General features: G+C 44.1%; 1 protein-coding gene across 1 annotated transcript; it reads left to right on the forward strand.

Moving 5' to 3' along the window:
- The first annotated feature begins 16,004 nt into the window (after window positions 1–16,004).
- On the forward strand, window positions 16,005–39,719 carry LOC123124526 (calcium-dependent protein kinase 27). The gene is made up of 7 exons (XM_044545122.1): window positions 16,005–17,147; window positions 17,215–17,358; window positions 17,434–17,586; window positions 17,666–17,781; window positions 17,880–18,047; window positions 39,081–39,305; window positions 39,442–39,719. The coding sequence occupies exons 1-7, from the start codon at window positions 16,211–16,213 to the stop codon at window positions 39,571–39,573; spliced, it is 1,875 nt and encodes a 624-aa protein (XP_044401057.1). The 5' UTR covers window positions 16,005–16,210; the 3' UTR covers window positions 39,574–39,719.
- Window positions 39,720–72,089: the final 32,370 nt, after the last annotated feature.

Here is a 72,089-nt window from a genome sequence, read left to right on the forward strand (position 1 = left end):
AGAGTATCATTATAATATCATGCCTAGCTAAAAAGGCATTAAAGAAAAGCACTTGTTGGGAGACAACCCAATATTTATCCTTACTGTTTTTGTGTGTTCACATGATTAAGCTACTGTACTAATCATGTTTTATAGATTTTTTTCCAATAAAGTGCCAAGAGACCTTTGGGATGGCTTATGGTGATAGTTGATTTGATCTTGCTGAAAAACAGAAACTTTTGCGCTCATTGGTAGAATTTTAAAAAATCACAGAAGAGTGCTTTTGATCTGAATTTTTTTTATAGAAAATTGATATAAGAATTCCCTAGGATTTCCTAATATTTCAGAAGTTTTGGAGTAGCAGAAGTATAGTTGTTGTTCAGATCATGACAGATTGTTCTGTTTCTGGCAGATTCTGTTTTCAATGCATAGTTTGCTTGTTTTCTAGTTTCTATGGATTATATTGCTCAATATAAATTGTAGAAATGATATGGTACAGTAGGCATTGTGTGAGAACAATTATGAATCTTATCTTTGATAGTACCAATGTGAATGAGTTACTCTTTATCATACTAACCCATCTCACGAAGTTCCGTTAAGTTTTGTGTGATTGAAGTTTTCAAGTTTTGGGTTAGATATCGATATGAGGAGAATAAGGAGTGGAAAGACCCTAAGCTTGGGGATGCCCAAGGCAACCCAAGGTAATATTCAAGGAAGACTCAAGTGCCTAAGCTTGGGGATGCCCCGGAAGTCGTCCCCTCTTTCATCTTCAAAACCATCGGTATACCTTACTCGGAGCTATATTTTTATTTGTCGCATGATATGTGTTTTGCTTGGAGCGTATTTTCATTTTAGTCTCTGTTTGAATAAAATCATTGGATCTGAAATCTCGAATGAGATAGAGTCCTCCCATGGCTAGTTAATTATTTGACTACTCAGTGTTCTTCACTTATATCTTTTTGGAGTAGTTTTACATTTACTCACGTGCGTCACTTATATCCTATGAGTAAATGGTTGAATGAATTTAATACCATAGATCTGAAATTATGTATGCTTCACATGCTTATCCCATGGGGAGTAATGACTTCACTTATAAGAAGTATAGGCGGTAAAATTTATTGAAAGTTAGCAAACTCAACATTGTTCACTTGAACAATTCATGAAAGAACATTGAAGGAAGAGATGTTTCACATATAAATATACTATCTGGGACATCTTCTATGATTGTGAGCCCCATTAATTATTTTCAAACTTGAGCAAATTAGTTGAAGTTGAACAAGGAAGACAACGTAATGAGTTATGTTTGGGTATATTTGCATAAAAGTTATATTGTTATGGATCCTCTAACATGTGGTGCTTGCTTAGGATCTTTTGCTAGCCAAAGTTTTGTACTAAGTAGACATACTACTTGTGCATCCAAAACCCTTAAATGCAGTTTCATGCCATGAGTGTCCACCATATCTATCTATGGATTGAATAAGATCCTTCAAGTAAGTTGTCATCGGTGCAAAAAGCAATAAAATCTCCTAAATATGCATGATATTTTATTGTAAGGGAAAATAAGCATTGTACGAACTTGTGGTGGTAAAGAAATAAAAGCGACGGATTGCATAATAAAGGTTGCTATCACAAAGGGCAATACAACATGACATTCCTTTGCATTAAGGGTTTGCACATCCAACATTTAAAAGCACATGGACACCTCTGCTTCCCTCTGCGAAGGGCCTATCTTTTACTTTCATGTATTTACTTTTATGCAAGAGTCAATAGTATCCCTTACTATTTCAACCTCAATTATTCTTTAGTTGGCAAGCATCATGTGGTGGGGAAAGATCCAAGCATATATGGCCATTAAAATATATTTGATCATGAATTATTATTGTTGACAATTATCTATATGATAAATAAGTTGGGAGGCGAAACATTAAGCCCCTATCTTTCTCTGTGTTTGAAGGATGCTATTTGTTCTAAAAATATGCTTTGAGTGTTAGCAATCATGGAAGACTATATGATAGTTGAGTATGTGGGATTTGCTAAATTAAAGCTCTTACATAGAACCTTCCTGAAAATAAGATGAATTGCAATTGTTTGATGACTAAGAACATGGTTTGATAGTTTTCAAGAAACTTTGGTCTATACTTTAACTTGTGAATAGTTTGCTACTTGATCATGAGAGGTTTTATGAGATGAGATACTGTTTATGATATATAATGATGCTACAAAAAGTGTTTGGAACTATCATTGATCAAACTTATACACTATGCTAGCATTCAAACTTCATAAATTATTTCTTTTATCATTTACCTACTCGAGGAAGAGCGGGAATTAAGCTTGGGGATGCTGATACGCCTCCGACATATCTATAATTTATGAAGTATTCATGCCATGTTTATAATAATTTTATATCTTTTGGTATGATTTGATTAGACTAACCCGGACTGGCGCTGTTTTCAGTAGAACTACCGTGGTGTCGTTTTTTGTGCGGAAATAAAAGTTCTCGGAATGGGCTGAAAATTTACAGAGAATATTTTTGGAAAATATAAAAATACTGGAGCGAAAAGATACCAGAGAGGAGTCCCGGGGTAACCACAAGGGTGGGGGGCGCCCCACCCCCTAGGACGCGCCCCCCTATCTTGTCGTCGCCTCGTGGGTCCCCTTGACTTGTCCCCGACGCCAAAAACTCCTATAAATTGAGGGAACTCCAGAAATAAACCTAGATCGGGAGTTCCGCCACCGCAAGCCTCTGTAGCCACGAAAAATCAATCTAGGCCCTCTCCGGCACCCTGCCGGAGGGGGGCCATCATCATCGGAGGCCGTGGAGGAAGATCCCAGAGGGGGCCATCATCGCCATGGAGGCCAAGGACCAGAGGGAGAACCTCCCCCCATCTAGGGTGGGATGCCATGGAGGAGGAAGCAAAAGGCGGAGACTCTCTCCCCCTCTCATTTTGTGGCGCTGGAGTGCCACCAGGGGAACCACCGCCGCGGTGGTCGCCTTCATCAACATCAACATCCTCATCTCTTTTACGCGGTCCACTCTCCCACACCCCGCTGTAATCCCCTACTTGAACATGGTGCTTTATGCCACATATTATGATCCAATGATGTGTTGCCATCCTATGATGTTTTGAGTAGATTTCTTTTGTGTTTTGGGTTGATTGATGATTTAGATTGGTTGAGTTGTATGTTTTATTTTGGTGTTGTCCTATGGTGCCTTCCGTGCCGCGCACATGTGAAGGATTCCCGCTGTAGGGTGTTGCAATACGTTCATGATTCGCTTATAGTGGGTTGCTAGAGTGATAGAAGCTTAAACCCGTGTAAGGGGGTTGTTGCGTATGGGATAAAGGGGACTCGATACTTTATTGTTATGGTTGGGTTTTACCTTAATGATCTTTAGTAGTTGCGGATGATTGCTAGAGTTCCAATCAAAAGTGCATACGATCCAAGAAGAGAAAGTATGTGATGACCCACAAGTATAGGGGATCTATCGCAGTCCTTTCGATAAGTAAGATGATACGTCTCCAACGTATCTATAATTTTTTATTGTTCCATGCTATTATATTATCCATCTAGGATGTTTTATATGCATTTATGTGCTATTTTATATGATTTTTGGGACTAACCTATTAACCTAGAGCCCAGTGCTAGTTTCTGGTTTTCCTTGTTTTTGAGTATTGCAGAAAAGGAATACCAAACAGAGTCCAATTGACCTGAAAATTCATGGAGATTGTTTTTGGACCAGAAGAAGCCCACGGAGTACCGGAGATGGACCAGAAGAGTCCCGAGGACACCATGAGGGTGGGGGCGCGCCCTACCGACCTGGGCACACTCCCTACCTCGTGGCCGCCTCGTGGACCCCCCTGACTTGTTCCCGATGATAACACCTCTTATATATACCCAAACTTCCAGAACATAACCTAGATCGGGAGTTCCGTCGCCGCAAGCCTCTGTAGCCACCAAAAACCAATCGGGACCCTGTTCCGGCACCCTGCCGGAGGGAGGATCCCTCACCGGTGGCCATCTTCATCATCCCAGCGCTCTCCATGACGAGGAGGGAGTAGTTCACCCTCAGGGCTGAGGGTATGTACCAGTAGCTATGTGTTTGATCTCTCTCTCTCTCTCTCGTGTTCTTGATTTGGCACGATCTTGATGTATCGCGAGCTTTGCTATTATAGTTGGATCTTATGATGTTTCTCCCCTTCTACCTTCTTGTAATGGATTGAGTTTTCCCTTTGAAGTTATCTTATCGGATTGAGTCTTTAAGGATTTGAGAGCACTTGATGTATGTCTTGCATGTGCTTATCTGTGGTGACAATGGGATATTCACGTGATCTACTTGATGTATGTTTTGGTGATCAACTTGCGGGTTTAGTGACCTTGTGAACTTATGCATAAGGGTTGGCACACGTTTTCGTCTTAACTCTCCGGTAGAAACTTTGGGGCACTCTTTGAAGTTCTTTGTGTTGGTTGAATAGATGAATCTGTGATTGTGTGATGCGTATCGTATAATCATACCCACGGATACTTGAGGTGACATTGGAGTATCTAGGTGACATTAGGGTTTTGGTTGATTTGTATCTTAAGGTGTTATTCTAGTACGAACTCTAGGATAGATCGAACGGAAAGAATAGCTTCGTGTTATTTTACTACGGACTCTTGAATAGATCGACCAGAAAGGATAACTTTGAGGTGGTTTCGTACCCTACAATAATCTCTTCGTTTGTTCTCCGCTATTAGTGACTTTGGAGTGACTCTTTGTTGCACGTTGAGGGATTGTTATATGATCCAATTATGTTATTATTGTTGAGAGAACTTGCACTAGTAAAAGTATGAACCCTAGGCCTTGTTTCGAAGCATTGCAATACCTTTTGTGCTCACTTTTATCATTAGTTACCTTGCTATTTTTATATTTTCAGATTACAAAAACCTATATCTACCATCCATATTGCACTTGTATCGCCATCTCTTTGCCGAACTAGTGCACCTATACAATTTACCATTGTATTTGGTGTGTTGGGGACACAAGTGACTCTTTGTTATTTGGTTGTAGGGTTGTTTGAGAGAGACCATCTTCATCCTACACATCCCACGGATTGATAAACCTTAGGTCATCGACTTGAGGGAAATTTGCTACTGTCCTACAAACCTCTGCACTTGGAGGCCCAACAATGTCTACAAGAAGAAGGTTGTGTTGTAGACATCATAAGACTGTCGAACCCAACGAGGAGAAGAAGGAAATGACAAGTGGTTTTCAGGAAAGTATTCTCTGCAAACACTGAAATTATCGGTGACAGATAGTTTTGTGATAAGATAGATCATAACAGGTAACAAGTAAATAAAGTAACTAGGGTGTAGCAAGGTGGCCCAATCCTTTTTGTAGCGAAGGACAAGCCTGGAAGAACTCTTATATAAAGCAAAGCGCTCCCGAGGACACATGGGAATTGTTGTCAAGTTAGTTTTCATCATGCTCATATGATTCGTGCTCGTTATTTTGATAATTTGATATGTGGGTGGAGCAGTACTTGGGTGCGGCCCTTCCTTGGACAAAACTCCCACTTATGATTAACCCCTCTCGCAAGCATCCGCAACTACGAAAGAAGTATTAAGGTAAACCTAACCATAGCATGAAACATATGGATCCAAATCAGCCCCTTACGAAGCAACACATAAACTAGGGTTTAAGCTTATGTCACTCTAGAAACCCATCATCTACTTATTAGTTCCTAATGCCTACCCCTAGGCCCAAATAATGGTGAAGTTTCATGTAGTCGACATTCACATAACACCACTAGAGGAGAGACAACATACATCTCATCAAAATATCGAACGAATACCAAATTCACATGATTATTTATAAGAAGACTTCTCCCATGTCCTGATGAACAAACGTAACTACTCACAAAGCATATTCATAATCATAATTAGAGGAGTATTAATTATCGTTAAGGATATAAAAATATAATCTTCCGCCGGATAAACCAACTAGCATCAACTTCAAGGAGTAATCAACACTACTAGCAACCCACAGGTACCAATCTGAGGTTTTGGGACCAAGATCGAATACAAGAGATGAAGTAGGTTTGAGAGGAGATGGTGCTAGTGAAGATGTTGATGGAGATTGACCCCCTCTCGATGAGAAGATCGTTGGTGATGAAGATGGCGATGATTTCCCCCTCCAGAAGGGATGTTTCCCCGGCAGAACAGCTCTGCCGGAGCCCTAGATTGGTTCTGCCTAGGTTCCGCCTTAAGATGGCGGCGCTTCGTCCCGAAAGCTTCTCTCTGATTTTTTTCCAGGTAAAAACACACCATATAGCCAAAGATGGGCACTGAAGGCCTGCTAGGGGCCCCACAAGGTCGGGGGGCGTGCCCAGGGGGTAGGGCGCGCCCTCCACCCTTGTGGCTGCCTGGTGGCCCCCTCTGGTACTTTCTTCGCCCAATTTTTTATATATTCCAAAAACATGCTCCGTGAAGTTTCAGGACTTTTGGAGTTGTGCAGAATAGGTCTCTAATATTTGCTCCTTTTCCAGCCCAGAATTCCAGCTGCCGGCATTCTCCCTCTTCATGTAAACCTTATAAAATAAGATAGAATAAGCACAAGTATTGTGATATAATGTGTAATAACAGCCCATAACGCAATGAATATGAATATAAAAGCATGATGCAAAGTGGACGTATCACCTCCCCCAAGCTTAGACCTTGCTTGTCCTCAAGCAAAAGCCGATATCGAAAAATATGTCCAGATGTTTAGAGATGGAGGTGTCGATAAAAATAAAATACGGACATGAGGGCATCATGATTATCTTTAGAACAACAACATATATTGTCATATGATTTCTTATGCTAAAGTAACAATTCGTTCACAAGGTAAAGTATGAATCAGAAACTTCATTGAAAACTAACAAACTATGATCTCAGTCATGGAAGCAATTGCAATTTATCATAACATCGGAAAGAGTCAATTAAAGAGCTTTTCAGCAAGTCCACATACACAACTATCATATAATTTTTCGCAATTGCTAACACTCACGCGATACTTATGGGTTCAGAAACGAGAAGAGAGTAGTGATCTAGGGCTTTAGCTTAGTGGTCGTGTCCTACAGTCAGCGTGTGCTCTGATACCGTCTTTGTAGCGACCAGACCTCAAACAGTCTGATCCCTGTGCATAAGTGCCATCCCTGGATCGGTAATGCTGACACACACAGTACTTGAAGGATTTTTAACAGAGTAGCAATCACACACTTATTACATCGTATGTCTCAAAAGAGAACTTATTACAATAAATATGGCTTAAGGCCATCTAATACGATAACAGCGGAAGGCTTGGAAGATCAAGTGAGTCCATCAACTCCAACAGCATCACTGAGTGAAAGATCACGACCTAAGGCTCCTTACTCGTCGTCTGAAAAGTCTGCAACATGATATGTTGCAGCCCGAAAACAGGTCAGCACATGGAATATGCTGGCAAGGTAACACAAAAGAGTAATGAACAGAATAATGCTATCACTACATGCATATATGGCTGGTGGAGGCTATATGGTTAATATGTTTTGCGAAAAGCCAATTTTTCCCTACTGCAAAGGAAATATATTTTATTTAACTATCATGGTGGTTGTTAAAGATTGAGAATGGTAAACCCCATCTCAATCCTAATTAAAAGTAATTAATAACCCAATCAAGTTTTATTATTAAGAGTGATGAGATCCACGTGATAATCCAAGAACTAGATAATCAAAACGTCCATGATCGGGGACACGGCTAACCATGATTAGATTGTACACTCTGTAGAGGTTTGTGCACTTTTCCCCACAAGACTCGATCTCCTCCGTTGGATTTCTCGCACTACAAAATGTTTGAGAAACGGATGACCGAGACACAGTCTTTCCGAAGAGGTCCCCTTAACCGATAGATAGGCCGGTACACCTACAATCCCCTACATCTGCTAGCCCATCATGGAAAGGTTTCCCACAACTTACTCAACTATGCCAGAGCCCATAATGGGATGTGGTTGCACACGGAAGTTTCTAGCATGAAAAATCTTATGATCCCTTTGAGCCTGGGTGGCAGTCCATAGGAGAATCACACGGTACCCCAGGATTTCCAAAAATACAGGCAATCACTGGAATTCCCCAGGTGCCTCAATCCACCCAGATGTGTGTTAAAGTTGCCACCTTAAGTTAACCATTAATTAACAATCTCACAACTGTCATGAAATACTCTCAAACCCAAACCACATCTACGAGCATAGCATAGCAATATAAGCAACGTAGAAGTAACTCCCAGAGTTTGATAATAAACAGGTGAATAGGTACTACCTCATCTACTTCCCAAACCCACAATTTAATTCAGATCCTAACCGTGCAACTGTTTGAGGGTTGATCTAATGCAATAAAACTGGGTAGTAAAGAGGTATGATCAAAGTGTTACTTGCCTTGCTGATGATCCGCGAAACCTAGAGACTCGTAGTAGCACGCTTCGCACTCCGGGTACTCTATCGCAAACAAACAAGCATACAATAAGCAATCAAGCAAGGGCACGGGTAAAACTCAAATAAGAGATCTAACCAGAAAGTTCAACTTAAGAACTCCGGTTTGCAAAAAGAATCAAATCAAACGAAGCAACAAAACTCAAACGGCGAAAGAAACAAGCTTTGTTTACTAATCTGGACTAAAGTCAAATTTTACAGTAGCAAAATCTTGTTTAAGTTGGTTAAACAGAAAGAGGGTTTCGAGACGAATCTCTAGGCGCTTGAATCGCCTGATTCCGATAAACGAGCAAAAAGTTATACTAAAACGAAAATCGGATCAGAAATCGCGATAAAAAATAATCGCGGAAAAGTCCGAGAAAAAGAAAAACTGACGAACAGGCTAACGAACGAACGTTCGCTGTCTGCGGCTAACGAGTGAACACCGTTCGTTAAAACGAATGTACGGACGAACGTCCGCTAAATAAATAAACTGAAAAAAATAAAACCGATCTATTCTAAAAAAATGAAAACTAGGGTTTTCTAAAAAAACAAATCGGTTTTAAAATAAAACCGAACGACGGCGATGGCGGCGTATACCTCCGGCGAGGCGGGGCGGCTCCGGCGGGGATCGGCTGCAGCGGCGGGGCTCCGGGGCGGCGGCGAGGCGGCGGTGGGGCGATGGTGAGGCGCGGCGGCGAGGTGCTGCGGCGCGGCGGTGGCTTGCGGGCGGCGGTGCTCCGGCAGGCGGCGGCGGAGGGCGGCGACTTGGGGTCCCGAGGGGGCCCCGAGGTTGCTTATAAAGGAGGGGGCGGAGGTGGCTTGGGCGAGGGGGCACGGTGGCGGCGAGGCCTGTCCGGCTCGGACTCGCCTCGCGATGTCGGCGGCAGCGCGGGGTTGGGCCGGCCGGCTCGGCTGGGCTTCGGCCCAGTCGGGCGCTGACTTTTTTTAAATAACGTTCTGCCGAAAATAAATCCTAGAAAAATAAATAATTATCTAAAAATGCCAAAACAAATTTTCGCCGTCTAAATAAAATATTTAGAACAAGATGAACATTTTCTTGGCCCTAAAATGCAATTTGAAAACGTGCAATTTTTCTAATTCAAATAAAATTGCAATAAAATCCAAATAAAATATTTATTTGGTTTTTAATATTTTCCCTGTAATATTTCATCTATTTTGGAGAAGTCATTTTATCTCCTCTCATATATTTTTATTTTTGAAATATTAGGAAGGGAAAATAATCAAAACCAAATGATCCTCCTTTCAAAATTTGAGAAAACTCAAATATGAAAATAACGAAATCCTCAACTCTCTCCGTGGGTCCAAAATGCAATAAAATATGATATGCAATGATGATCTAATGTATAACATTCCAAATTGAAAATCTGGGATGTTACAATAATTTGATATGTGGGTGGACCGGTGCTTCGGTGCTGCCCTTCCTTGGACAAGTCTCCCAATTATGATTAAACCCTCTTGCAAGCACCCACAACTACGAAAGAAGAATTAAGGTAAACCTAACCATAGCAACACATAAACTAGGGTTTAAGCTTCTGCCACCCTAGCAACCCATCATCTACTCATTACTTCCCAATGCCTTCCCCTAGGCCCAAATAATGGTGAAGTGTCATGTAGTCGACGTTCACATAACACCACCAGAGGAGAGACAACATACATCTGATCAAAATATCGAACGAATACCAAATTCACATGATTACTTATAACAAGACTTCTCCCATGTCCCGATGAACAAACGTAACTACTCACAAAGCATATTCATGATCAAGATCAGAGGAGTATTAATTACCATTAAGGATCTGAAAATATAATCTTCCACTGGATAAACCAACTAGCATCAACTACAAGGAGTAATCAACACTACTAGCAACCCACATGTACCAATCTGAGGTTTTGAGACAAAGATCGGATACAAGAGATAAACTAGAGTTTGCGAGGAGATGGTGCGGGTGTAGATGTTGATGGAGATTGACCCCCTCTCGATGAGAGGATCGTTGGTGATGATCATGGCTTCGATTTCCCCCTCCGGGAGGAATGTTTCCCCGACAGAACAGCTCTGCCACAGCCCTAGATTGGTTCTGCCCAAGTTCTGCCTCGAAACAGCGGCGCTTTGTCCCGAAAGCTTCCTTCTTATTTTTTCCAGGTCGAAACACACCATAGAGCAGAAGATGGGCGTCGGAGGCCTGCCAGGGGGCCCACAAGGACGGGGGGCGTGCCCTCCACCCTTGTGGCTGGCTGGTGGCCCCCCTTTGGGCTTTCTTCGCCCAATATTTTTTATATATTCCCAAAAATTTCTCCGTGAAGTTTCAGGACTTTTGGAGTTGTGCATAATAGGTCTCTAATATTTGCTCATTTCCTAGTCCAGAATTCGAGTTGCCGACATTCTCCCTCTTCATGTAAACCTTATGAAATGAGAGAAAAGGCAGAAGTATTATGATATAATGTGTAATAACAGCCCATAATGCAATAAATATCAACATAAAAGCATCATGCAAAATGGACGTATCTATTCCCCCAAGCTTAGACCTCTCTTGTCCTCCAGCCAAAGCCGATATCCAAAAATATGTCCACATGTTTAGAGATAGAGGTGTAGATAAAATAAAATACGGACATGAGGGGATCATGATCATCTTTAGAACAGCAACATATATTGTCATAAAAATTTCTTGTGCTAAAGTAACAATTCGTTCACAGGGTAAAGTATGAATCAGAAACTTCATTGAAAACTAACAAACTATGATCTCAGTCAGTGAAGCAATTGCAATTCATCTTAACATCGGAAAGAGTCAATATAAGAGCTTTTCAGCAAGTCCACATACTCAACTATCATTTAAACTTTCACAATTGCTAACACTCACGCGATACTTATGTGTACAAAGTTTCAATCGGACACAGAGAAAGATAGGGGCTTATAGTTTCGCCTCCCAACCTTTTACCTCAAGGGTAATGTCAACAATAATAATTTATGAAAACCTACATCCGAATGGATATATATATCCGGATCTCCCCAACACATAGTCCGTGCCAAAGGAAAAGGTGTAAAAAGGAAAGGTGATGATCACCATGACTCTTGTATAAGGGTAAAAGATAAAACTAAAATATAGGCCCTTCGTAGAGGGAAGTAGAGGTTGTCATGCGCTTTTATGGTTGGATGCACAAAAGCTTAATGCAAAAGAACATCACTTTATATTGCCGCTTGTGATAAAGACCTTTATTATGCAGTCTGTCGCTTTTGTTTCTTCCATACCACAAATTCATATAAAAGCTTATTTTCTTCACACTAATAGATCATACATATTTAGAGAGCAATTTTTATTGCTTGCACCAATGACAACTTACTTGAAGGATCTTACTCAATCCATAGGTAGGTATGGTGGACTCTCATGGCAACACTGGGTTTATGGGATGTTTGGAAGCACAAGTAGTACCTCTACTTGGTGCAAAGAATTTGGCTAGCATGAGAGGGAAAGGCAAGCTCAACATGTTGGATGATCCATGACAATATAACTTCTATTCGGATATAAGAAAACATAACCCATTATGCTGTCTTCCTTGCCCAACATCAACCTTTTAGCATATCATATTTTAATGAGTGCTCACAATTACAAAAGATGTCCAAGATAGTATATTTATATGTGAAGCCTGTCTTTCTTTATTACTTCCTATTAATTGCAACAATGACCAAAACTATGTTTATCAACTTTCAACAACTTTTATTCATTATACTCTTTATATGTGAAGTCATTACTCTCCGTAAGATCAATATATGATCTTTTTATTTATTTTTATTCTTTCTTTTATTTAATTTCCTCAAGATCATAGCAAGAGAGCAAAGCCCTCAACTCAAAACTACTCTTTATTATATATAGCTCACAGACTCGATTACATAGAGGGAACATAAAGCAAAACTCAAAGCTAGATCATGCTAAAAACTTTATTCTACTAGATCAAGATATAACCAAAAGGATTGAACTAAGAAAAACGATAAAGATGTGATGGTGATACGATACCGGGGCACCTCCCCCAAGCTTGGCAGTTGCCAAGGGGAGTGCCCATACCCATGTATGTATGTCTCTTTCTTCAGAGGTAGTGATGATGGAGTTGTCGATGAAATAGTGCCACACATCGAGCGTAGGAGATGCTCCAATTTACGAATAATGCCCTTGAGTGCGGTGATATGCTCTTGCAATAGGATATTTTCACGAGTGAGATATTTATTTTGCACATGAATTATTTCAATAATCTTGAAAGCTTCAATTTCAGTAGGGGTAAGACGATTGTAGTATGGCTGACGGATGTCTTCTTCTTCTGCTACTTGAGCTTGATCTTCCACGTCCTTCTTGATCTTATCACCCTCGTTGATTTCCCCAAGTTCTTCTCTCGTCATCTCTATCTTCATTAGCTAAGCATCGTCGCCAAAGTTGTTGGTGGAGGAGGATGACATGATGCCTGGCCTTGAAAACTCTGGCAGAAAACAACTCAAAACGGAAATAGGGGATATTGCCGCGGTACGGCCATCAAAACCTTCAGGAGATTATATAATGAATTTTTACCGACCAAAAGAAGTATCGTGAAAGAAAACAGAGTCCGGAGGGCACACGAGGTGGCCAGAAGGTAGGGGGCGCGCCCAGGGGCTAGGGCACGCCCTCCACCCTTGTGGTCGCCTCGTGTCTCTTTCGGACTACTTATAATTTTCCTAATTTTTTAAATATTCCAAAACGGAGAAAAATTGCCATTAGAACAGTTTTGGAGTCGGTTTACTTACCATACCACATACCTATTCCTTTTTGGAGTCTGAAACGTTCTGGAAAGTGTCCCTTATGTACTCCTTTGGTGTTAATGTGTCAATTGTCTCAAAATTTATGGGAATACCTGAGATATAATGTTTGATTCTTTGACCGTTTACCACCTTCGGATTTGTGCCTTCGCCTTTGTTAATTTTTATGGAACCGAAACGATAGACCTCCTCGATAATGTAAGGACCTTCGCATTTAGAGAGAAGCTTTCCTACAAAAAAATCTTAAACGAGAGTTGTATAGCAAAACATGATCGCCTAGGTTAAACTCACGCTTTTGTATCCTTTTGTCATGCCATCTTTTAACTTTTTTTCTTTAAACAACTTGGCATTCTCATAGGCTTGGGTTCTCCATTCATCAAGCGAGCTAATGTTAAATAACCTCTTCTCACCGGCAAGTTTGAAATCATAGTTGAGCTCTTTAATAGCCCAATATGCCTTATGTTCTAGTTCGAGAGGTAAGTGACATGCTTTTCCATAAACCATTTTATATGGAGACATACCCATAGGATTCTTAGAACAATTCTTTCTAGATCTATTAATAGTCTTTTGCAAAAATCATTTTAACTTCTCTATTGCACAGTTCTACTTGACCACTAGACTGAGGATGATATGGAGATGCAATTCTATGGTTAACACCTTACTTAGCAAGCATTTTACGGAAAGCACCATGAATAAAATGTGAACCACCACCAGTCATTAAATATCCAGGGACTCTAAACCTCGGAAAAAATAACTTCTTTAAGCATCTTAATAGAAGTGTTATGATCAGCACTACTAGTTGGAATAGCTTCTACCCACTTAGTGACGTAATCAACAACAACTAAAATATGTGTATAATCATAGCCCCAAACATCAAATGGTTCAATAACAAGTGAATAATTCATAGGCATTTCCTGATGTCTACCAATATTGCCAATTCTCTGGCATTTATCACAAGACAAGACAAACTTACGAGCATCCTTGAAGATTTGTACACTCTCGTCGGCATAGTCACACGTGCGTGACAGCGGAGTTGCACAATCTTGCTCACATTGTTGCACACGCACGGGTGCAAAGTTGCACATTTTCATCGGCATAGGAGCCCACTCACTTTCCTGCGGGAGTTGCACACTCTCGCCGGCATAGTAGTTTACATAACATTGGGGGAGTTGCACCTGAGTGACAGGATAGTCAAACACACATGACCATGAAGTTGCAAACTCTCATTGGCGCACTAGCTCACGCACGGCCGCGGAGTTGCACACTCTCGTCGGCATAGTCGCACATGTGTGGCCACGGATTTGCACACTCTCGTCCGCATAGTTGCACATGTACTGCTGCGGTAGGTGCTCACGCACGACCTTGGAGTTCACACTCTCGGTGGCATGTCCATGGTTAGCTAGTTACACATGTCCATGGTTAGAGAAAAAAGTTATACATCGACTGTTAGTTAGTTGCACATCGACAGTTAAACAGTTGCACTAAACAAAGACTAAATTACACACAAAAAAGTTTGTCAAAACATACCTATGTGGGATCTAGTTGCGAAGAGCGCGAGGGTTCCAACGATGAAAACATATCTTAACTCCAACACGCGGTTTAAAAGTTATGACTTTTTAAAAATTTGAAGACTCGAATTACATACATTCACACCTGTTCACATGGATACTTTAGTAATACTTTTTGTTTACGTAATACTTTTTCTACTTCCCCATCCCAAAATATAAGACGGTTTTTTACACTACGATGGTGTCAAAAAACGTCTTACATTTCAGGACGGAGGGAGTAATATGTGAATTACTAGAATTCTTTTCTTATATCAATTAGAGAGGACAAATTATTACTCCCTCCGCCCCATAATGTAAGACGTTCTTTTATACTACACTAGAGTCAAGAAACGTCTTACATTACGGGACGAAGGGAGTACCTTTTATAGATTAGGGGATCAAAAAAATTTATTTTAGGCCGGCGGCTGGGAACGACTAGCGAAAAATCGGCCACTGGCTAGACTTGTCCTTGATTAATGAAGAAGGACATGGACGCGAATGTTTGGTTTATGGATACATATGTACTCTATATGCATTTTTTTAGTAATTCAACAAAAAGTCAAAAAAATTGAATTTTTTTTTAAAATAAACTTGACCTTTGATTATACTCGTGAGAAAAGTTCCAAAGAAAGAAAATTCCTCTTTGACTTCTTAAAAAAATAACTTTTTATCAAAATAACATGAATAGTGACCTATAATAGCAAAGAGATGTTGTTTTTTTCGCTATGAAGTCAATGTTGTTGTTTTTTAATTTATATACTAGTGCGCAAGTAAGTTAAGTTTATTCTAAAGCTTTTTGTGTAATTATTAAAAAAATCTATATAGGATAGATATACAACCAGAAAGCAAAGTGTATTTCCCACAAGCACATACAATTATGACAGCGAGACGCAAATATGAGCAAACTCGTCCCACGCTCACACCAATCTCACGCGCGTTATCAGGCCTTGTACAATGAGAGGTGCTTAGGGAAAGTGCTTAGAAAAATAAATCAGGCTTTTCTGAAGCACCGGTGCCTAAGCGTCTCTCCTGTAGAAATAGGCACCGGTGCTTCAGAAAAATTCGGTTTATTTTTCTAAGCACCTCTCTTAGCATCGCCCATTGTACAAGGCCTCACAGTTGAGTTGTTAACCGCATCCTCCCTCATTTCCCTCCAAAATTAGTGTTTTCCTGCTACCACTCTGTTTCTTTCTCCTCTCACTTTCCAATTTTAGCTCCTGTTTGTTCCCCGGCTATCTTCTCCCACGAACCGAGACCACCAATAACCCACGCCTCTCCGCTTCCGACATTGGTCGTTGTTTCCCGGCGGAACGCGCCCCGTTCCGCCGCCGCTGCCGTGGCCATGCCACTCATACAGCGGAGGACAGACCCTGTGCTCTGATCGCCGTCGTCATCGTTCGCCGCCGCTGCCGCCGCAGCACGCGCCCGATGGGCAACGTCTGCGTCGACGCGCGCCGCAGCTTCGCCAAGAACGGCTTCTTCAGCACCATCTCCGGCTCCATTTGGCGCAACCGCTCCGCCGCTCCCTCGAGTAGCCCCTCCGAGCCTACCACCACCTCCCGCTCCGTCCCCGTTGTACAGCCCACCGCCTCTGCTCCTCCCCCCGAGGTCAAGCCGCCTACGCCTGAGCCAACCCCTACGGCCCCTCCAGCTCCCATCGTCATCTCCGAACCGGCGAGACCGCCCCCCCAACAGCACATTCAGCCAGCGGAGAAAGAGGCCAATACCCCTCCTCCTCCTCCTCCGTCGGAGCAGCAGCCGTCATCGCAGCCGGCTCAGCCGCAGCCGAGACAGCAGTCGCGGCCCAAGAAGCCGTCGGGGCACATCAAGCGCATCTCGAGTGCCGGGCTGCAGGTGCAGTCGGTCCTCCGGCGTAAGACCGACAACCTCAAGGACAAATACAGCCTCGGCCGGAAGCTGGGGCAGGGGCAGTTCGGCACGACGTACCTGTGCGTGGACAAGGCAACTGGTCTGGAGTACGCGTGCAAGTCCATCGCCAAGCGGAAGCTCATCACCGACGAGGACGTGGAGGACGTGCGGCGGGAGATCCAGATCATGCACCACCTCGCCGGCCACCCGAACATTATCTCCATCCGGGGAGCCTATGAGGACGCGGTAGCGGTGCACGTTGTGATGGAGCTGTGCGCCGGCGGGGAGCTGTTCGACCGGATCGTGCGCAGGGGGCACTACACCGAGCGGCAGGCTGCCGAGCTCGCCCGTGTCATCGTGGCCGTCGTCGAGTCGTGCCACTCGCTGGGCGTAATGCACCGCGACCTCAAGCCTGAGAACTTCCTCTTCGTGGGTAATGAGGAGGACGCGGCGCTCAAGACCATCGACTTCGGCCTCTCCATGTTCTTCCGACCAGGTAAACCTCCATGAATACAATTGACCTCAAGCCTGAGCAGTGAGCTGAGGCAGGAATTTTGGTGCAGGCGAGATGTTCAGCGACGTTGTGGGGAGCCCGTACTACGTGGCGCCGGAGGTGCTCAAGAAGAGCTACAGCCAGGACGCTGATGTGTGGAGCGCCGGCGTCATCGTGTACATCCTGCTATGCGGCGTGCCTCCATTCTGGGCAGGTAGACTCATGTCATGCCGGTCACATATGCAGCTCTGAAACCGCGGCACAACATGCTTTTTGCCATGGATTGCAGAGACAGAGCAGGGGATATTCGAGCAGGTGCTGAACGGCACGCTGGACTTCGAGTCGGACCCGTGGCCCAGCGTGTCGGAGGGCGCCAAGGACCTCCTCCGGAAGGTGCTCGTCAGGGACCCCAAGAAGCGGCTCACCGCGCACCAAGTCCTCTGTCAGTCCGCTCGCCGCCGTCGCGTTGCACTTAGACCTAGACCTACTGACATCTTGCAAATGTTCTATGCTGCATGCAGGCCACCCGTGGCTGCAGATGAGCGGAGAGGCACCCGACAAGCCGCTCGACTCGGCGGTTCTCTCCCGCCTGAAGCAGTTCTCGGCGATGAACAAGCTCAAGAAGATGGCATTGAGAGTGAGCACCGGTGTCATTGCCATCATCTATGCTAGTATAAGGCCACCGTATCCATGTGAGTCTGGGAATTGAGGAGATTTGTGGCTGCGCGCCTGCAGGTGATTGCCGAGAACTTATCAGAGGAGGAGATTGCAGGGCTCAAGGAGATGTTCAAGATGATGGACACCGACAATAGCGGGCAGATCAACTACGAGGAGCTCAAGGCTGGACTGGAGAGGGTGGGCGCCAACATGAAGGAGTCGGACATATCTCAGCTCATGCAGGCTGTAAGCTTCCTCCCCTCACATCTTGACATATATCGTTCTAGAACCCTTTTTTTGCTAAAAAATATCAAGCCAATCCCCGGGCTGGGCGTGCGAAAGACCAAGCGTTTACTAAAACACAAGCCCGTCAATAAAGCCCAATGCCCGACCAAAAGCCGGTTGGTTACGACGGAATCATCATTGTAGTAGAACATTCGGCAATCTAAAAAGGAGGTCGGCAAGCAAGGTTCAAATAAAAGAACAACAACATATATTCAACATGCGTTCCCAGCCCCTCCTCGCCGCCACCCGAGGGGATCGACAGGCAAGCCTGCTGGGTCGTCGATGAAGGTGGCGGTGAGGTGCTGCGTTTGCTTCGTGCCCCCGCGAAGGACCTGGAAGCCAGGGCAGCAGCCCCGGACGGCAAGGCGGCGCTGCCTCCGCGACTGGCGGCGCGCGCAGGAAGAGGTGGTCGGCATCCTCAGCTGCCCGGGCAGCGAGGATACGGCGGGCGGTCGCGGCGCAGAGTCCCTCTGCCCCAGATCTGAAGGTCAGGCGCCCTCCTCCCCTGCTCTCTCCTCCCCGCCGGTCATACCCTTCTGCGACTCTGGTCGCCAGATCCGGTGCTGGTGGGGTGCGGGTGCTCAGGTTCGAGCCCGGGGGAAACCCTTGGCTGGCCCTTCGGTCACGACGGCGACAGCGCGTGTGCGCGTTGTGTTCTTCGCTGGAAGCGCCGTCGAGGGCTCTCCTCTTCACCCCCGTTCCAGACCCCGGGTGAAAACCCAAAGCCCGTCTCGGGTTGGCCGGCGGCAGCGCCTAGTGCGTCGCGTCCTTGTTGGAGGCGCCGTCTTGGGTGTCTGGTTCTTTGGGAGAGGGATGAGGTGGTTGGTGGGCGTCCGTCGGCTGCGAGGCCAAGTTTGCTTTTTTCTGTGGAGGGTGCTCGTTCCTGCAAGAGTCCTTCTTGCGGCCATGGAACGGGACCTGGTGCTCCCCTGCTCCGCCTCTTGGCCTCTGCAGCTTTCTTCTTCGGCGACCTCCCGACGGCTATCCTTCTGCTCTTGGTTATTCAGGAGAGGTGGCAGTGCAGCTGTGGTGTGTGCCTGCGGCGTGGCGAGGGCTGTGCAACTTGTCTGCGATGGGGATCCGGCTGGCGTCTGCTCTAGTTCTCAGGTGAGCGCCAACGATTCGACGGTGCGGCGCCTTCGAGCCTAGGCGAGAGGAAAGGGTTCCTCTTCGGCGTTGGGAGCGATGTTCTTCCCTTGCCCTTGGGTTCAGACAGTTCACACCTTTCTCTGGCCTTCGGCTGATCATCGAGGCTTCTCTGCTACTCCTCTCTCTGCTGACTATGTGCAGTAGGCTTCGACACTACTAGCAGGGCTCTTCATGTATTTTCTTTCTGCTCTAGTGTGTGTTGCATTGTTAGCTGTCCATTAAGCTCCATTGTATCTTTCGGTCGCTATCGCTAGGTGGCCTTGTGTAATCCTGGCCGGTTGATGGCTTCGTTAATTCAAAGCCGGGCTCCCCCTTGAGCCTTCGTTCCAAAAAAATATTCAACATGCATGTATTCACGGTTCAACAAGCATATGCATCACACAACTGTTCTAAGTGCAAACACAGGGGATAATTTGTTGGTCTATCAACATCATCACAAGTACATACTTACTTTTTGTGTGATTCCCTCTTCCTCTCCCTAGCCGCGCGACGCGCCGATAGCCGCTCCGGCTCCGGCGGCCACCCCCCGCGCCGCCCTCCGCTCCAGAGACGGTGCCCACTCACCGCGCGCATGGCCTCCCGGTTCTCTCTCTCAGGCTCATCGGGCTCGTCATTGTCCGGCCCGCCTTCCCCCGCTCCCCCGGCGCGGCCACAGCTGCGCTCTATCATCATGTCTGCGGTCCTCGGCACGGCCGTCGGCCCGATTGTGCAGGGCAACGCCGTGGCGGCTGGTCCTTCCCGCACCCCTGCCCCGGCACCGGCGGTCGCTCCGTGTCAAGTCAAGACGAGCCGCCACAACAAAGCCGCCCGGCTGCGCCCCACCCCCTCCGCTGGCCGCTTCACCGCCAAAGGCAAAGCAACCTGCCCACAGCTCGGCCCCGGCCGGACTCGCTCCTTCCCGCTAAGCTTTATGGCTGTTGCTACAACTGTGCAGCGACGACGGCCACATCTCCACGGAATGCAAAAGCCCAACCAGATATGTCCGCTGCGGCAGCATCAACCACATCTCACGGGGTTGTACGCGGCCGCGCAGCGCATCCCCGGTTACCCAACCCGTGCGCCCACGCCGGCGCTTCGCCCTGGGACGGTTGCGGCGGCCACCCACGGGCGCCTGGCCCACTCGCCAGCCAGCACGACATTGTCGCCGCCGCCTCCCCCTGGAGTCGTGCGGCTCACCCCCATCGGGCCGGGCTCGGATGCTCTGCCTCCCCCGCCTCCGGGTCCACCCCCAACCAGCACAATTCGATTCGGGTCATTGTGGTGTCAGGTGGCATGTGGGTCTTCGACCGGCAGCGTTGAGAAGCCTCGAATCTCGGTGCCGTTCGAGCCGGTATCTTCGGATGCAAGGGATCGTCAAGACCCGGCGGACTGTTGCTTCCTGGAGGCGGCCGCGGACCTGCGTGAGCTGGAAGCAGAACATGCCTGGGCAGTGCTAGTCACGGTGGTTGGCCCGCGGCCGGCAGTGGCGGCGGTAGCGATCCACGCGGAATTCCAGATCAGGCCGCAGGATATGTCCATCCGTGCATACTTCCTGGCGGACTTCTTGGTCCTGTGCCTGGACGTGCCCATGCGCAACCGGTTGGTGGACGGAGGCCGTGTTATGGCGGCGTAGTTCACGCTCTCGCTATGCCCCTGGCTGCGCCAGGCGCAAGCCAGTAGCATCAGAATTCCGGTCATAGTGCCACTGGCTCTGCGTGGCATTCTGGCGAATGCTTGAACCCGTCGTGCGGCGGAAGCAGTTCTCTAGGGGTTGGGAGTTGTGGTCAAGGTGGCGGATTGTACGGCGAGACGACATGTTAGTGTTTCGCGTCTGGCTACGCACTGACGACCTAGCGCAATTCCTCCTCCCCGCATTCTGGTGGTTGAGCAGCAGGGGCGCCGGTCCATCAGGCACGATGATGGGGCCGCCAACATCCTGTGGTACCCCTTGGAGATCTTCCAGGAGGCCTCGGCGTTTGCGCGCAGGTCCGCAGACTTGGGGCCAAAAAGGACCGAGAAAAGGTGTCTAGAGGGGGTGATTAGACCCTCAACAAGCAAAAGTAGCAGTTTTTAAGTTCGTCAAGTTAAGGTGGAGTTTTAGCACAAGTTTAAGCATTCACAATACATTTCAAGCAAGCATGGTAAGAGTATAAGCAGCGGAAAGAGTAAAGCATGCTAATTGTAAGAAAGTAAAGGGATGAGATTGGAGTGTGCAAACGCAATGAATACATGGAGATTTTTGGCGTGGTTCCGATAGGTGGTGCTATCGTACATCCACGTTGAAGGAGGCTTCAACCCATGATGGGTAATGGTTGCGCGAGTCCACGGAGGGCTCCGCCCATGAAGGGTCCATGAAGAAGCAACCTTGTCTATCCACCATGGCCATCGCCCATGAAGGACTTGCCTCACTCGAGTAGATCTTCACGAAGTAGGCTCCTTGCCCTTACAAACTCCTTGGTTCAACTCCACAATCTTGTCGGAGGCTCCCAAGTGACACCTACCCAATCTAGGAGACACCACTCTCCAAAAGGTAATAGATGGTGTGATGATGATGAACTCCTTCTCTTGTGCTTCAAATGATAGTCTCCACAACACTCAACTCTCTCTCCCAGATTTGGCTATGGTGGAAAGATGATTTGAGTGGAAAGCAACTTGGGGAAGGTTAGAGATCAAGATTCTTATGGTTGGATTGGAATGTCTTGGTATCAACACATGAGTAGGTGGTTCTATCTCAGAAAATGAGTAGTGAAAGTGTAGGCACGTTCTGATGGCTCTCTCTTGAATAGAGAAGGGGGTGGAGGGGTATATATAGCCTCCAAAGAAAATCCAACCGTTACACACATTTGACCCAACTCGGTTAGACCGAATAGAAGAACTCGGTGAGACCGATTCAGTTCAAAATGTGAACGTTAGGAATCTCGGTGGGACCGAAATGATCAATTCACTAGGACCGATGTGCTAGCGCTAGGGCAAAACCTTATCTCGGTGAGACCAATTGCATGAACTCGGTGAGACCAATTTCAACAATGAGCTAACAGAGAGTTGGTCAGGCAAACTCGGTGAGACCGATTGCATGTTTCGGTGAGACCGAAATACTTACAACATGCAATAGAGAGTTTGCAAGGCCATCTCGGTGAGACCGAGATCCATATCGGTGAGACCGAATTGTCTAGGGTTTCTAGCAGTGGCTATGTCAAAAGAACTCGGTGGCGCCGGGTAGTCAAATCGGTGGGGCCGAGTTTGACTTTAGGTTTTGGACAAATGTGGAAATGAGAAAGTGGCTAAGGGTTTTGGAGCAATATCACTAAGCACTTTAAGCAAGTAGATCATTAAGAAACACCTCATCCCCCTTTAATAGTATTGGCTTTCCTATGGACTCAATGTGATCTTGGATCACTAAAATGAAAATGAAGAGTCCTGAGCCATGAGCCAATCTTTGTCCTTAGCATTTTGAAGGAGTTCCACATCCTCTTGTCCATGCCACGCCATTGTTGAACTCATGTGAAATATACTAGATAAAGGTATTAGTCCAACAAGAGATATGTTGACATTAATTACCAAAATCACCTACGGAGCACTTGTGCTTTCAATGTCCCCCTTTTTGGTAATTGATGACAACATACATCAAAGCTTTAGGTAACGATATGAAGAGTAACAAGTAAAGCTTTGGAAAGACATGTAACAGCATAGGCTCCTCCTACATATATGCAATCATGTAAAGTTAGAATGTAAGAGCATGTGAATGCATAAGCATGTCATAGCAGGCAATGAGTACATGTATCTTGGCTATATACATCAGAGCAAATGCTTTAAATAAAGGAAGTGTACCTTCATGTTCATGAATTCTTCTTGCAAACTATATGTGCAGCAGGAAGAGATCATCATGCACATGAGTGTGATGCATATACTTACCTTGTGGTATTGAGCTGGCTTTAGAAGAGGTGAACTTGAGGAAACGGGGTTGGATAACACAAGAACACTCTAATTAAAGCAATTTTAGGAAACCACAAGAGTACCAAGACTGGGATGCCATGTAATGGGTGAGCACTTAGTACCCTATTTGGATATAGACATGTCCCCAAAGATTAAAGATATGCAATGAATTCCAAAGATTTTCTTCCCCTAGATATGAACTCTTTCTCCCCCTGAATATGATATTGGATAATGGGAGAAGGTAGGGTAAGAGAAAATCAGAGCAAGAAAATGGTACAGTCAACGGTATATTAACATGTCTTTCCCCTCTTAAAGACATGTGACTTCTCTCCACTAGTGTTAATAAGCATCTCCCATGTGATAAGCTTTGATGTGCTCTCTCTCCCTCTTTGAAATCAATTTCCAAGAAGAGATCTTCTGGAGCATGAGTCCAGTAGGTCTGGTCCTTGAGACACACTACAAAGCAGCACGTAGTTTAAGATGTGGGTAGAGGATAAGAATCATCGAGTGGAGCTGGAGAAGAAATGAAATTTGCAATGGAAAAAAGTTTTCTCAGTAGTGAAATCGGTAACGCCGATCCGTTTTCATCGGTGACACCGAGTTGGCAGTGTCATTGATGATGCATATTGGTCAGACCGGGTTATTCCCTGTCGGTTGTTTTGATGAACTATCTACAAGTAATCCCTGTAGTTCGGTCTAGCTGATAGGCTTGAATCGGTGAGGCCGAGTTCAATGCAGAGGAAAAGTTTTGTTAGCTCAGCTCACTTGACAATTGAAATCTCACAAAGATTTGCAAGGAATTTACTGAAAGATTTGCAATGAATTAGATGCATAAAATACAGAGAAAATATACAAAAGGAAAGAGATCTAGATGAAGTTTTTATTTTTTTTTGAAAAGGGGAAACAAGATGGCAAAAGACATACGCAAAACACAAAACAAAGAAACACTAGGGAACTTCATCTAGAAGGGGTCGGCGACAAAGTCACCTATGTTAGAGTATATTGACTGATGAGTCAAGTGATAACACTTGATCGTAGGTCATACTCATCGTTTAAGCTCAAAATGGAGTTACCATTTTTCGTTTAAGCACTTTGATGTATTCTCATCTTGTAGAGTTGCTTTGACTCATGACTTGGAGTAAAGTTTCTCTAAGATGGAATAACATACCTTGGGTGGTGTTGATATTTGTGATGTAGTCAAACTTGTGTTGGATGCTCAAGGATGATACCACTTATAGTTTGAGTCCATATTCCTACATGGGTTAGTCTTGCAAGGACAAGCATTTGTGTATCCAAAATGACAATCATGAAACTTGATACCAAATGAAATTTGATATATAGAAATTGTCAAAGGATATGTCGAGTGGATTCATGCTTCCTTGAATTCAATAACCATATAGTAGAAACTTGGTGATGTAGAGATTGCTCAAGATGTGAGTGACTTGCAATCTCACAGATTTGGGCTCATCCAAGTACCTACAAGGGTTAGATAACATGCAAGGGTACAAGTATAGATCCAAGACATATGATCATCATCATAAGAGAAATATCAAGGATTAGTCAAAAAGCCTCGTGCCTTGCATGTATCCAAATGGAGTTTCTACTCCTAGTTTGAGGCATCAACAATATTCAATTCACCTCTCAAACGGGAAAATACTTTCTCATCAAGCGGTTTGGTGAATATATCCGCCTATTGCTTATCGGTTCGAACATGCTTAAGATTGATGTCTCCTTTAGCAACATGATCTCAAATGAAATGATGACGAACTTCAAGATGCTTAGTTCGAGAATGTTGCACGGGATTGTGAGCAATCTTAATTAATAGAACTTTCATTATCACAAAGCAATGGAACATGTTTCACATATATCCCGTAATCCTTAAGGGTTTGGGTCATCCAAAGTAATTGAACACAACATGATCCGGCGGCAATATATTCCACTTCGGCGGTGGATAAGGATACCGAGTTTTGTTTCTTGGAGGACCAAGATACAAGAGATCTACCAAGAAATTGACAAGTATCCGAAGTGGACTTTCTATCAACCTTGTCACCGGCATAGTCCGAGTCGGAGTATCCAACAAGATCAAAATAAGACCTCTTAGGATACCAAATGCCAAAGTTTGGTGTATGAATTAAATATCTCACTATCATTTTCACAGCCTTAAGATGACATTCTTTAGGGGCCGCTTGATATCGTGCACACATGCACACACTTAGCATATTATCGGGATGGGAGGCACATAGATATAACAATGAACCAATCATAGAGCGGTAAACCTTTTGGTCAACCGGTTTGCCATCCTTAGTCAAGTCAAGATGTCCACTATAGGCATGGGTGTTTTGATACCTTTCTTTCTTGCATGTTGAACTTCTTGAATAAGTCCTTGTATACTTTGTTCGGGAAACAAAGGTACCCTCCTTAGTTTGCTTGACTTGCAAACCAAGAAAGAATTTGAGTTCACTCATCATATACATCTCAAACTTCTCTGACATTAGCCTTCCAAACTTTTCACTAAAATGTGGGTTAGTCGAACCAAATATGATGTCATCCACATAAATTTGGCACGCAAATAGTTCATGATTAACCCTTTTAGTAAAAAGTGTAGAACCAATTTTCCCAATTTCAAAGCCTTTTTCAATAAGAAACTTAGTCAAGCATTTATACCATGCTCTAGGAGCTTGTTTAAGACCATAAAGAGCTTTGTGAAGTTTGTAAACATGATTAGGTTTCTTGGGATTAACAAAACCGGGAGGTTGTCTAACATAGACTTCCTCCTCAATTTCACCATTTGGAAAAGCACTTTTAATGTCCATTTGGTATGACGTGATATCATGGTGATTGACATAAGCAAGTAAGATGCGTATGGACTCAAGTCTAGCAATAGGGGCATATGTCTCACCATATCGAGACTTTCGACTTGAGTGTAGCCTTGGGCGACGAGATGGGCCTTGTTGCGTACAACTTGTCCATCCTCATCTTGCTTATTCCGAAACACCCACTTGGTTCCAATGACATTTTGGTTGTTGTCCGGCTTTTCTACCAATGTCCACACTTGATTCCTTTCGAAGTTATGTAGCTCTTCATGCTTGGCGTTCACCCAATCCGGATCATCAAGAGCTTCTTCAACCGTCATAGGTTCAATACTAGAAATGAATGAGTAATGTTCACAAAAGTTAGCCAAACGAGTTTTAGAGCGAGTAATTCTCCCGATTTGAATATCATCAAAGATTTGTTCGACGGGATGGTCTCTCGAGACTCTTGCTCTAACTTGTAAGAGATTTTGTTTGGGTCGGGGTGGAACATCCTCTTCATTGTCTTCTTCTTGTTCTTCTTCATTGTTGTTGGCGTTGTTGTTCTCTTGTGGAGGTGGAGAAGGAGGTCGATGAGGTTCATCTTGTTGTACTTCCTCATTACCTTCGTCTTGACGTGTTCCACTTGTGGATGCCTCCAAGTGAACTTGTGGTTCACCTTGTCGTGAAGTTGAGGCTTCCACTTGAACGGACGAGGTACTCTCCTTCACCTACATTGGGCGAATCTTGCCAATAGACAAGTCTTGAATTGCTTCCGAGGGATCTTTATCTCCTACATCAATTGGCAATTGCTCTACTTGCGAGCCGTTAGATTCATCAAACTTCACATCTACCATCTCTTCAACCTTTCGGGTGAAATTGTTGTAGACACGGTAAGTGTGAGAGTTTGAGCCATAACCGAGTAGGAAACCTTCATGAGATTTAGGGGCAAATTTCGAACGACGATGCTTATCAAGAATGTAGCACTTTGAGCCAAATACTCGGAAGTATCCAACTTGGGGTTTGTACCGGTGAGAAGCTCATATGCCGTCCTGCCGAGAAGCTTGTGAGGATATAGTTGATTTGTTGCATGACAAGCTGTCTCAACCGCTTCCGCCCAAAAGTGTTTTGGCGTCTTGTATTCTTCAAGCATCGTTCTTGACATCTTAATAAGTGTCCGGTTCTTCTTCTCAACAAATCCATTTTGTTGAGGTGTGTACGTAGCCGAGAACTCATGTGAAATCCCTTCTTCGTCAAGAAAGGTATCCACATTGGCGTTCTTGAACTCCGTTCCGTTGTCGCTCCGAACCTTCTTGTTCTTCACTTCAAATTGATTTTGGGTCTTCCTAGCAAAGTTCTTGAAGATCTTTTGGACCTACGATTTATCATCAAGAAAGAACACCCACGTAAATCTTAAAAAATCATCAACAATGACCAATCTGAACGAGTTACCACCGAGACTCTTGTAGACGTTGGGACCAAAAAGATCCATATGAAGTAGCTCGAGTGGTCTTCTCGTAGTCATGATGTTCTTCACGGGATGACTTCCTCCAACTTGTTTTCCTGCTTGACAAGCACTACAAAGTCTATCCTTGTCAAATATGACATCTTTAACACCAAGGATATGATCACCTTTAATAAGCTTATCAAGATTTCACATGCCCACGTGACCTAAACTTCTATGCCACAACCAACCTTTAGAAGACTTAGCAATTAAGAAAGTTTTAGGTTGAGCCTTTTTAGTGAAATCAACAATATATAGATCACCTCTACGCATACCAGTAAAGACCGTATTATGATTATCTCTTAGAAACACTTAGCAATCTACTTCAGTGAATAGAACATTGAAACCAAAATCGGCTAGCCTAGACACGGAAAGTAAATTGTAGCCAAGAGATTCAACGAGCATAACATTTTGGATGGAGCTGTCATGTGAGATGGCCACCTTACCAAGGCCAACCACCTTACCTTTGAGTTATCACCAAAAGTGACATACTTTCGGGGGCCGTCATTCTCAGCAAGCTCACGAAACATATCCTTGTCTCAATTCATGTGATCGGTACATCCACTATCAAGAACCCATTTCTTTCCTCCAGCCATGTAACCATGAAGGTTAGTCATAAGACCAAAGTGTCTCATCGACTCATCAAGATCAAAGTCACTATCATCATCCTCGTCATAATATCCATGTTCAACATCGTCTTGTGATTGATCATCACCTAGAGAGAGTGATTCATTAGATTTATGACCATGACAATGTGCATCTTTATGAATTCTAATGACCTGTGAGATGATGCCGCTAATGACTCCAACATCTCCTTTGGCACGCTGAGGTCACGAAGCTGAAATAAATAGTCACCAAATTTAGGATCACTAGGACTCATTTTATGAAAAGCAATGGACTTTTGAAGAATCTCATCTAGATTTTTCAAAGAATAGTTTGGAAATCGTTCCTCAAGATATCTCCATATAGTATAAGCACATTCAAATGTAGGCAAGCATACAAGCAAATTTCTAGGCAATCCTCTAATGATAAGATCAATAGCTCTAAGATTGCGAGTCATGTCAAGATACTCATCGGGGGTAGGATGCAAGGGATAATTAGGAGGCACACAAGGGCTAGTAATATACTTGTTCAAATTATATCCATTGAAAATCTCAAGCATCTCATTTTTCCAAGCACTATAGAACTCGCCATCAAGAATAGGCACTCTACATCTAATACTCCCAATTGTAGACACATCCATCTTCCTTGAATGGTGATTAAACCAAAGCAATGGAGAGCAAAGGTTTGGTACCAATTGAAAGGATTGAGAAGAGGTGCCTAGAGGAGGGTGATTAGACCTCAACAAGCAAAAGTAGCAGTTTTTAACTTCTTCAAGTTAAGATGGAGTTTTAGCACAAGTTTAAGCATTCACAATACATTTCAAGCAAGCATGGCAATAGTATAAGTAGCGGAAAGAGTAAAACATGCTAATTTCAAGAAAGTAAAGGGATGGGATTGGAATGTGCAAACACAATGAAGACACGGAGATTTTTGGTGTGGTTCCGATAAGTGGTGCTATCGTACATCCACGTTGATGGAGACTTCAACCCACGAAGGGTAATGGTTGCGCAAGTCCACGAAGGGCTCCACCCACGAAGGGTCCACGAAGAAGCAACCTTGTCTATCCCACCATGGCCATCGCCCACGAAGGACATGCCTCACTCGGGTAGATCATCATGAAGTAGGCGATCTCCTTGCCCTTACAAACTCCTTGGTTCAACTCCACAATCTTGTCGGAGGCTCCCAAGTGACACCTAACCAATCTAGGAGACACCACTCTCCAAAAGGTAATAGATGGTGTGATGATGATGAACTCCTTACTCTTGTGCTTTAAATGATAGTCTCCCCAACACTGAACTCTCTCTCTCACAGATTTGGCTATGGTGGAAAGATGATTTGAGTGGAAAGCAACTTGGGGAAGGCTAGAGATCAAGATTCTTGTGGTTGGATTGGAATGTCTTGGTTTCAACACATTAGTAGGTGGTTCTCTCTCGGAAAATGAGTAGTGGAAGTGTAGGCACGTTCTGATGGCACTCTCTTGAATAGAGAAGGGAGTGGAGGGGTATATATAGCCTCCACACAAAATCCAACTGTTACACACATTTGACCCAAGTCGGTCAGGTCCAATAGGAAACTCGGTGACACCGATTCAGTTCAAAATGTGAACGTTATGGATCTCCATGGGACCAACACGATCAATTTGGTGGGACCGATGTGCTACGGCTAGGGAAAAATCTCATCTCGGTGAGACCGATTGCATGAACTCAGTGAGACCGATTTCAGCAATGAGCTAACAGAGAGTTGGTCTGACAAACCCGGTGGGACCGATTGCATGTTTCGGTGAGACCGAAATACATACAACAGGCAACAGCGAGTTTGCAAGGCCATCTCGGTGAGACCGAGATCCCTATCGGTGAGATCGAGTTGTCTAAGGTTTTTTGCATTGGGCTATGTCAAAAGAGCTCGGTGGCGCTGGATAGATCAAATCGATGGGGCCGAGTTTGACTTTAGGTTTTGGACTAATGTGGAAATGGGAAAGTGGCTGAAGGTTTTGGAGCAATATCACTAAGAACTTTAAGCAAGTAGATATTAAGCAACACCCATCCCCTTTTAATAGTATTGGCTTTCCTATGGTCTCAATGTGATTTTGGATCACTAAAACAAAAATGAAGAGTCTTGAGCCTTGAGCCAATCTTTGTCCTTTGCAATTTGAAGGGGTTCCACATCCTCTTGTCCATGCCACGCCATTATTGAACTCATCTGAAATATACTAGATAAAGGTATTATTCCAACAAGTGATCTGTTGACATTAATTACCAAAATCACCCAGAGAGCACTTGTGCTTTCAGGGCCACCGCCGCCGCCGGAAGATGATGCCCGGGACGACGGGCTGAGCCACAGTTCAAGATGTGGGCGCTCCAAGACTAGGTGCGGTGCTCCTGTACATCCGTTGCTAGGATCGCTACTGGCAACTGCTCCGGCACCGCCGGTGGGGCATCGGGTGGTTCAAACTGTCGGGGGTCCCCGTCAACCCCTGCCTGTCGAACAGGTGGATGATGGCAGCTGCATGGCAGCTATTGCAGGTGGAGAAAGTCGTATCCCTGCCAAAAGTGTATGGGGGCCTGCGTAGGAAGGTTGCGTGCTGCACTTAGCGATGAACGACCAGGTACTTTCTGCACAAAGTGGGGTGCGTGAAGCAGGAATCCTATCCACCCCGCTCTTGTCCTGTTCTTCTCGACAAATCTCGTGCGCCAGGGAGCTTCGATACCGCTTGGGCAACTGCTCCCCTGCTTCTGTTCACTAGCCATGCCATCGGTCAGGTGGTGAGGACAGGCTGGCAGCTGTCGGGAGCTAGGAGCAACACAACGATGCGGGCCCAGCGAGATCGCCGTGTTTGAGGATTGGCTCGTGGGATCTGTTGCCGCAAGATCATGTGGCCGTTGCTGAGGCCAGGCCAACTCCCTCGATGGTGGGCCATGACCTGGATAGGGACGTGGGTAGCTATGAGATAAGGGATTTGCTGGATGGCCCTGTGATGGAGATGGCCCATTTGCACGAGCATGAGGAGACGTGCCCATGGAGACATAAAACAAGTGGCTCACTGTTAGCCTCTCAGCGCAACAGGAGTTTGTGTCGCCGGAGGCACATGCAGCCCGGTCGATGTCACTACGCTCCGAGGTTGAGCAGTTGTGCGTTGAGATACATCACGCGCTGACACCGATTCTCGCTCAGCCGACTACTCGTGCACAGCCAACGCTGGCGAGGAGGCCCAGACAAAGAAGACCGCTGGTTACGACGCCGCGACGTAGTGTTCGCATTGCCAAGGGGAAGGCCAATGGCTCTAAGGCAACTAAGTAGCAGGTCGTTCTCATTCGGAAGCTATGCTTGGCAAGTGAAGCTGAGATCATAGGAGAGGAAGCCCTCCAAGCGTATGCAAAGTTGTTTGAGAAGCCGCTCACTAACAGCCACATCACGACCATCCTAGCTTTGTTCGGATGGTCGCAGGAGATACTTCCACTACAGGATGGGCTGGTGGACTTGGTTGATGGGCAGTAGACTATGCGGCTCGGTGGTCTTGTGTGGGTCTTCCATATGGCTTCACAACCTCCGAAGCTTCTCGTGTGGAACATCCACAGCTTAAAGTCTCTAGCGAGGCAGAATGCAATATACTAAGTCATGGTGGCAGCTAATCAAAGCATAGTTTGCTTCCAAGAGACGAAAATGGAAGTTGTAACAATCTAAATTGTCTGGCATTGTCTCGAAAATAAATTTGAGAAACTTTTCTACCTGCCAGCTCTAGGGACACGCGGAGGTGTGCTCATTGCATGGGATCTTGTAGTGGTGGCACTTTCAAACCCACACACAACTGAGAACACGCTCACGTCGCTTGTGACTCTAGCAGGAGTGAGTGACTGCATGTGGTGGTTAACGGGAGTATACGGTCCCCAAGGAGATGCGGAAAATGTGCAGTTCCTCCATGAGATCAAGGACGTCTGTGACTTGCATGCGGGGCCTTGGGCTCTAGTGGGTGACTTTAACTTGATTGTCAACCCGGAGGACAAGAGCAATACACTGATTAACGGGAGGAGGATGGCTCGTCTGCGGGAATTGTTAAACCGACTTGAGCTCAAAGAGATATACCTGAATGGGCGGAGGTATACGTGGAGAAATGAGAGGCGAGAACCTACAATGGAGAAGTTAGACCATGGTTTTGTCACTAACTCACGGGAGGACAAGTTTCCAGTTAGCCTACTGATTGCCCTTGGATCATTAATATCGGATCATTGCCCGCTCTTGCTGGACTTAGACGCGGACTTCATGATGGGGCACCGATTCAGGTTTGAGTCCTTTTTGGCCGAAGGCCGAGGGCTTCTATGAGGTGGTGGCTGAGGCATGGCAATCCGTACCATCCATAGGAAATGCGTACATGGCACTAGACACCAAGCTACAAGCGATCGCAAAGGGCACCGCAGAGGTGGAGTGACAAGTGGATCAGGAATGTGCGATTGCAAGTGGCTCTTGCGATGGAAGTCATACACAGGCTTGATATGGATGCGAACTTGAGGCCCCTATCTGATAAAGAGCATGGTCTACGAAATGTGTTGAAAAGGAAGCTGTTGGGCTTCAGCTCTCTAGAGCAGACTATCGCCAGGCGGAGGTCTCACCTCCTCCGCTTGAAGGAGGGTATGCGAACACGAAATTCTTCCATCGACATGCATGGCATCGCCAGCAAAAGAACATGATCACGGCCATGCAACACAATGGCAAGGTAGTCACTGGGCAGGACCGCATCACGGAGGTGGTGGATGAGTACTATGCGGCCTTGTTTGGCTCGGCGCCGGCAAGAAATCACACCATCGACTTGGATACGCTAGGCCTTCCTTCCATGGACTTGGCACATCTGGAGGAGCCTTTGTCGGTGGAACAGGTAGAGAAGACAATCAAGTCCATGCCAATGGACAAAGCGCCGGGGCCGGATGGGTTCACAGATCGCTTCGTTGTGACTTGTTGGCACATAATCAAGTTAGATTTCATGCGAGCACTGGATGACTTCTTCTATGGGGATATGAGGGGACTGCCGAGCATCAACAAAGTGATTGTTATCCTATTGCCAAAGAAAGAAGGGGCTGTGGATATCTAAGACTACCGCCCAGTGAGCCTAGTGCACGGAGCGGTGAAGATATTTGAAGAAGTTCTCGCAACAAGACTCACTGACGACCTACCGAAACTCGTTGGGCACCACCAAAGTGCATTTGTTCGGGGACGCTCTCTGCACGACAATTTCATGGTGGTACAATCCACAGCGAGGCATTTACATGTCTTGAAACAACCGACGATCATGCTGAAACTTGACATTTTAAAGGCTTTTGACGCTGTCCAATGGCCATTTATCCTGGAGGCGCTGACGTAGATGGGCTTTGGGAGGAGATGGATCTCCTGGTTGTGCAGACTGCTAGCAACTTCCTCGAGAAGGATCATGGTAAACAGGATACCGGGGATGCCAATCTTTAACTGTCAAGGGCTACGGCAAGGGGTGCAGTTATCCCCAATGGTCTTTATTCTCTCCATGGAGCCGTTGTAGTACATGTTCAGATTGGTGGCGGCCAAAGGCTTGTTAGCACCCCTTGCCCACTCCGGCACGCACCAGCAAGTCTCGATGTTCGCAGATGATGTGATCGTTTTCTTCAAGCCGGTGGAGCTTGAGTCCAGGGTGTGCAGAGCCATCTTCGACCTATTCGGACATGCATCGGGATTACACGTCAACATGACAGGAAGTGCTGCAATGGCTATCAGGTGCTCTCAGGAGGAGGTGCACACAATATGTACCTTGATGGGCTGCGCGAGTGGGGCGTTTCCATGCAAGTACTTGGGTCTACCTCTAACAATTCGAAAGCAAACGAAGGCGCAGTTTTAGGGTCTGGTTGACCAGCTGGCGAACTGCCTGCCCAGCTGGCGGGCAGCATTACTACCAAAGAGTGGGTGTCTAATTCTGGTTACCTCGGTGCTATGCGCGATTCAAGTACACACGATGCTGGCACTCGACTTACCTCCAAAGACGCTTTCAGCGATGGCTAAGATATGTCATGGATTCCTATGGTGCGGCAAAAAGGAGGCTAATGGTGGAACTTGTGCGGTCGCATGGGACATGGTCTGTAGGCCTAAAAGGGCTGGCGGCCTAGGAATCCTGAACCTTCGATGGATTAATATGGCTCTGCAAGTGAGATGGCCTAGGCTCTAGAGAACAGACAAGGCGATACCCTGGTCGGGACTCCCTATCACTGTGCCGAAAGATTCGTGGCCTTATTCTAGGCAGCGGTGACGGCGGTTGTAGGAGACGGGAAGGAAACACTATTCTGGGAGGATCAATGGTTACACGGATTCTGCATTGGCGAGCATGCGCCGCTGATCTGCAACAGGGTCCCAAAGAGGGTTAGGACAACGAGAATAGTGGCTGCAGCTATGGAGAATGCAGCCTGGCGGTGAGACATTGTGTCGGACATGGATGAGATCGCACTGCAACAGTTCGTAACACTCTGGATGAGAGTAGAGACGGTGCAGCTCAATAATGATGTGCAAGACGCTATCAATTAGGCTTGGGAGAAGAATGGCCAGTTCTCCGCACGCTCAGCATATGTGGTGAGGTTTGCGGGATTGGAGGTTGTCCCAACAGCTGAATTCACTTGGAAGTCGAGGGCACCGCTACAATTGCTGGCCTTCAAGAACCATTGCTAGAGGTCTGACCGGTTGGCGAGGCATGGACTACCCCACCAGGACGCATGCCCATTTTGTGACCAGCATGACGAGACAATGAATCATCTTAGTGAACTGCATCCTATCCAAGGAGGTGTGGCACTGGATTAGCATGGCAACAGGTCGGCCATAGTTGGAGCCAATGGACGACGACACTTAGGCCCATGGTGCATTAGACAAGGGAAACGCACGGAACAATGGTGAACCATGCGAGCACTGTGTCTGCTAGGCATGTGGGTCATCTGGAAGCACCGAACTGATATCGTGTTCAACGGCGCGGTAGCCTCCACTACCCATGTCATGCGGCGGTTCGATAGCGAGGCTAGGATATGGATACAAGCAGGGCTTCTAGGAGGGGATCTAGACGGAGTTTTCGCATGACTAGCAAGGTGGGTAGTGGGTGAGTAGTTGCTCTGTCTGTAGGCGGATCTTGCGGAGGTGGTCGGCGAAAGCCGTGTAACAGTCGTTGTAAACTGATGGGAAGACTTTTCCCCCTTTTCCTTTATAAAGGGATAAGCACACTCGTGCATATTCGAGAAAAAAAGTGCAAACACAAAATCATAACATTATCCCACGCACATAAACTTGAAATCTTGAACACCATAACAAGTTAAAACAACTATATGCAACCAAATTCCAAGTTGCAACACAAGCATACCCGGTACAACTTCAATCTCAACACTACAGGCTTGATGTCTACCTCATCCACATTATAAAACAAAAGTAGCTCAAATATTGTCATTACGCACATCGAAGTTCCCATCCATCTTTGAAGTTTTTGTGTTCACAACCATTAAAACATCAAACTTCACGACCATCAGCCTCCAACCTCAGTGGCTAGTTACAAGATCACACATTTGCACCAGTTCCAAGATACAATATTTAGGAGATGAAATTTAGTTAGTACAAAAATATAAATAAATTAACAAACAATAAGTTATAGCATTTAATGTAGTAGTTACTAGTTAAATTAAGAAAATAATATCTCGTCAACTTTAGAAGGGATCTTTAAAGATTGTGCTTCCATTATTTTGACTACTATAATGTTTAGTATACAAGTATATAGCAATCAACCAGACATAACAACAAATCACTTTTTTGGCTCATAATAAGAGTTTACTCGGAACCAACACTCTGGGCGGGGACAACACGAATATCACCAGCCGTAAACGCTAGCTTGAGATATCTCATAGATGACTTACTCTAATACTCTAGAATGCTCAAATACTCTAGAACTGTGAATTGTCTTTGTGTATTTGGCTAGTGCTCATGAAAGTAATCAATGAATATGTCTGCCTCACTTCCACAAGTGCAATACCAACCCTATTGGATGAACAATTCCTAACAGCAAAGCCTTTGCACTCATTAAAAAGATTGACCAAAGTATTTCTATCTTCATGAACCCGATGTTGGGCCTCTCCAGGTTAATGCAATTTGTTATTGCAAATTCTTATAAATCCTAGTTTATAATGCAAATCAAGAACAACAACACACAAAAGAACTCAGTATAATCAAGGTAAGATTTTCCAAACTTCTGTTTCATATCACCCAACATTAGAGCCTTGAAATTTCCTCGACAGCATGTGCCTGCTATAAGCGTGCATTCACCATGAAACACAAAGTTGAGGTACCTATTGGAAATCAGATACTTTGAGTCGAAAAATACCAATGTGACATCATAGAAAGTCTTACAAAACTAAGAATGATGGCAAGCTTATCCCATTAACCAGGAGTTCACAAGAAATGTGATTTGAATATGTTATGTCACCTAGCAAATAAAAAAGGAGACATTTAAAGTATACATAATCCTCAAGCATTTCGTAGATCGAATTCCAAAGAACAATCATATTAATTGTTGTTGCAATGGAAACAATATTATAGCTAAGGTCATCGTACATCGACAAAGTGACACAATGATGTTTTGTAAATAGGTATAATCGCTTCATGGGAGCACAACCTGCGACCTTTGTGAGGAGGAGAGACATCAATATAAGTGCTCATTGCATGGAACATTTAGAAAATGCGTCTTTCGAAGTCTCATGACTCCCGATGGTCCGAGTCTCAGAAGGTCCCTTGGAGTCCGAAACCCGGCATCCATGAACCTTGGTCCTAAGGGAGGGGGCATGTGGATCTCCTATTGAGTTTATTCAAGTGGGATTGAATGAGAGTACATACCCTTGGGGTGACTATTTATAGCCTTGATTCTTGACAAATGACCAAGGCTACCCTTGAAGGTTGTAGGTTGGAGGGATACATGGGTAATAAAAGGTCCATGGTTCTATGAGTACTAGTCAAAGGCGAGGGTGTTTATGGATCATGCTGGGACAATCATTCTCACCCATTCATGAATAAGAAATAGCTAGTTGGGCCTCCTCTAGACATGTCCATCTTTGCTTCTTTTCACCATCTAAGACTAGATTTTCTTATTCCCTCATATTCTTTTGACTTTTTTACCATAGTGGTTTTCTTGGACTCTCGTTGACTATCCTTGACTTGTGTTGATCATCTTTCATTTACGTTGAATGTTCATGTGGATACCCTGTAGAACTAAGTGCAAGCCCCGGTAAAATTTAGCTATCCTCTCAAAGTGAGTCCCCTTGGGCAGATGTCACAAAAGGCATTGTTGTGTCATCGAGTCAATAGTCGTGTCTTGATAATCTTCTTCGCCACCTTTAGTGGTTGGCCTCGCTATATGTGATCTCCTCTTGGATTCTCGGCCTCATTAATCTCTTTGAATCTCCTGTGATTGAGATGATGGTCATTGATGAGCTTCTACATTGCTAGTCATCGAGGACTAGGGAAAAGTACCTATCGAAGAAGCAAATGCAAAACCTGTACAGCTACAAGTCCTCGTGACCTCCGAGGCATCTTTCCCTATTGTCTTTACATCTCCCTGGGGATCTTCATGTTTTTCTCAATGTAGTTTCCAACTCAGAAACATTTCACAGGAATCTAAGGCTTTTTGTGATTTTTGTGTCGAGTTTACATTCCCAACAGAACTTTGGGACATCATATTTTTTATTCTCGTTTCTAACTGAACCGACTAGGAAAGGTGTGAATAACCTCTATCAACTCCTCTCCGTGTGTTCTTCAAACATTGTCATAATTTCCTTTTTGATAGTTAACAACTAATGTTCTTGAATTCAGGACAAGCTTTAGTCATCATAGTTCTATCACAATACTCTTCTACAAGAGAACATGGATGAAAACCTCCAATAAAAAATTGGGATATTGGAACTCGGTATATTCATGATCAAACTTTCCATTTTTCAAACAGTGAGGGAAAATCATGACTGTTTTCAAATTTCAGAAAAACGGTTGTTGACTTCATTTGTACTGCAAGGATGCACATTTTTAGAAGCTCTTAACAGATAATAACTACCATTTTTCAGATTGCCATGAAGAACTTTTGGCATATTATACAATCAATAATCACCTCATCATAAACACTTTCAATCCTTTTGAAATTCTTCCAACAATTTTACTTAAATGGTTTTGGAAGAGGAGGAGTAACATGTGGTTGTTCAGTGGTTTCAATAACACCACCATCTGCATTTTTCTCACAACCAACAAGAGGGTTACATCTTCCCATTGTTGACTCAGACCAGCTTAGTGGATGTATTCCTCTCCACTTTCTCTTGCATGCTTGCATCTTGATCTATCGACAACAAGAGCAGTAAACATAGCGACAAAAGTAGTAGCTGGACGTTCGGAGGCACAAAGTGACAAGGTGCAGAGAGGTCGGTGGGTGTGTGTGTGTGCTTGTGTTCTGTCGGCTAGGGGTAAAATAGATACACACACATAGACACACACGCATAGAGAGAGAAAGGGAGGGAGGGAGGGAGGGAGAGAGGAGTTTCAAAGCGAGGAGGAAACATTGGCTGCTTATTGCGATATTGTTGGGCCTCTCATGGAAAAATTCATGCGTGGTGCTAGGCAGGGCTAGTTTTGGGCTGAGACTAAATCACAAGCTCGGCATTAAAATGTATTTGTGCTGCAAATCAAGTCCCGAGCCCGCCCTGTGTTTTTTGGTCTCTGTTGTGCATGCCTTGGCTAATTAGGAAGTTCATAATCCTTTAGGACTCATAGTCTTCCATTTAAATTATTGAGAGGGATCAAACAAACATAATAACCAATATGATGCATCATGTAAAAATACAATTAATTCATCTCACACAAAATAATTACGAGTCAAGTTCTTGCATTTGGTAGTAGGTATTGATCAATCAAAGTATTACATGTTATGGTAATTGTAAAGATGATGGAACGTTGGTATATTGATTAACTTCGCTACTACTTTTAACCCAAAAGTGATGTAATTTTTCATTTTTTCACTTCATTCTTAAGGCCGATATTGACAACAGTGGTACCATAGACTATGGAGAGTTCATAGCTGCCACTCTACACTTGAACAAAGTTGAGAGGGAAGACCATCTATATGCTGCCTTCCAATACTTTGACAAGGATGGCAGTGGATACATCACGGCTGACGAGCTCCAACAGGCTTGCGACGAGTTTGGGATTGAGGATGTTCGACTTGAGGACATGATAGGCGAAGTAGATCAGGACAATGTAAGATCACCAAATTTAAACAATCAACAATACACTTGCAGTTTTATTAACCATGATTATTTCTATAACAACAAAATATCATCCAATCATGCATTTCGAATCTGACAAACATATTTGGTGGGCAATTTTCCTGCAGGATGGACGCATAGATTACAATGAGTTTGTGGCCATGATGCAAAAATCGACCACAGGCTTTGGGAAGAAAGGCCATCAGTATAACCTTAGTGTCGGTCTTAGGGATGCCTTGAACATAAAGTCAAATAGCTAACAATGTTGCAGAAGTGTTTCTATTGTGTACCTATATGTATACCCACCCCCTTTTACTATGATAAGTGGTGTTGTACATACGTATGTGATTGTAAAGGAAAGGGAAGTGTGATATTGTAAAGTAAAGGAAAGGAAAACGTGTCCTGATTAATCCATAGGAGCATTGTCAATTGCAGATTATTAGCTATTGTTTTCATCACCTCATGTGTACACAAATGTTAATTAGTGAGGGTAATGCTATTAGAAATGTTGACAACTAAAGAATGATTTGGTACAAAAAATGAAAAATCATGAGTTCTTTCTTAAGGGGAATATTCATGAGTTCTTTATGCACAAGAACAACAAATATGTTTAAATCAAAAAAGTACTTTAAACTCATGGTCTCTTATAATTCTATTAATCTTTTATACCTAAAAATGGGTCCACATATAGAACTCCGAAAAGACAGGATCGACCCCCCACCTCCGTATGGTGACTCAGGTGGTGCATCTAGTTTCCACCACTAGCATCTGCTCCTTGGTGCCTTCTCCCTTCACTACCACCGGTGTGCAGCTGGGCCAAACCTTGATGGTCACCAATGACTAGGCTTTCATTTCTGGATGGTGCTAGTGGATTTGTAAGCGTGGGTAGTTGAGCATTACAATTCTTCACACCAGCAACATGTCTTGCATTGCTCCATATAAGGTGTGGCAGGGTGCGCTGCTTCATCATGAGATTGAGGATCCAGTCTAGTAAGCTCCTGCCATGAAAGCTCATAAGTTAGAATAACTTGTGCATGAAGCTTACACTATTGCTTGGTTCAATGTGGTTTATTGATGACTCGGGCATCACTGGCTCATGTTCTGGTGGTAGTGGCCTGATCTATGATGCTAATTTTGTGGCTCCCCATTGGTCATGGCATCGGTCGTAGGAGGTAGAAATCCCACCCAACCTTTTGCTGGTTCAACTCCCTATTATTATCATGGCCGGCAGCAGTGGGGTACTCCACTTTTGAGATTGTCCACTTTGTCATTCTCTTGGCTAGGCTTGGACTACTTGATGGTCGGCCAAAAATAAGTAGGAGTCTTAATGGAGGACATTTCGTTGCAATCTCCGACGGACACATCAATTTTGCATTGATGGCACAACTCTCATAAAATCAACCATCAAGATGGTGACTGGAACAATTGATGTAGGGTAGAGATCCTAGGTGGATCCCCACGAATTGGAGGTGGATTGGAGGAGGAACACTAACAAGACAAAGGGGAACCACAAGAAGAACACTCTATTGGACAAGATTCTCACCAAGTACTCGTAAAATCAATGGCAATACAAGAGGTGCATCATGACCAACAACAATAAGGAAATAAAGATACAAGGGTAGTTGATACGTCTCCAACGTATCTATAATTTTTGAGTGTTCCATGCTATTATATTATCTGTTTTGGATGTTTTATATGCATTAATATGCTATTTTATATTATTTTTGGGACTAACCTATTAACCTAGAGCTCAGTGCCAGTTTCTATTTTATTCCTTGTTTCTGAGATTTGCAAAAAAGGAATACCAAACGGAGTCCAAACAGAATAAAACTTCATGATGATTTTTCCTGGACTAGAAGACACCCAGGGGACTTGAAGTCCAAGTCAGAAGAGTCGCGAGGCGGCGGCAAGGGTGGAGGACACGCCCAGGGATTAGGGAGCACCCCCTACCTTGCCACCACCTTGGGACTCCTCTGACCTAGCCCTTCCTCTCATATATTCACATATATTCCAGAAACACCAGAAGCATCCACGAAAACACTTCTCCACCGCCACAACCTTCTGTTCACGTGAGATCCCATCTTGGGGCCTTTTTGGGCATCCTGCCGGAGGGGGATTCGATCACGGAGGGCATCTACATCAACTCTATTGCCCTTCCGATGAAGCCTGCGTAGTTTACCTCAGACCTACGGGGCCATAGATAGTAGCTAGATGACTTCTTCTCTCTCTTTGATTCTCAATACCATGTTCTCCTCGATGTTCTTGGAGATCTATCCGATGTAATATTCTTTTGCTGTGTGTTTCTCGAGATCTGATGAATTGTGGATTTATGATCAGCTTATCTATGAATATTACTTGAATCTTCTCTGAATTATTATATGCATGATTTGGTATCTTTGTCTTTCTCTTCGAATTATCGGTTTAGTTTGGCCAACTAGATTGGTTTTTCTTGCAATGGGAGAGGTGCTTAGCTTTGGGTTCAATCTTGCGTGATTTCACCCAGTGATAAAGTAGGGGTAGCGCGACACATATTGAATTGTTGCCATCGAGGATAAAAACATGGGGTTTATATCATATTGCATGAGTTTATTCCTCTACATCATGTCATCTTACTTAAGGCGTTACTCCGTTCTTTATGAACTTAATACTCTAGATGCATATTGGATACCGGTTGATGTGTGGATTAATAGTAGTAGATGCAGGAAGGAGTAGGTCTACTTGACACAGACGTGATGCCTATATTACATAATCATTGCCTTGGATATCGTCATGACTTTGCGCTTTTCTATCAATTGCTCGACAATAATTTGTCCACCCACCATATTATTTGCCTTCATGAGAGAAGCCTCTAGTGAAGCCTTTGGCCCCCGGGTCTATTTTCCATCATATTAGTTTCTGATCTACTATTTTGTAATCTTTTACTTTCAGATCTATAAACCAAAAAACCAAAAAATATTTACTTTATCTTTTGTTTAGTTTTATCTATCTCTATCAGATCTCACTTTTGCAAGTGACCGTGAAGGGATTGACAACCCTTTTATCGCGTAGGGTGCAAGTGTTTGTTTGTTTGTGCAGGTATTGGTGATTTGTGCGTTCTTGTCCTACTGGATTGATACCTTGGTTCTTAACTGAGGGAAATATTTAACTATACTTTGCTGCATCACATTTCCTCTTCAAGGGAAAAACCAACGCAAGCTCAAGAAGTAGCACGAAGAATTTCTAATGCTGTTGCCGGGGAGATCTACGCCAAGTCAAGATCTACATCAAGCCTACCAAGTATCCATCATAAAACTCTCATCTCTTGCATTACATTATTCGCCATTTGCCTCTCGTTTTCCTCTCCCCACTTCTGAAACGATTTTCGAAAAGATTTTCCTTTTCTTCGCCCTTCTTCTGTTCGTCTTTTCACTTGCTTTTGGTTTGCTCATTTGCTAGATCGATTTGTTGCCACCATGTCTGAATCTGGGGAAGTTATCATTGAAAATCTTGAGGAAAAACTTGGATCTTGTTCTTTGGATCATGAAACTGAAACTCCTCCTAATTACAAGCAAAAACTTTTCGTGGGGGGCATGGTAATATTATTGGGAAAAGTGTTATTCAAGAATTCTTTGATTGTACGGGATCTATGCCTATTAGTAAAAGATCTATTCTTCTCGATACAAATTGTTATGCAGATGCCATTGTTATGCTCGTTGACAAACTAGAAATAAAATTTGTGCACATCCATCCTGCTTTGCAAAAGGTGTTTTATGAACTTCCCAATATTAATCATCTTATAGCTAAAAAGATTGCCACTATCATCCTTATGCGAGAATTTGATTTTATAATACAAGAGGCTAGGGATATTTTTGCTTTCTATAATAAAGATGTTGAACACCCTCCAGTTGAAGATATCCTCCATGATAAAGAAACTATGCGTAGTTTGGAATCTAGGGATTATCAATCTTATAGCGAGAATCTTAGGAGGAGAGTTCCCTATTCGGAAATCTCTCAAGCTTTGTACCTTGAAACCTATGAAGAATTTGATTGGGTTACAAGGGGAATTTATGTAGGATTTAATAGGGATTGGTTGAATAAGATGATGAAGGAACCCGTTAGAAACGAGATACGTATTCTGTATGATGATATATATGGTGATGATCCCGATTACGGGTTTATGAATGTCAAAATCACTAATCAAAGTCATGTTCATGATTGAAGTTCATCTACTAGAAGGGAAATAAATGAAAGGATATATTTGTTAAGACGAGTTTTGGAGGATTTGATGAGGAAGGAATTGCATACCAAAGATGACAATACTTAGATCTATGTTTTTATGCCTAGCTAGGGGCGTTAAACAACATCGCTTGTTGGGAGGCAACCCAATTTTATTTTTGTTCTTGCTTTTTTGGTTCTGTTTTCAATAAATAATTAATCTAGCCTCTGGTTATATGTGTTTTTGTGTTTTAATTAGTGTTTGTGCCAAGTAAGACCTCTGGGATGGTTTACGGTGATAGTTGATTTGATCTTGCTGAAAAATAGAAACTTTTGAGCCCAGACCCAAAATTTTTAAAAAGCACAGAAGCGTGATAAAATTCTGAATTTCTTTACACAAGATTGATATACAAATTGCCTCTTGTGTCCTAATTTTTCAGAATTTTTGGAGTTACAGAAGTAGTCAAAGTATTCAGATTGCTACAGACCATTCTGTTTTTGACAGATTTTGTTTTCTATGGGTTGTTTGCTTATTTTGATGAATCTATGGGTAGTATCGGGGGGTATGAACCATGGAAAAGTTGGAATACAATAGATATTACACCAATTTAAATAAAGAATGATTTCATAACAGTACCAAAAGTGGTGATTTATTTTCTTATACTAACGGATCTTCTGAGATTTTCTATTGAGTTTTGTGTTGTGAAGTTTTCAAGTTTTGGGTAAAGATTTGATGGACTATGGAATAAGGAGTGGCAAGAGCCTAAGCTTGGGGATGCCCAAGGCACCCCAAGGTAATATTCAAGGACAACCAAGAGCCTAAGCTTGGGGATGCCCCGGATGGCATCCCCACTTTCATCTTCGTCTATCGGTAACATTACTTGAGGCTATATTTTTATTCACCACATGATATGTGTTTTGCTTGGAGCGCCTTGTATGATTTGAGTATTTACTTTTTAGTTTGCCACAATCATCCTTGCTGTACACACATTTTGAGAGGGACACTCATGAATCATGATTTATTAGAATACTCTATGTGCTTCACTTATATCTTTTGAGCTAGGCAATTTTGCTCTAGTGCTTCACTTATATCTTTTTAGAGCACGGTGGTGGCTTTATTTTGTAGAAATTTTTGAACTCTCATGCTTCACTTATATTATTTTGAGAGTCTCTCTAAACAGCGTGGTAATTTGCTTTGGTTATGAATTTAGTCCTAATATGATAGATATCCAAGAGGGATATAATAAAAACTTTCATATAAAGTGCATTGAATACTATGAGAAGTTTGATTCCTTATGATAGTTTTGAGATATAGAGATGGTGATATTAGAGTCATGCTAGTGAATAATTTTGGATTGTAGAAATAGTTGTGTTAAAGTTTGTGATTCCCGTAGCATGCACATATGGTGTCGTTATGTGATGAAGTCGGAGCATGATTTATTTATTGATTGTCTTCCTTATGAGTGGCGGCCGGGGACGAGCGATGGTCTTGTCCTACCAATCTATCCCCCTAGGAGAATGCGCATAGTACTTTGTTTTGATGGCTAATAGATTTTCGCAATAAGTATGTTAGTCCTTTATGACTAATGTTGAGTCCATGGATTATACGCACTCTCACCCTTCCACCATTGCTAGCCTCTCTAGTACCGCGCCACTTTCTCCGGTGCCATACACCCACCTATTACCTTCCTCAAAACAGCCACCATACCTACCTATTATGGCATTTCCATAGCCATTCTGAGATATATTGCCATGCAACTTTCCACCGTTCCGTTTATTATGACACGCTCCATCATTGTCATATTGCTTTGCATCATCATGTAGTTGACATAGTATTTGTAGCAGAGATATCGTTCATAATTTTTATACATGTCACTCTTCAGTCATTGCACATCCCGGTACACCACTTAAGGCATTCATATAGAGTCATAAATTGTTCTAAGTATCAAGTTGTAATTCTTGAGTTGTAAGTAAATGAAAGTGTGATGATCATCATTATTAGAGCATTGTCCCATGTGAGAAAAGGATGATGTTAGCTATGATTCCCTCACAAGTTGGGATGAGTCTCCGGACTTTACAAAAAAATAAAACAGGCCAAGAAGCCCACTAATAAAAAAAGAGGAAAAAAAGAGAGAAAAGAGAGTTGGGGCAATGTTAATTACTATCCTTTTTCGACACTTGTGCTTCAAAGTAGCACCATGATCTTCATGATAGAGAGTCTCCGATGTTGTGACTTTCATATACTAGTGGGAATTTTTAATTATAGAACTTGTCTTGTATATTCCGATGATGATCTTCCTCAAATTGCCCTAGGTCTTCGTGAGCAAGCAAGTTGGATGCACACCCACTTAGTTTTCTTTTGAGCTTTCATAAACTTATAGCTCTAGTGCATCCGTTGCATGGAAATCCCTACTCACTCACATTGATATCTATTGATTGGCATCTCCACAACCACCATATTTTATTCCACCTATAGTGCTATGTCCATGGCTCACGCTCATGTATTGCGTGAAAGTGGAAAAAGTTTGAGAACATCAAAAGTATGAAACAATTGCTTGGCTTGTCATCAGGGTTGTGCATGATTTGAATACTTTGTGTGATGAAGATGGAGCATAGCCAGACTAAATGATTCTGTAGGGATAAGCTTTCTTTGGCCATGTTATTTTGAGAACACATGATTGCTTTGTTAGTATGCATGAAGTATTATCATTTTTATGTCAATATTAAACTTTTGTTTTGAATCTTATGGATCTGAACATTCATGCCACAATAAAGAAAATTACATGGATAAATATGTTAGGAAGAAGAGGTCAATAAGGAAAAATATCCCTTAGGTTTGGGAAATCTCAGAAAAGAAGAAGAGTATAGAGGGTTTTGCAAAACGGGTTTTGTCCTATCTAACGCCCATGCTAACTAAGGCTTCCTACAGTCAGGATGGCTCTGATACCAGCTCTGTGGGGACCTCGACTCATAAGTCGTGATCACCGAATGCACGTGTACAGTGATCCCAAAGATCAATGCTCATTGAACACACATAAGCTGAATAACAAGAGTCTTACATCCATACATACCGTCTTACATAAATTATGACCATTATGGTCAAGTATTGAGTATAACTTCGCAGCGGAAATCTTCGTCGATAACTTGGACCCATGCCATCTGCCTTAATCCTCCAGGCATTCTGACTGGGAAAGCGTCCTAGTTCGCATGTTCGTCGCTGAAGTATTCTTCATCATATCTCGTTCTTTCAAGACTGGCCAATAAAATAACCAGTGGCAAGCCAATGAGTACTTTGAATGTACTCGCAAGCAACCCGTGTTTTGAAAACAAGGTACAACAATGCATGATATAGCACTAAGTAGGTCATTTTGCAGAAAGCTAGTTTTGAGTGCAATGACATGTTCAACAACTTGTAAGACATGCATCGGGAGAATTCAAGTAACCATGAGAACAGGTTACAGATATCAACATAATTAGAGTGGACATCAACCCAACTCAATCATGTCAAGTTCTTTGACTTGACCCAAGTAGTTCTTTCCACTTTTCCATACACACTCACTGGTTTCGCAAACATTTGGACGTAGCCCAAGAGCGGTTACCCAACTGTCCTTGACCATGGACACAGCTATTCGAATAGTTTTACACTGCGCAGAGGTTGCACACTTTACCCACGAGATCCAGGGAACTTCCGTGTCATCCACAACCCGCGGTACCTCAAGTACCCGGGGTAAGCACCCGATCACTATCTTTCCCTAGACGACACTAACATAGAGTCCACTCAATTGGTACAACCCCTGTGACCAACATTTCACAACTTAAAATTGTGGAGCCTCGCTCCCATATTCATCACATACCATTGGCACGGGGTACCAACGGTGTGTCCAGTGCCCCATAAAAATGTTCTTGGCCGCCCTACCTGGCACGACCCCGTCCCGAGAGAGCAACAACTCTGCCGTCACTAGTAATGCGGGCACCATGCTAGTCTCGGCCTAGGTAATCAATAATGCCCTTTCCCATATAAGGGTAGAGTGGTTGCGCGTGTAAGGTTGGAATAACGGTCGCAACTTAAACCAATCCGTTTTGAAAACAACACATACACTTGCCTCGGTACACCACTTAGTCATCAAGTGGTTACCCAACTCATTATCTCCCTCAGGCAATGGCTAGGGGAAAGTTATTGGAGGTAGAAGAGGGTCAGGAGCAGCTGTGGTACAAAGTTGAGCCCATGGAGATTAGTGGAAGAGGTCAAAATGGCATTTTGGTAAAGTGGCAGAAGGTGTTTGATATTGGTTTGGGCAAGTAGATGATCTCCATTTGTCTTGAGGCTCCACAGGGTGAAATGGCACATATAATTAGGTCCTTCAACCAATTTTGAGCTCATTTGGGCAAAGTTGCCAATGCAACTTTTGTAAACCCTAGAAATTAGCATAAATGAACTTGTGTAGATCTAGCTGAGCAAATCACTTCCCCTTGATGCACCACTTGGTGTAGTGGCCTCATTTGGTCATGTGAACATGCTCACAAAAGTTGGGGTCAAGGAGAGAAAGTTGGTAGTACAAAGTTGTTCAATTTTGATTCTGGTCAGAGAGGGTTTTGGGGCATTTTGGTGAACCAAAATGACTTTGATTGATATGAGGCTTTTCAAGGTGATCACAATATGCATTTGTGACTTGCTGGATTTTCCTTGGGTTTTTATGAAAATATTTCCTGTAGAAATATTTCAAATCCTTGAAATGGGCAGAAATGGTTTTGGGAGGTTTTGTCCAATATTTTGAACATGACCATGTGTTGAAACTCTTATATATGGAAAATATATGCCCACCGAGTTTCCCTGATTTTTGTCAAATATTTTTGAAACAATAAAATAATTTTTCCCTATTAAAGACCATTTCTTGCCTTAAGAAAAAGCTTTTAAATAAAATTGGAAAATAACTTTTAAAATTATATTTTTGTGGTTTATGGGAGCCCTATATCTAATAGGATTCAAATATACCTTTTGAAATATTTTTCAGCCCAAATCAAGTACTTGCAGTGCAAACCTCAATTTAGGGGTTTTTGGAAAACCAATTTGAGAAAATACTTTTTGGCCAAATTATTTTTGTAAGAAAATACTATATTGCTCCATACACATGGAATGATCATTGGGCAGAAGCTTGGGGCAAGGAGATGAGGTATAGAAGGTGGAGTTGTGTTGACTTTAAAGAGCACATGAAAATCACAGAGAGAAAACCAACTCCAAATAAAAAGCCAAATAATGCAAAAGTTTCTGTCAAACCACACTTTATCATGATTTATTAGCTTAAGTGTTGTGGCATGAAAAATCAGGGTGTGACAGACCTACCCCCTTACAAGAATCTCATCCCCGAGATTCCCAAACTAGGCGCGGAAAGGAATACGGAAACTTTGATGTGGGGCAGTCTTCACGTCCTCATACTGCTTCTGCTTCCGTGTGGTGCTCCATTGAATCCTTGGAGTGCTTGAGGGCGTGGCTTCGTGTATGACATTCTGCTTGATCCAGATTGCAATTTGATGAGGACATGACTACCTTGGATACGACCAAAAATATTGCATACATGCATATTTGTCAGGTGATTTCTAGTGCAAACTATTCAATAATCTACTTACGTTATCCAGAACAAAAATACTTCACACACTTTTGTGTTTTGTCAAATTGCAGGTGTATGGGACATTTGTACAATCCACATATGAAGATAAGGCAAAAGGAGAAGTTTAGGTTCTGTTCAAAAAGTCCTCTCACGTCACTTTTGGGCCAAGAGAAGATAGAGTCCAAGTCTCTCACGTTCTGGATTCAGATTCGGACTGCACAGACATACCTGACTCAAAACACCAACAACTTCTTCATACGAACTCCGAATTGGGTGATTCTTTTTTTGTTGGAAAGTAGATTTCGTCCTCTTTCCAACCCAATTGGATTCACCTTTAAATTCGTCCGGAGCGTTGAGATATGGATGAAACAATCTGACGCTGCAGCAGAATCCGAGTCAAACAACAAGTCCAAAGGTGTTGCATCACCTGCACTTGGGCCCATGAGCCTTGTACGACCTAGGGTTGGTTTTAGGCTGCCTTGGGACGTCCTCCCACCTCCTTGGCCGCCACCCCTTGCTCCTATATAAGTAGATCCATCTAGTAGCTTTTTCCTTGGGATTTGTTTAGTTAAAAGTTAGCCATTGCAACTTCGTGTACTTCGTTTGTGTCCAACGACCAGACCAAGACCGCTTACGGATCCCCACCATTATCAATACTTCATATATATTCGCAATATTCAGATTGCTTTATCATATTCTTGCTTGTTCTTCGATTGCTTCCAGGAATAGACCTTCGTGGTCAGGTTGATCGTGCTCCGGCGTGGTCAATAACCTCTCGGAGTTGGTTTAGCGATTGCTAAGGCGCAACGTCGTGCACGCTTGTAGTCGGAACGTCAAAGTCGTCTCCACCAAATCGATAGTTATCATCTCATCGAAAGATCGGGACACCCCCGCCTCTATCACAATTGGGGTCTCTTGCGTAGGTCATATTGGGCTGGAGGTCGATGGCTCGGTGATCGATGTCCTTGTAGAGATCGGACTAGTTAGGAAGTTGGAAACATTTTCGGAGTGGTGTCGTGTGGAAAAATGTTGTGCACAGTGGGTGACTCAGGTGGTAACTCTAGATGGTAGCCGTCTATTCTTCTTCTTGCAGTGATCTTGGAGAGGGGCAATAAATCTTGGTGTAAGCTTCCCTTTGACATGGAAATGCTTGGTTCCTTTGAGAGAAGTGGCTTGCAGATACACCTGGTCTTCGACGAGAAAGTTCACTCCTTGACGATGGTGGTTGGCATAGTTCTTCCTCCTTGGCATGGCGGTCTTCAAATGTTTCCTAACCAGCTGAACGATTCTTCTTCCATCTTCAGTTAGATGAGTAGGTCACCAAGTGAAAGTGACAACCAACATGACCAAGTACTCCATGAAGTTTCTGTTCATGGGGTACATAAGGTAGGCTGGGGCATTGGTGGTGGTAACGGTTGAGTGTGGGCCAAGGTGTTCTCGATCTAGAGTCAAGACCCCAAGGTCATGATCCGACCATGTTGTAGCTTGATAGGGCTTAAGGGTTTCAAGGATTCTAGGGTGCTAGTGAACGTTTATCATCTTATCCTTGAGCACAATTCCTGAGATGCCAATTGTTCTATCTAGTCCTCCAAAGAGATCACCTTATACCGCTGAAAGCATCATTTCGTATAGGTCAACTCCAATCATCACTCATGTGATTCATATCCTCATGGCTCCCGAGAGGAGGTGTAACAAAATCATATATGTCTACGATCCCCGAACTCATATGTATGGCTACCCCTAAAAATCCATGGGTAGAGCATACAAGCTTCCAAGCTGGAATAAAACACGACAATCCAAGTGCTCACTCTATTCTTCCAAAGTCTAAGATAATGCATCTCTATCCTAAGGAAACACGTCGTATACCACTCCAAGATCTTGTTTCCTTCCTATGAATCAACTCCAAAAGCCCATTAATTAACTTCCATCGATCACTACACAATCCATTAATTCTACAAATCCGATGTCTACGATGTTCCATGCGATCTCCTAAAGTCCCTATAATCCACAAATACTTGAAAGGGCTACCTTACTATAGTCAGTCCACCAGTTTCCATTATCATGGTCAAGTAAAATCCAAGGTCAAGCTTATATAGATCCCTAAATCAACTCCGACAATTAATCCAATCTCCTAGTTTAAAGTCCACCGAGGAACATGGTATCATGATCCGGATCATCAGTCTAAATCCAATTTACTCTGAACATGTAGACTTACTCACCACCTATACTCCACTAGGATCACCTATTTAAATCCAAACCTCGTGTCCAACAAGAATTCCTACATGTTTCCCTCAAGTTATTTACGTAATATCAATTGTCTCCTATCAATATCATCTGATCAAGTCAAATCCTTGCACCTCCAAGAATCTCAGCTTGCGATCATAATTGTCCTATTAAATCCAATTTACTTAGGGGTAATGAAAGCTACGCTACTCTATTAACATGATCCCACCAAGTTCAACATGAAAGCCATATAATCCACCAAAGAGTCTCAGATAGTTCCTCAAGGTCACTGATATAAACTCATCAAGTCATTTGTGCCCTATTCCTATATCCTCAAATTGGTCTTCCCTATGGCATCGTCAGTTCTGGTGCTATCTTAGGATGATAATGTGCTCGTTCACTATGCCCATTAGTTCCCTAATGAACCCAGTGATAAGCAAGGCTTACTGCAACTTAACTTTTTCTCTTGTGATTCCGTAGGTTAAGCTCATGGTTAAGGTTTCGAGCTGGGGTATCTCGTGAAGTCTTGTAGGGTCTAGGGATAGGATTCTAGTCTTGAGGTGTAAACATAGCTCTACGGGGTTCCACTTGGTCGAGGAGGCTATAGAAAAATTCTTCAGTGCTTGTTGGTCGCCGAGGTAGAATCCTTGGTGTATCTTGTCTTGCTGGCCTTCAGTTGAGGAGAGAGATGAGAGGGAAAAGTAGCATAGAGGAGGGGAATGCCTAAAGGGGGTTCTATAGTGCAAGTGCAAGCAAACAAGTGCCTTGAAGGCCACGCACATTCATTAAGATAAGATAGGTGATATAGTCGCGTACATGTTGCCTAGGGCAAAAGTGCGACTTATATCAAAACACAAAATAAAAACAAGCAACACAGAACGTGGTTGCATTCGAACCATCACACGGACTCGACTACGCATATGGGGGTACACGACTCGTCCTACCCTAGGGGTTCTCGGACTCGGTAGTCGTGCTTGCTTGGAGAGAAGGGCGTTTAGTCTTCAGTTTCTGGGTTCCCCTTGTGGTGCCAATGGGTATGCGACAGTCGGCCGCCTGTTGGGACACATCCTTTTAATGTGCCCAAGTTCACCACACCCGTGACAAGTGGCGCAAGCAAAAAGGTTGTTATTCAGTGTTGGGTTATGTTGTCGGTGGCCTGACGATGATCTTCTGCGAGGTGGATATGGAAGTTCATTCCTATGCCTCCTGCGAGGGGTTTGGTTGCGGGTTTTTCGAAGTTCCTCAATTTGTTGCTCCTGATTGGCAATGTGGGCTTGTAAGGGAGTGATTTGCTGTCCTTGCTCGGCCACCTTCTTCTTCTCGAGGCAGTGGAGGTGCAGAAGTGAAGGAAGGTCTTGGAGAGCCTTAAGGAATGCTTCGGTAAGGTGACGTAGAAGGTAGTCTCCTGCATTGATGAAGCGGATCTGGTACTTGAGGGTTGGATCCTCATCTTCTGGGGAAATCATCACTTGAGTTGGGGCTCCAAATCCGTTCTTACCAGGTAGGTAGCGGGTGGCGTGTTCTTCTTTCATTTCTGGAAGGAGGTATCGAAGACGGAGGAGCGCTTCATATGCCACTTGCTAAATGGCCAGGTCTCTTGTTCGCATGGGTGGTCCAATGAAGAACCACCCTGGGGTGAGGTCTTGGCAGGCACAAAAACCTTGGCGTAGAACTCCTTCTCGAGCACATCATTTTCCAGTTCATGCAGGGTGTATATGGGCAGCAAGGGATAGTGGCATTGTTGGAGGCAGTCTTTTTGGAGTGATGGAAATCCTGTCATAAGGAGTCTCAAGGGGGCGACGACCCTCTACAAAGTTGAATAGGAGAGGTCAATAAGGAAAAATATCCCTTAGGTTTGGGAAATCTCATAAAAGAAGAGGAGTATAGAGGGTTTTTGCAAAACGGGTTTTGTCCTATCTAACGCCCATGCTAACTAAGGCTTCCTACAGTCAGGATGGCTCTGATACCAGCTCTGTGGGGACCCCGACTCATAAGTCGTGATCATCGAATGCACGTGTACAGTGATCTCAGAGATCAATGCTCACTGAACACACAGAAGCTGAATAACAAGAGTCTTACATCCATACACACCGTCTTACATAAATTATGACCATTATGGTCAAGTATTGAGTATAACTTCGCAGCGGAAATCTTCGTCGATAACTTGGACCCATGCCATCTGCCTTAACCCTACATGCATTCTGACTGGGAAAGCGTCCTAGTTCGCATGTTCGTCGCCGAAGTATTCTTCATCATATCCTGTTCTTTCAAGACTGGCCAATAAAATAACCAGTGGCAAGCCAATGAGTACTTTGAATGTACTCGCAAGCAACCCGTGTTTTGAAAACAAGGTACAACAATGCATGATATAGCACTAAGTAGGTCATTTTGCAGAAAGCTAGTTTTGAGTGCAATGACATGTTCAACAACTTGTAAGATATGCATCAGGAGAATTCAAGTAACCATGAGAACAGGTTACAGATATCAACATAATTAGAGTGGGCATCAACCCAACTCAATCATGTCAAGTTCTTTGACTTGACCCAAGTAGTTCTTTCCACTTTTCCATACACACTCACTGGTTTCGCAAACATTTGGACGTAGCCCAAGAGCGGTTACCCAACTGTCCTTGACCGTGGACACGGCTCTTCGAATAGTTTTACACTCTGCAGAGGTTGCACACTTTACCCACAAGATCCAGGGAACTTCCGTGTCATCCACGACCCGCGGTACCTCAAGTACCCGGGGTAAGCACCCGATCAATATCATAGAGTCCACTCGATTGGTACTAACCCCCGTGCCCAACATTTCACAACTTAAAATTGTGGAGCCTCGCTCCCATATTCATCACATACCACTGGCACGGGGTACCAACGGTGTGTCCGGTGCCCCATACAAATGTTCTTGGCTGCCCTACCTGGCACGACCCCATCCCGAGAGAGCAACAACTCTCCCGTCACTAGTAATGCGGGCACCATGCTAGTATCGGCCTAGGTAATCAATAATGCCCTTTCCCATATAAGGGTAGAGTGGTTGCGCGTGTAAGGTTGGAATAACGGTCGCAACTTAAACCAATCCGTTTTGAAAACAACACACACACTTGCCTCAGTACACCGCTTCATCATCAAGTGGTTACCCAACTCATTATCTCCCTCGGGCATAAGTGGCACCCGATGGGGTTTTCGAAAAGTCTTTTGAAAATACTTTGTCTCCATCACCATGCATATTTCCGTCCCTTTTTGCGTAGCCACTACTATAGCATCCTGTCTACTCCCACCGGCATAACCCTCATAAGGAGGTAGGGTCATGCACCATGCAAGTATCTTAACGATGGCAAACCACCCCATGTGGTCACCTCATCTTCATGTCTTCGATGCAAGCAATAAAAGTGCTATATGACATGCATAAGAAGGGTTTCATAGACATGGTCAAAGGTCTGCTTGTCTGGCTCAGCAAAGTCTTCTGGGTCTTCAAAGTCTTCTGGTCCAACTCCTTCGTCAGCAACGCAATCTATCGTCGCAAAATGATAACGAGAAAAAATAAGGCAATAATAAAACAGAAAAACCAAAGTGCTCAGAAAAATGTCAACTTATTTTTGTTAAATACTAGGGTGAAAAATAAGAAGGGGAAAATTCCTAGTTCTGGATTTGGAGTGGCAGAATAGGAGAAATGGATTTTCAGAGGGGTTTAAATATAATTAAATTTAAATTTGAATATGAACAGTACATAAAAGTTGGTTGGACATGAATGAAAGTTAAACCATTAAATAGGTGGTATTTTTAGAAAAATATGGGAGTTGGGATTATTGCATTTGGATGAATATTTAATCCTGTGGAATTTTTGGAAAAGTGACAGAAAAAGAAAAGGAAAAAGGACACTGTGCAACTGGGCCAGAAGAGCCGCAGCGCTGCAGGCCCAGTCCGAGAGGCGGCCCAGCGCACTGGTGCATGCGCGCGCGCCAGGTTTAAACCTGACGGGCGGGGCCCAGGCGTTAGCAAGAGAGAGGGGCGATGAAGGGGAGAGGCTGACAGGCGGGGCCCGCCTGTCATCCCTAACCCTGCGATAGAGGGCCGGCGGGCTCACCGGCGAGGATGCAGGGCACGACGAGGCGAGAGGAGGGCAGGGTTGGACTCAGCGCAGAGTTGCCGTTCAGGTGGAGGTGGTTGCGGTCGCCGGGGTGGCCTGGTTCGCCAGCGACGAGGTCACGCGGCAGAGGAGCTTCGGGTGGCGACGGTTCCGGCTGTCTCCGGCAGCTACAGAGAGGGGAAACAGGGGGAAAACAATCAGGGGTGTTCGGGGGTTCCAGATCGAGGCAGAGGAGGGGCGGGGGAGGCCTGTACCTCGCGAACTCCGGCGAGCCGAAGTGGCGGAGCTCGAGCTCGATCTCGAGCTCGGGTGCTTCTAGAGAGGAGTGGGTGGTTCAGGGGGGTGTTTTGGAGCTGGAGAGGTCGAGTGGTGAGGAGAGGAGGGCTCGGGGAGGTCTTATATAGCCGGGCCAGGTCTTGCCATGGACCCATGTGCCGGCGAGGTTGTTGCCGTCGCTGTATGTCACGGGGGCTCACGTGGGCATGTCCGGGGTGTTTGTAGGGGTGGTCTACGCCCAGAGGAAGGGAGAGAAGGAGCGGGGGAGCGTTAGGGCATCGCGCGTGTGAGCGTGCTCATTGGAGGCCTCGGGCGGCCATGGTGTGCGTGCGAGCAGGGGTAGGAGAGAGAGAGGAAGAAGGGGGCCGACTAGCTGCCGTGTCTCGGACTTCGAGGCGTCTCGTCGGGCGCGCTAGGGAGGCCCGAGGTGGACGGGGGCGGTTGGAAGGGGGCGACTACAGTGCCAGAGCACACTGTAGCGTGCTCCAGAGCGTGCAAACGGCTGGCACGGCAATTTTTTAGGCCAGGTGGGCGCGGCCAAATATGTCTGGTGGCTCTGGGGTGTAGTAAAGAAAGGGGGAGGGGCTTTGGATGCCCTGGGTGGCCACTGGAGTGAGGAGGGAGGTTGAGGGAGTGAGAGAAGCTGCTGTCCAGGGAGGTAAATGGGGGTGTTTCACCCCTCAATCATTGAGCAATGGCTAGGGGAAAGTTATTGGAGGTAGAAGAGGGTCAGGAGCAGCTGTGGTACAAAGTGAGCCCATGGAGATTAGTGGAAGACGTCAAAAATGGCATTTTGGTAAAGTGGCAGAAGGTGTTTGATATTGGTTTGGGCAAGTAGATGATCTCCATTTGTCTTGAGACTCCACAAGGTGAAATGGCACATATAATTAGGTCCTTCAACCAATTTTGAGCTCATTTGGGCAAAGTTTCCAATGCAACTTTTGTAAACCCTAGAAATTAGCAGAAATGGACTTGTGTAGATCTAGCTAAGCAAATCACTTCCCCTTGATGCACCACTTGGTGTAGTGGCCTCATTTGGTCATGTGAACATGCTCACAATAGATGGGGTCAAGGAGAGAAAGTTGGTAGTACAAAGTTGTTCAAATTTGATTCTGGTCAGAGAGGGTTTGGGGCATTTTGGTGAACCAAAATGACCTTGATTGATATTAGGCTTTACAAGGTGATCACAATATGCATTTGTGACTTGCTGGATTTTCCTTGGATTTTTATGAAAATATTTCTTGTAGAAATATTTCAAATTCTTGAAATGGGCAGAAATTGTTTTGGGAGGTTTTGTCCAATATTTTGAACATGACCATGTGTTGAAACTCTTATATATGGAAAATATATGTCCACTGAGTTTCCCTAATTTTTGTCAAATAGTTTTGAAACAATAAAATAATTTTTCCCTATTAAAGACCATTTCTAGCCTTAAGAAAAAGCTTTTAAATAAAATTGGAAAATAATTTTTAAAATTATATTTTTGTGGTTTATGGGAGTCCTATATCTAATAGGATTCAAATATACCTTTTGAAATATTTTTCACACCCCAAATCAAGTACTTGCAGTGCAAACCTCAATTTAGGGGGTTTTGGAAAACTAGTTTTAGAAAATACTTTTTGGCCAAATTATTTTTGTAAGAAAATACTATATTGCTCTATACACATGGCATGATCATTGGGCTGAAGCTTGGGGCAAGGAGATGAGGTGTAGATGGTGGAGTTGTGTTGACTTTAAAGAGCACTTGAAAATCACAGAGAGAAAACCAACTCCAAATAAAAAGCCAAATAATGCAAATGTTTTTTGTCAAACCACACTTTATCATGATTTATTAGCTTAAGTGTTGTGGCATGAAAAATCAGGGTGTGACAATAAAACATCACGATGATTTTTCATGGACCAGAAGACACCCAGGGGACTTGGAGTCCAAGTCAGAAGATCCGCGAGGCGGCAACAAATGTGGAGGGCGCGCCCAGGTGTGTAGGGCGTGCCCCCTACCTTGCCACCTCCTCAGGACTCTTCTGACCTAGCCATTCCTCCTATATATTCACGTATATTCCATAAACACCAGAAGCATCCACGATAACACTTTTTCACCGCCGCAACCTTCTGTTCCTCTGAGATCCCATCTTGGGGCCTTTTCCGGCATCCTGCCGGAGGGGGATTCGATCATGGAGGGCATCTACATCAACTCTATTGCCCTTCCGATGAAGCGTGAGTAGTTTACATCAGACCTACGGGTCCATAGCTAGTAGCTAGATGGCTTCTTCTCTCTCTTTGATTCTCAATACCATGTTCTCCTCGATGTTCTTGGAGATCTATCCGATGTACTCTTATTTTGTGATGTGTTTGTCGAGATCCGATGAATTGTGGATTTATGATCAGCTTATCTATGAATATTATTTGAATCTTCTCTGAATTCTTATATGCATGATTTATTATCTTTGTATTTATCTTTGAATTATCGGTTTGGTTTTGCCAACTAGATTGGGCTTTCTTGCAATGGGAGAGGTGCTTAGCTTTGGGTTCAACCTAGCGTGATTTCACCCAGTGACAAAGTAGGGGTAGCGAGACACGTATTGAATTGTTGCCATCGAGGATAAAAAGATGGGGTTTATATCATATTGCATGAGTTTATTCCTCTACATCATGTCATCTTACTTAAGGCGTTACTCCGTTCTTTATGAACTTAATATGCTAGATGCATGCTGGATAGCGGTCAATGTGTGGTGTAATAGTAGTAGATGCAGGCAGGAGTTGGTCTAATTTAAACGGACGTGATGCCTATATTACATAATCATATTGCCTTGGATATCGTCATAACTTTGCGCTTTTCTATCAATTGCTCGACAGTAATTTGTTCACCCACCATATTATTTGCCTTCATGAGAGAAGCCTCTAGTGAAAGCTATGCCCCCGGGTCTATTTTCCATCATATTAGTTTCGGATCTACTATTTTGTAATCTTTTATTTTGATATCTATAAACCAAAAAACCCAAAAATATTTACTTTATCTTTTGTTTAGTTTTATCTATCTCTATCAGATCTCACTTTTGCAAGTGACCGTGTAGTGATTGACAACCCCTTTATCGCGTTGGGTGCAAGTGTTTATTGTTTTTGCAGGTATTGGTGATTTGCGTTTTCTTCTCCTACAGGATTGATACCTTGGTTTTTAACTGAGGGAAATACTTATCTCTACTTTGTTGCATCACCCTTTCCTTTTCAAGGGAAAAACCAACGCAAGCTCGAGAAGTAGCAGTAGTTCATCCAAATCTCTAGGAGAGTTGGGGCTTGCATCCAAGATGGATCTTCCCTCAAAGGGGTCTTGTACTCCTTGGAGTCTTCACCTATGGTGGCCTTGCAACCATGGATGGTTCTTCTCCTAGGAGGAAGCCCACAAGGGGAGACACATGAGCTAAGCTCTAGTGTTTGTTCTAATCTTAGGTATCTCTAAAATGGAGGAGGAAGGGTATATATGAGCGAAATATGCCCTAGAGGCAATAATAAAGTGGTTATTTATATTTCCTTATATCATGATAAGCGTTTATTATTCATGCTAGAATTGTATTAACCGGAAACTTAGTACATGCGTGAATACATAGACAAACATAGTGTCCCTAGTATGCCTCTACTTGACTAGCTCATTAATCAAAGATGGTTAAGTTTCCTAGCCATAGACATGTGTTGTCATTTGATGAACGGGACCACATCATTAGAGAATGATGTGATGGACAAGACCCATCTGTTAGTTTAGCATAATGATCGTTTTGTTTTTTCTGCTATTGCTTTCTTCATGACTTATACATGTTCCTCTGACTATGAGATTATGCAACTCCCGAATACCGGAGGAACACCTGATGACCCACAAGTATAGGGGATCAATTGTAGCTCTTTTCGATAAGTAAGAGTGTCGAACCCAATGAGGAGCAGAAGGAAATGACAAGTAGTTTTCAGTAAGGTAATGTCTGCAAGTGCTGAAATTGTAAGTAGCGAGTAGTTTGATAGCAAGATAATTTGTAACGAGCAAGTAATGATAATTGTAACAAGTATGCAGCAAGGTAGCCCAATCCTTTTGAGGCAAAGGACATGCCAAAACGGTCTCTTATGATAAGCAAAGCGTTCTTGAGGGTACACGGGAATTTCATCTAGTCACTTTCATCATGTTGGTTTGATTTGTGTTCACTACTTTGATAATTTAATATGTGGGTGGATCGGTGCCTAGGTGCTGCTCTTACTTGAACAAACCTCATACTTATGATTAACCCTCCCGCAAGCATCCGCAACTACGAGAAAAGTATTAACAATAAATTCTAACCATAGCATTAAACTCTAGGATCCAATCGGTCCCTTACGGAATAGCGCATAAACTAGGGTTTAAGTTTCTGTCACTCTCGCAACCCATAATCTATTTGCTACTCCACAATGCATTCCCTTAGGCCAAAATATGGTGAAGTGTCATGTCATCGACATTCACATGACACCACTAAGGGAATAACAACATACATACTATAAAAATATCGAACACATATCAAGTTCACATGATTACTTGCAGCATGATTTCTCCCGTGACCTCAAGAACAAAAGTAACTACTCACAAATGAGAAACATGCTCATGATCAGAGGAGTATTAAATAGCATAATGTATCTGAACATATAATCTTCCACCAAATAAACCATATAGCAATCTACTACAAGATGTAATCAACACTACTAGTCACCCCCTAGCACCAATCTATAGTCCCGGTAACAAGATTGAATACAAGAGATGAACTAGGGTTTGAAATGAGATGGTGCTGGTGAAGATGTTGATGGAGATTGCCCTCCCCAAGATGGGAGAGTTGTTGGTGATGATGACGACGATGATTTCCCCCTCCGGGAGGGAAGTTCCCCCGGCGGAATCGCTCCGCCGGAGGGCAAAAGTGCTCCTGCCCAAGTTTCGCCTCGAGACGGCGGCGCTCCGTCCCGAAAGCCTTCTCCTTATTTTTTCTAGGTCAAAATGACTTATATACCAAAAGATGGGCACCGGAGGTGGCCCGAGGAGGCCACAACCCACCAGGGCGCGCCTGGAGGGCCTGGCGCGCCCGGGGTGGGTTGTGCCCACCTGGTGGCCCCCCTGTGGTGTTTATTCGCTCCAATATTTCTTAAATAATCCATAAAAATTCTCCGTGAAGTTTCAGCTTGTTTGGAGTTGTGCAGAATAGGTGGCCTGACGTAGCTTTTCCAGGTCCAGATTTCCAGCTGCCGGAATTCTCCCTCTTGGTGTGTTCCTTGCAAATTATGAGAGAAAAGGCATTAGAATTACTCCAAAAAGCATTATTATGGATAAAAACATTGTAAATGAAAGTAAGAAAACATGATGCAAAATGGACGTATCAACACCTTGTGTGCTCTCAAACGTCACAACGTAACTGGGTGATTATAAAGATGCTCTAAAGGTGTCTCCGATGGTGTTTGTTGAGTTGGCATAGATCGAGATTAGGATTTTTCACTCTGTGTATCGGAGAGGTATCTCTGGGCCCTCTCAGTAATGCTCATCACTATAAGCCTTGCAAGCAATGTGACTAATGAGTTAGTTGCGGGATGATGCATTACGGAACGAGTAAAGAGACTTGCCGGTAACGAGATTGAATTAGGTATGATGATACTAACGATCGAGTCTCGGGCAAGTAACATACTCTTCGCCACCTGTAGCTGTAGGTGGTTACAAGGGTTGGGCTGTTCGCCCATTAATGTGGTACGTGAGCTGGGTTCAGAACGTCGTGAGACAGTTCGGTCCATATCTGACCGATAAAGATCTTCGTAGAATATGTAGGAGCCAATATGATCATCCAGGTTCCGCTATTGATTATTGACCGGAGATGTGTGTCGGTCATGTCTACATAGTTCTCGAACCCGTAGGGTCTGCACGCTTAACATTCGATGACGATTTGTATTATGAGTTATGTGTTTTGATGAACCGAAGTTTATTTGGAGTCCCGAATGAGATCACGGACATGATGAGGAGTCTCGAAATGGTCGAGACATAAATATTGATATATTGGAAGGTTATGTTTGTACACCGGAATGGTTTCGGAAAGGTTCGACCATTTTCCGGAGTACCGGGAGTTACCGGAACCCCCCCCCCCGGAGTTAATAGGCCTTCATGGGCCCTAGTGGAGAGAGGAGGCGGCGACCAAGTGGTGGCGCCCCCCCAAGCCCAATCTGAATTGGACTAGGGTTGGGGGTGGCCCCCCTTTCCTTCTCTCCTTCTCCTCCTTCCCCCCTTCTCCTAGTGGGAATAGGAAAGGAGGGCGAATCCTACTTGGACCAGGAGTCCAAGTAGGACTCCCCCCATGGCGCGCCCCCTTGGGCTGGCCACCTCTCCTCCCCCCTTTATATATGTGGGAGGGGGGCACCCCAAAGACACACCAATCCTTCTCTTAGCCGTGTGTGGTGCCCCCCTCCACAGTTACACACCTCAGTCGTATTGTCGTAGTGCTTAGGCGAAGCCCTGCACCGGTACCTTCATCATCACCGTCGCCACGCCGTCCTGCTGACAGAACTCTCCCTCGACCTCAACTGGATAAGGAGTTTGAGGGACGTCATCGAGCTGAACGTGTGCTGAATGCGGAGGTGTCGTACGTTCGGTGCTTGGATCGGTTGGATCGCGAAGAAGTTCGACTACATCAACCGCATTACTAAACGCTTCCACTTTCGGTCTACGAGGGCACGTGGACACACTCTCCCCGCTCGTTGCTATGCATCTCCTAGATAGATCTTGCGTGATCGTAGGTAAATTTTTTGAAATACTGCATTCCCCAACAGTGGCATCCGAGCCAGGTCTATGCGTAGATGTTATATGCACGAGTAGAACACAAAGAGTTGTGGGTGATAATAGTCATACTGCTTACCAGCAACGTCTTACTTTGATTAGGCGATATTGTTGGATGAAGCGGCCCAGACCGATATTACATGACCGCGTTCATGAGACTGGTTACCGACGTGCTTCGCACACAGGTGGCTGGCAGGTGTCTATTTCTCCAACTTTAGTTGAATCGAGTTTGACTACGTCCGGTCCTTGTTGAAGGTTAAAATAGCACACTTGACGAAAAATCGTTGTGGTTTTTATGCGTAGCTAAGAACGGTTCTTGCTAGAAGCCCGTAGCAGCCACTAAAACTTGCAACAACAAAGTAGAGGTCGTCTAACTTGTTTTTGCAGGGCATGTTTGATGTGATATGGTCAAGACGTGATGATATATAAAGTGTTGTATGAGATGATCATGTTTTGTAAAAGTTATCGGCAACTGGCAACAGCCATATGGTTGTCGCTTTATTCTATGAAATGCAATCGCCATGTTATTGCTTTACTTTCTCACTAAGCAGTAGCGATAGTCGTAGAAGCAATAGTTGGCGAGACAACAACGATGCTACAATGGAGATCAAGGTGTCAAGCCGGTGACGATGGTGATCATGATGGTGCTTTGGAGATGGAGATCAAAGGCACAAGATGATGATGGCCATATCATATCACTTATTTTGATTGCATGTGATGTTTATCCTTTATGCATCTTATTTTGCTTAGTACGACGGTAGCATTATAAGATGATCCCTCACTAAATTTCAAGGTACAAGTGTTCTCCCTGAGTATGCACCGTTGCTACAGTTCGTCATGCCGAGACACCACATGATGATCGGGCGTGATAAGCTCTATGTTCACAGGGTGCAAGCCAGTTTTGCACACGCAGAATACTCAGGTTAAATTTGACGAGCCTAGCATATGCAGATATGACCTCGGAACACTGAGACCGAAAGGTCGAGCGTGAATCATATAGTAGATATGATCAACATAGTGATGTTCACCATTGAAAACTACTCCATCTCACGTGATGATCGGACATGGTTTAGTTGATATGGATCATGTGATCATTTAGATGACTGGAGGGATGTCTATCTAAGTGGGAGTTCTTAAGTAATATGATTAATTGAACTTTAATTTATCATGAACTTAGTACCTGATAGTATTTTGCATGTCTATGTTGTTGTAGATAAATGGCCCGTGCTACTGTTCCTTTGAAGTTTAATGCGTTCCTTGAGAAAGCTAAGTTGAAAGATGATGGTAGCAACTACACGGACTGGGTCCGTAACTTGAGGACTATCCTCATTGCTGCACATAAGAATTACGTCCTGGAAGCACCGCTAGGTGCAAGACCCGCTGCAGGAGCAATTCCAGATGTTATGAGCGTCTGGCAGAGCAAAGCTGATGACTACTCGATAGTTCAGTGTGCCATGCTTTACGGCTTAGAATCGGGACTTCAACGACGTTTTGAACGTCCACTACTGCAGGTTGCTGCTAACGCGACACTACGATCAGAGACCCTTCGACGAAACTATGTGCGATGCCATAATCGCAAACGGCGGTGTAAAATAACCGTCAAAAAAGGTGCAAAACATTTGCGATGGAGGATGCATCGAACATGGTTCAAATTTTAGTTGCGTGTGCGATGCAGGGCATACGGTTCAGCTCAATTAACTGTTTGGGATGAGGAGGAACAAAAGAAACAGGCAGCCTGATGAATGTGTGTGCGATATACAGTATACGGCTCACTCGGATGAACTCTTTGTGATTAGGAAACACAAAAGAAATGGGGAGCCAGATGAAGGTGTATGCGATATACGGCATGCGGTTCACTCGGATGAATTGTTTGCATTGAGACAAGAGAAAAGAAACGGTTCAATATAAAAGATGTGTGTGATACGTGGAAAACAGTCTGTACTCAGAAATGTGTGCGAAGACCGATAATAACATAGACGATTGCTTCTCATAAGAAGTATGTGATATGCTCTGTCTACACAACATCTATTGGCCATTGGGGGACGAGCGGTCATCTGGATACGCCATAAGGATGCGAAGAGGCATCCTATCAGCAAGGACTAGTTGTTCCACCAGTAGCTCATGTAAGAGAACTCTCAAGTTAAGTGTGCTCAGGCTGGAGCAGCCATTAGATAGGTGACTGGATGGGAAGCTGTGTTGATGTTAAATTAACTGATAGGATGGGTCATATCTGTCAAATTAAATGACTGATACGACCAATCCCATGAGTTAATTTAACCTCGATGTCCTTGTTTTTATTTTTTTTATTTTTTAACACATGTTAAAGAAGGTCTACCGCATTACTTTTTGACAATGTGCGATACGTGGCATACAGTTTATCCATCCGACCTGTTTGTGATGGAATAGGCCGTGTGTGTTGTGGGCAAACGCTTGCTAGTATTCAACCATTTGCTTTTAATGAATTCATCACCGACGGGTTCCCTAGTGTGATCCGTGTTAATCTGATCATCATCTACTTCTTGTGCTGGCTCGATGTTCCTTCTATGCTAAGTTTCCATTAATTGATGACGTTTTATGAACAGGCCATAGTTTCCTGCCATTTCCTCACCTGTTTCCCACCACCCAGAGATATTGCGCATAGGCGGCACGCGACGCTCGGAGGCGACAAGCGCAGCCTGTAGCACATCCACCTTTTCCAAGCATGCCAACCCACGAAAGCGCCACCTCTGCCATCAACCTCGTCGACGAGGAAAACGAGCAGGCGCCATGGCCCGTCGAGGCCAAGGCGCTCCCCGGCAATGCGATGGACGACGCCATGATGCGCGTTATCGCCAGGTTGAGCAGACCTTTGGCGGATGGCGCTTGAGCGCCGCAGATCAAGATAGGCATGTCAGCGCCGACAGGCTGCAGCTCGCCGCACAACATGATCGATGGCGTGCCGCAGAGCAAGCTAGGCGCGTCCGCGCTGATAGGCTGCGGCTCGCCCCACGGCGAGACCGTTGGAGCGCCGCAGAGCAAGAGGCGCGGTGCGCCACACAGCAAGAGCAGATCCATCGGCGCTTACCTGCTGTCGACACGGCGTCGCAGCTGGGTACAAGTCCCGTCAGTACCCCCATTCCTCGCCAGGAGTGGGCAGAGGCCCTCAGCCCCGTACTTGCACCAGAGGCTGGCCGCGCCGTACTTGCACCGGACGCTGCCGCACCGTTTGCATGGGTGGCCCCGTTCGCCTTGTCCGCGGCCCGCTGGATTGCAACGTGCTGGTCCGTAGGCTCGCCCGCCTCCTTGGCCCAGGTGTCCACCTGGGCGTAGTAGAGGAACATGGCCGTCGCATCCTCGAGCTGGTGATCCCCGATGAAATAGCCAACCTGGAGCTCTATACCACGCTCCAGATGTACCGTGAGCATGTCGACCGCTTGGACGAACGCCTGCACGAGTTCAGGCAGAGCCAAGAGCTACCGTAGGCAAGGGCTGCTGGTCATGGTCTCATGGACGCATTTTATTTTGTTGAGTCGTTTCGACGTGGATAGCTATGTACTCACAGCAATCATAGTATTGCTCTGTTTCAATCTTTGTATATACGCTTTTCCATTCTGTATATGTGGATGATAACAGCTAGATTCAAATTAGTATACAAAAAAATAAAAAATGGAATTCATAATATATATATATATATTATTTGTTCATTAGTTCATCACAATATATATATATATATATAATATCATCACATATACGTGATGATACTTAACTACTAGGTATAATGCATAAAATTGAAAATGAACAATACTAAAACTAATAATCCCTCCTGGGGCTAGTATACCGGCAGCCCCTCGCCAGCAGCTCCCTGGTGCGCGGCGTCTTCCTAGTGCGGAGGCAGTACTCCGCCTCCTCTGCATCGCGGCGCTTGACGTACCGATCTGCCTCTTGCTGGCGGACGCGCGCAAACAATCTTGCCATTTCGTTGGGCGCCCAACAGAGCTCCTCGTCGGTGGCACGCTGGAGCTTATCGGCCCACCTCCACGTAGCGACGAGGCGCCCAGCGCCTATGACCTTCCTCGGGAAGTACCCGTCTTCGTACACCTCCTCCACACGGCGACGCGCCCGCCCCCAAAGCTCCACCGCCTCCTTTTTGTAGGCAGCATCACGGGCTTCACAGGCCGCCTAGTACCCGGCATCCTCCTCCGCCATCTCCTTCTTGAACGCCACTTGCCTGGCTTTCTCAGCCGGTGGCAGCGACTTCCACAGACAAAGATTGTACTGGCCCCAAAACCAATCCAAAGTTGGGGGGTCCGGTGCAACCTCGTCAGGCGGCGCGTAGGGGTCCTCATCGCAGCTAATCGAGTGAGCGTCCTTGGGGGGCGGCGACTCCTCGTCGGCGCATGGGCAAACCGACGGCGCCATGGCATAGATTTGAGAGAGAGAGAGAGAGAGAGAGAGAGAGAGAGAGAGGGCGAGCGAGGGGAGGATGTAGATGAGAATGCAGGCGGGACAACGCGAGCAAGGTAGAATTTATTGGCGGCCCGAATCTAGGTCGACGGGGTCAGTACACACACCGGTCGCCGGAATTACGAGTACTGTAGTTTGAATTACACATGATTCCCGCAGCAAAATCCGTGTGTGAACATAATAGCTGACGGTTTCCAATATAGAACCGTGTCTGATTAATGATCCCCGCCACTCACCTACAAAACCTCGGGCCGCGAGATAGAGTGCCAATCGTGTGGGGGCCGGTTGTCTTGTCAGATCTTTACGTTTTCTTTTTTGAACACCAGATATTTACATCGTCTGATGATTTTTTTTCAATCGCACACAAGTACACAAAAATATGATTTTTCAAACCGTTATGGTTAGGCGTTGCATGTAGATGTAGTTCAAATTTGAATTATGGTCATTAAATGGCTAGAACATCACTTAAATGTCTCTAAAAGGTCAAATGACCCCTTAAATTTTCCAAATTTTCACATGAAAGTTGTATTAGTGCACGTTAAACGTAGAAAAAAAATTGAAGGCCGTAAGAGGAAGTTATCTCCCGTTCGTCATCAAACATGCATTGTTCCCTCTCGGAACCACGAACCTTCTAGTGAGTTGCTCCGATTTGTGAGGGGTGTGTGTCCAAACTTTCGTCAAACAGGGCAATTTTTTTACCACATCATCTTGGTGGCATGACATTACATCGACTATGGTTTCATGTGTTTCTGATTATTTTTAAATTTTTTGAATTAAAATGGCATGGCACTCCCTGCATACATATGCATGTGTCCATGTCGCGAGACAAATATGTTTGAAAATTCCTTGTAATGTACTGCACATGGAATTTACTCGTACACAAGTACATAAATATGAGTTTTCAAACCGTTTTGGTTAGTCGTTGCATGTAGATGTAGTTCAAATTTGAATTATGGTCATTAAATGGCTAGAAAATCACATAAATGTGTTTGAAAGGTCAAATGACCCCAAGAATTTTCCAAAATTTCACATTACAGTTGTAGTAGTGCACGTTAGATGTAGAAAAAAATTGAAGGCCGTAAGAGGAAACTATCTACCGTTCGTCATCAAACATGCATTGTTCCCTCTCGGAACCACGAGCTTTCTAGTGAGTTGCTCAGACTTGTGAGGGGTGTGTGTCCAAACTTTCGTCAAACATGCAGATTTTTTTACCACATCATCTTGGTAGCATGACATTAAATCAACCAAGGTTTCATGTGTTTCTGATATTTTTTAATTTTTTTGGGAATTAAAATGGAATGTCACTCCATGCATACATATGCATGTGTCCATGTCGCGAGACAAATATGTTTGAAAATTCCTTCTAATGTACTGCACATGGAATTAACTCGCACACAAGTACACAAATATTATATTTCAAACCGTTTTGGTTAGCCGTTGCATGTAGATGTAGTTCAAATTTGAATTACGGTCATTAAATGGCTAGAAAATTACTTAAATGTCTTTAAAAGGTCAAATGACCCCTAGAATTTTCCTAAATTTCACATTACAGTTGTAGTAGTGCACGTTAGACGTAGAAACAAATTGAAGGCCGTAAGAGGAAGCTATCTCCCGTTCGTCATCAAACATGCATTGTTTCCTCTCGGAACCACGAGCCTTCTAGTGAGTTGCTCCTGTTTGTGAGGGGTGTGTGTTCAAAGTTTCGTCAAACATGCTAATTTTTTTACCACATCATCCTTGTGTCATGACATTACACCAACCAAGGTTTCATGTGTTTCTGATATTTTTTATTTTTTGGAATAAAAATGCCATGTCACTCCATGCATACGTATGCATGTGTCCATGTCGTGAGACAAATATGTTTGAAAATTCCTTCTAATGTACTGCACATGGAATTAACTCTTACACAAGTACACACATAAGATTTTTTCAAACCGTTTTGGTTAGCCGTTGCATGTAGATGTAGTTCAAATTGTAATTACGGTCATTAAATGGCTTGAAAATCACTTAAATGTCTTTAAAAGGTCAAATGACCCCAATAATTTTCCAAAATTTCACGTTACAGTTGTAGTAGTGCACGCTAGACGGAGAAAAAAATTGAAGGCCGTAAGAGGAAGCTATCTCCCGTTCGTCATCAAACATGCATTGTTCCCTCTCAGAACCACGAGCCTTCTACTGAGTTGCTCCTGTTTGTGAGGGGCGTGTGTCCAAACTTTCGTCAAACATGCTAATTTTTTTACCACATCATCTTGGTGGCATGACATTACACCAACCAAGGTTTCATGTGTTTCTGATATTTTTGAATTTTTTGGAATTAAAATGCCATGTCACTCCATGCATACGTATGCATGTGTCCATGTCGAGAGACAAATATGTTTGAAAATTCCTTCTAATGTACTGCACATGGAATTAACTTGCACACAAGTACACAAATATGATTTTTCAAACCGTTTTGGTCATCCGTTGCATGTAGATGTAGTTCAAATTTGAATTACGGTCATTAAGTGGCTAGAAAATCACTTAAATGTCTTTAAATGGTCAAATGACCCCTAGAATTTTCCAAAATTTCATATTATAGTTGTAGTAGTGCACGTTAGACGGAGAAAAAAATTGAAGGCCGTAAGAGGAAGCTATCTCCCGTTCGTCATCAAACATGCATTGTTCCCTCTCAGAACCACGAGCCTTCTACTGAGTTGCTCCTGTTTGTGAGGGGCGTGTGTCCAAACTTTCGTCAAACAAGCTAATTTTTTTACCACATCATCTTGGTGGCTTGACATTACACCAACCAAGGTTTCATGTGTTTCTAATATTTTTGAATTTTTTGGAATTAAAATGCCATGTCACTAAATGCATACGTATGCATGTGTCCATGCCGGGGGACAAATATGTTTGAAAATTTCTTCTAATGTACTCCACATGGAATTTACTTGCACACAATTACACAAATATGATTTTTTTCAAACCGTTTTGGTCAGCCGTTGCATATAGATGTAGTTCAAATTTGAATTACGGTCATTAAGTGGCTACAAAATCACTTAAATGTCTTTAAAATGTCGAATGACCCCTAGAATTTTCCAAAATTTCACATTACAGTTGTAGTAGTGCACGTTAGACGTAGAAAAAAGTTGAAGGCCATAAGAGGAAGCTATGTCACGTTCGTCATCAAACATGCATTGTTCCCTCTCGGAACCACGAGCCTTCTACTCAGTTGCTCCTGTTTGTGAGGGGCGTGTGTCCAAACTTTCGTCAAACATGCTAATTTTTTTACCACATCACCTTGGTGGCATGACATTAGACCAACCAAGGTTTCATATGTTTCTGATATTTTTTATTTTTTGGAATAAAAATGCCATGTCACTCCATGCATACGTATGCATGTGTCCATGTCGTGAGACAAATATGTTTGAAAATTCCTTCTAATGTACTGCACATGGAATTAACTCTTACACAAGTACACACATATGATTTTTTTCAAACCGTTTTGGTTAGCCGTTGCATGTAGATGTAGTTCAAATTGTAATTACGGTCATTAAATGGCTTGAAGATCACTTAAGTGTCTTTAAAAGGTCAAATGACCCCAAGAATTTTCCAAAATTTCACATTATAGTTGTAGTAGTGCAGGTTAGATGTAGAAACAAATTGAAGGCCGTAAGAGGAAGCTATCTCCCGTTGGTCATGAAACACGGATTGTTCCCTCTCGGAACCACGAGCCTTCTAGCGAGTTGCTCAGACTTCTGAGGGGTGTGTGTCCAAACTTTCGTCAAACATGCCAATTTTTTACCACATCATCTTGGTGGCATGACATTAAATCAACCAAGGTTTCATGTGTTTCTGATATTTTTTAATTTTTTTGGAATTAAAATGGAATGCCACTCCATGCATACATATGCATGTGTCCATGTCGCGAGACAAATATGTTTGAAAATTCCTTCTAATGTACTGCACATGGAATTAACTCGCACACAAGTACACAAATATTATATTTCAAACCGTTTTGGTTAGCCATTGCATGTAGATGTAGTTCAAATTTGAATTACTGTCATTAAATGGCTAGAAAATTACTTAAATGTCTTTAAAAGGTCAAATGACCCCTAGAATTTTCCAAAATTTCACATTACAGTTGTAGTAGTGCACGTTAGACGTAGAAAAAATTTGAAGGCCGTAAGAGGAAGCTATCTCCCGTTCGTCAGCAAACATGCATTGTTCCCTCTCGGAACAACGAGCCTTCTAGTGAGTTGCTCCTGTTTGTGAGGTGTGTGTGTCCAAACTTTCGTCAAACATGCTAATTTTTTTACCACATCATCTTGGTGTCATGACATTACACCAACCAAGGTTTCATGTGTTTCTGATTTTTTTATTTTTTGGAATAAAAATGCCATGTCACTCCATGCATACGTATGCATGTGTCCATGTCGTGAGACAAATATGTTTGTAAATTCCTTCTAATGTACTACACATGGGATTAACTCTTACACAAGTACACACATAAGATTTTTTTCAAACCGTTTTGGTTAGGCATTGCATGTAGATGTATGTGCCGCCCCTGATTTGACCGTACACTAATCATGCATGCAAATGTGTACGATCAAGATCAGGGACTCACGGGAAGATATCACAACAGAACTCTACAACATAAATAAGTCATACAAGCATCATAATACAAGCCAGGGGCCTCGAGGGCTCGAATACAAGTGCTCGGTCATAGACGAGTCAGCGGAAGCAACAATATCTGAGTACAGACATAAGTTAAACAAGTTTGCCTTAAGAAGGCTAGCACAAACTGGGATACAGATCGAGCGAGGCGCAGGCCTCCTGCCTGGGATCCTCCTAACTACTCCTGGTCGTCGTCAGCGGGCTGCACGTAGTAGTAGGCTCCTCCGGTGTAGTAGGAGTCGTCGTCGACGGTGGCGTCTGGCTCTAGGGCTCCAGCATCTGGTTGCGACAACCAGGTAGAAAGGAAAGGGGGAAAAGAGGGAGAAAAGCAACCGTGAGTACTCATCCAAAGTACTCGCAAGCAAGGAGCTACACTACATATGCATGGGTATATGTGTAAAGGGCCATATCAGTGGGCTGAACTGCAGAATGCCAGAATAAGAGGGGGATAGCTAATCCTGTCGAAGACTACGCTTCTGGCAGC

The sequence above is a fragment of the Triticum aestivum genome, chromosome 5D (genome assembly GCF_018294505.1).
Source record: "Triticum aestivum cultivar Chinese Spring chromosome 5D, IWGSC CS RefSeq v2.1, whole genome shotgun sequence".
NCBI classification, from domain to species: Eukaryota; Viridiplantae; Streptophyta; class Magnoliopsida; order Poales; family Poaceae; genus Triticum; species Triticum aestivum.

Coding starts and splice junctions, on each gene's coding strand:
- LOC123124526 (XM_044545122.1), top strand. CDS start 16,211: ATGGGCAACGTCTGCGTCGACGCGCGCCGCAGCTTCGCCAAGAACGGC. Junction 17,359..17,433: donor CGTGCCTCCATTCTGGGCAG/GTAGACTCATGT, acceptor CATGGATTGCAG/AGACAGAGCAGGGGATATTC. Junction 17,587..17,665: donor CACCGCGCACCAAGTCCTCT/GTCAGTCCGCTC, acceptor TGCTGCATGCAG/GCCACCCGTGGCTGCAGATG.